The following is a 72,089-nucleotide window of genomic DNA, read 5'->3' as shown; positions in this document are numbered from 1 at the left end:
ACTTTTGACCAATCAGAAAGTATTGTATTTTAATATAGAACTTTGTGAATGTTACTCAAGCCAGCTACCTGCGTATTCTTCGGACATCCCTCGCGGTTTTGCGAATGCCGTAAAAATGCCGTAAATTTTCGGCATTAATACACATGCCGTAAATTTACCGTAATAATTTGGTAATAATATGGTTATATTGGCCAGTTTTTTTCCTGTACTTATACTGTAGAGTTACCAGATTACTATAGTAAAATTACGATAAAAATGCTGAACTTTTAGCAAAAAAATGCCGTAAGAAAACTATAAAAATGCTGAACTTTTACCGAAAAAATGCTATATAAATACCGCAATAATGCGATAATTTTATAATAATAAAATCGTATTTTTTTGGTAATTATACCGTAGATATCCTGCGATTTTGCCAGATTTATCCTGATATAATGAAAAATTGTAAAAAATTTGGTTTTACTTTATATTTGCTTCTGCGGTTAAAATAATCGAAAATGTGCAAATTGTAAAATTTTATATTTTATTCTATTAGTTCACACATTTCTTATTGAAACAAAAGAATGTAAGTGAAAAAATTTGGAAAATCCAAAAGTGCACGCCTCGAACGCTCATGTTATGTTTTTTTTTTTAAAAGTTAAATTTCGAATAAAATTGAATATCCCGCTCTTTTCCCATAGAAATTTCCATGGTAAATATACGGTAATAAAAGTAAAAAAAAAAATAAATAAGGAGAACATTCCTAATGAAAAATGGCGGCAGTGTGTGTTTGTTTACATGTAAGATTGCCGGTTTTAACCGTAATGATTTATTTTTAAAAAAACGAAAAGGCCTACAGTAGTGATTTTCGAAAGGAACCTTCTTTGCTTATTTCTGAAAATTTTGAAAAAAAAATTAAGTAGTTTCGTCAAGTCGTTCTCGAGATATCCGTACCACGCCGTTTTTTTGAACCACAGACTAATGGACGTCCACGATAAATTTTTTTTAATGAACTTTTTTTTATATTAATACATATTAGACAAATTAAAAAAAGTATCAGGATTATTTATTAGTGTTTCAGCTTTATATTGATGTGTTTTTCATAATGTGTAAGAGTAATAGAAAAAAAATATATGCACTTTAATGAGTGGAAATCGTGTGACCTTGACAGGTCGGTTATAAAGCACAACCTCTCCGCTTCGCTTCCGAGGCGTGCAATAAGAATCCGGGAAAATTGAGGTTTTCAATTTTCTTAAGTTTGTTTGTATAGATATAAATACAATTAGTATATATTTTCGAATGAGCGATTTGGCATAATGGTTAACAGATCAGGTTTTAAATCATTAGGACTCGGGATCGAGCCCACGAGTTGGCGAGTTTTTTTTTTTTTTTTTTTTCATGACAGTTATTGTACATATAACTTTATAATGTTATATATAATTAAATAAAATTTTATATAATTATATATAACTTTTGTTCCGGGTAGATCGGTTTAATGCTGCAAAAATGCCGAAAATATGCTGTATAATTACGGTTTTAATGCTGTTAAAATACCGTATTTTTTCTGTTTTATTACCGTAAATATCCTGAATTTTTTTCGTAAATTTTTGGTAGTAATGCGGCAAAAAAACTGGCCAAAATAACTTGAAGAATACCATATTTATGCAGTATTTATACCGTATAATTCCGGTATTATTTCGGTATTTCCAAAACCGCGAGGGATGAGTTATATACCATTTTCCATTAAGAAATTATCAAAACGTACCTCATATTTTGTTCCTGTACGAGTAGAATATACGGATGCTAATTTGTAAATAATACTACCCGTTCGATTGATCTACGATGGTGCAACAAAAAATTCAAATTATTACATTTTTTATGATTTCCGGCAATTATGAAGCAGCATTATTAGTCTCAAATTTTCTTAACCAACTGTTAGATTGTAAAATCTGAAATTTAAAACTGCAATGCTGCTAATTTTCATTAATATATTATTATTTCACCTATTTACCTCTGATATAACTGATGTTACAGAATTGGTTAGTGCGATAGCTGGATAAATACACAGTAGAACCCAAAAACCAAAAATGGAGCAAGTTGCGAAATTCGGGTTTCCATTAATCAATTCACTGATTTCTGACATAAACGAATATCCAGAATATACAACCTCGAAATAATGAAAGCCCATCGAAAAAATTAGAGGCATGCAATAAAATTGAGTAATGCCACTAGTAATTTCATTTAAATAAAAATATTTCTGACGTATAATGATCAAATATTCCGTGGTAACTTCTTTGGATGGATTCAATACAGAAATGAATGGATAGTAAAGTTTATCACTTTGATTCGTAAGTAGTAAAAGTGATTCATTCAAGCTGTGATATTTTTTTTGAAGAAATATCAATATAATAGAGTATTGAATCATTAAACTTCGTGAGATAAATTTGGCCGATGTATCAGCTACTGTCATTACGAACATATTAATTTCTATTCCATTCCGACAGAAGATAGAAATTAACGCAATGGGTATCAATAAATACCCTACGAAAACACTTATTTGATTCAGTTTTCCACTGAATATTCGATTCAAGTTGCCCAATTTTTCCACAAGTTCACTTTCAAAGCGTAGCAATTCATTCAAAGTAGAAACTATTTTTCTTCGTTTCAAGCTAAATATCAATATTAATATAATTCGAATTAGTATAACACTGGATCGAAAAATAATTTCAAAATAATATGCAATAAACGTCCACTGTTGAGGCACACCACCGATATATCTTAAATGTAAATAATAACTTTCAATGGGCAGCAATATCAAATGGCTTATAAGATTTACAAATACTGCTGTAATGGAGGATGAAAACTCTACACTGATTTGTTTCTTGTTGTTTTTGATAACTGGGTGGACTGATAACGAAACTGGTGCTAAGCCCAAAACTTTGAATGTTGCTGTTACTAGACGAAGCAGATATAAGTCAGATTCTGTACAATCGTTTATAATGACCATGTTGTTACACGAAGGAACAAACACTGAGATTAATAATGAGAAATTTCTTTGAGCACTAGTTCAAGGTAGACAAAAAATTGTGTAACACATAATTTGTACAACACTCCGGGAGTATTCATATAAATAATTCATTACCTTTGGTTGTTGTTACATTAAGACGATGAGTATTTGAACAGTAAATTATGATAATCTATTATTCTAATTGCTATATAAAACAAACGGGTCATTATGTTCGAGCACGGAAATAAATCGATATCGTATGAATGAAAGAACCGAATTGGACTATTTTTGTCACTTTCAATTCCTCCTTTCAAGGAAACGCAGCTACCACTTATGCAAGCAGTCAGGGTAAAACCGCATCTGGCACAGTTCTAACTATCCTGAGCAAACTTAAAGCGAATTCTTGGGCTGGTGAGGTGCAAGTATACAACAGCTCGACTAGAAGTATGCTCCTGTATTTGGCACATCTTTGGTGTCTGATGCCCAATAAAACGGCACGCTTAGAATCAGCACACATGATCTTTTACAAAAAATTGTTTTCGTTGCCGCCTTTCACCCCAAACTACGCGCTTAGAACTGAACATAATATACAACACATAGAATTCAATGTATTTGAATCAACACTTGACTGGGTAATAAGGATACTGGAGATGGGCGAATCAAGGCTCCCAAAAGTCCGTCTTCACTCAATCAGGGTGACCTTCAACTCCAGTCGTCACAACTGGGTATGGCAATTCCAAGATATGCTGAACAATATACATGAGGCACACATGTTAGACAAGCTTGACTTCAGACACTGGGATGCCAATAGAGGATCCTTATTCAGTGCAGCCAGATCGTGGACGAGAAGTTCCCCTTCCCAAGCACCGTTTAAGCTGTGAGTGATGCTAAAATGGTGTGAAAGAAGGGGAACTTTTCGTCCACGATCTGGCTGCATTGTCCTTATTAGACAAATACACGAAATATCTCAAGGACTTGGATTATTAGCGCTACAAGTACACAAATGCCTGTCAATCAGTGTTATATACGCCCCCTACATAAAACACTGGAGAACTTTGAATCCACACCTCCACACCTCCTAAAGTCTATTATCCAATTACGATTGGCAAGCAAATATGTCTGCTACATCACGATAGACCGAGTCAATCACAGGCTAAACCCTTGAAAACCATGTGCTTATTTTATGCCAAATACAGTATCAATCTTACACAAAATAACATAACTGCGAATAAAATTGGCCACGAGTAAAATTTCAATGACTTTTTCATTACATCGTACAGTGATCGCTGTAATTCCTGGATTAAAATCAAACTTTTTAGGATCATTTCATCATGCGATGAATTTGAGACGAATATCAAGCGATAATTATTATCCCCTTTATTGAAAGTTGCCAATGACAGAAGTAGCTCATTTGTATAAGTGAGTCGTTTGCTTATATAATTAATGAGCAATGTATATTGGAGTATAAGATTGTTGATGATGAACCCTGAAGATATGATTATTAATATTCCAAAGTCTTTGGTTTGAACAATAAAAAGTATCCCATAAACAATCATCAGTAATATTTGCGTACTACATAAAATAATTTCATATATGTTTGTTTTTTGTTTTTGAGACACTGATTGATTAAACTGGTCGATTAACGTATACTCTAATTCCAGAAGTTTTCTGATTATTTTTATTATTTCCTGCTGTTTGAAACAATAATAAAAGATTATGGTCGGTGTAATCCACAAAATACTCATTGCGACCCATTTTTCTAAGATGAACTTCGGTGATATTTTCTGGTACTTTATTATAATATTGAGAGGTTTGCATGTTTAGGTTTCCACTATATAAAAATGGTGTATTACCGTACGAAGGACGGTGTGGCTCAATAAGTTATAGATCAAATTGAACGGAATATAGTATAGGGCCGGATAGCTCAACTGGTAGAGCACTCGGCGCAATACCGAATTGGTCTGGGTTCGATTCCCAGTTCGGGCTATCTATATTTTTCTCAATTTATCTATAAATTGTCTTATTGAGAGGTTTGCATGTTTAGGTTTCCACTATATAAAAATGGTGGTTTCATCAAGGTCATAAGGTACCAGGTAGGGTACTCTTATGTACCGTAAAGGTATCGGTCTTTGAGACCGTGGGTTCGAATCCAACTCGAAATCATCGATTGCTCCTGCTTTTCTCAATTCTAAATTGAAGATGCAATAAGTTAAATAATTTTTTTTTTTTTTTTGTTTTATTTAAACCACCATTTAAATATAGTGGAAACCAAAACATGCAAACCTCTCAATAAGACAATTTATAGATAAATTGAGAAAAATATAGATAGCCCGAACTGGGAATCGAACCCAGACCAATTCGGTATCGCGCCGAGTGCTCAACAATAAAAGATTATGCCTCAGGTTAGCGAACCAGGAACAAATCAGGGAATTAAAATCATGACCAAGAATAAAAAATCAATATATAAAAAGCAAGGATCGTATATTAAACAAATAACGAAATTGATCTAAAGATAATCTGCTTACATCAATGTCTTAGTACCGGCAGACGATGTTCTTCTACATACGCATGCAACTATTAGTCTCAAAAAATTCCTTGCCACATTACGTCAGAGTACAGTAACACGATGAGTGTAGCAGCGAAAGAGAATAATGTAATCTCTAATTTTCAAGATTTGTCGAAAAAAAATACAATAAAATGAGTCGACAATTTTCGAGATCACGTTTAACTTAGCAATTAGCAACGTTTTAATGTTATACTAAATTATACAACTTATTTCAGTTACCAATAATGCACAATAAATCACATCACTTATTCAAGACAAAAACTCAATAATTCATGACAAATAAACTATCTCACGTTGATCACACTGTCGCCGGCAATTTAGCTTGCCGATTGTTCTATACACCAATAGCGTATCAATTGTTCACCATCACAAATATTCGACGAAATAAATTAATCGTTGATCATAAGTTATAACAATTGTTCAAAAGTGCCAGTTATACAGCCGTCACGCTCAAAGCTGGAACCCGAATTTTTCCCTCCTTCAATTTATATGAGTTGAATCGACAGCCCTGAATAATTATTAATACTTTTAATAATTCAAAACCACGTTCCGAACGCCAAGGACAAAAACAACATCCACTTTGTTACAATCTATTAATATGATTTTCTTGTATTATAACTGGATTGTAGAAGAATGATAATATAAGTTACAACAGAGCCAAAAACCTAAAACATAGACAAAATTTATAAAATCTGGATTTACATTTCTGAACTTAGGTTTAAAAATTTAATATGCTTACTGATGTTAATAAAGTGTTATCAAGAGGTATCATTTCATGAGCTGTGAAAGATATGTTCTTGTGCAGAAGTTCCATAGAAAATTGTTCAAGCTACAAAGTAAGATTTAATATATCAATAATAGTATCTTGTACAGCTTGTGGAGTCGGAACTATACTCGATTGTGGGTTTAGCGGCACGACTCTTACGGAAAAAAACTGATAAACGGATCTAATGTTTTTTTATCGGTTCACACCATCGACGCTATGGAGTAAGTGCAATAACTTTATGACATTACAAATCCTGAGAACACTAACTAAGATTACTAAACGCACTGATTATACTACCCTGATTAAAAAAAATGATTAAAAAGTATTTAAAATGATTTGTTTTTTAATCATTTTAAATACTTCTTAATCCTTCAAATCATTTCTAATCCTGTCTCTTATGGACATTATCGTGTGAAATCATTTTAAATCATTTTTTTTAATCAGGGTAAAGCATTGGTTCACCAAAATACCGAACCATTAGTTTTTCACTAGTGTTTGTCAATAGTATTCATTAGTACACGGAGAGAAAGTTTCGTTAAAAATTACCGTTAAATTCACTGTAATCGTGGAACATAATGCGGCGCTTTTATTTATTACCATTTTCAAATTAAAAATTACGGAAAAATTTATTTATTTTGAGGTTAGACTTTATAAAATTAACCGAAAAAGAAATAGCTATTTTCGATACGTAGGATTAAAAAGAGGGTTTGCGGCATGCTTGGATTGGCGACACAAGTCTTGGGTTATGCCGCATTCTCAACGAGAACGAGTACATACATCTTTCTCGCACGAGCGAAGCGAGTGCGAGAGAGATGTAGGTACGAGTTCTCGTTGTGAATGTAACATATCCCTAGACGAGTGTTGACAATACATGCATACCGTATCCCTCTTTTTAATCCTTTGTATCGAACAATATTTTTTATAACGACTGCCTTTAAAGTTTAATCGAGAGGAATTCAATCATTTAAAGAATAAAAAATTACCTTCTAAATATAAACAATTGTACAAGTGTAAATAATAACAATGTATTCATGTTTTATTTTTCAATTGAATTCTATCAATTAGTTTAATAATTTTAGTAATTAAAATCTGTGACTGTTTTTAATAATGTGAAAATTTTTAATGAACGATTAATAATATGATAATAATATTATTTTCACAATACAAACACACAAGTTATGATATTCAATAAGAATAAGAAACATATGATCACTATGCAGGTTTCCAATTGTCGTCTTTCTATCTGCGCATGTGCGAATTTCAGGATAAATGTGACAGTAGGAGTATATGGAGAAAAAAGTATCACTATCTTTTTCTAACTCTAGTGAACGACGGTTGCTTGGTAATTTGTATACATTTCCTATAGGCAATTACTTTTCAGCACAGTAAAATCATGCTGAAAAGTCCAACAGCTGATTTTTCGACATCGTTCTATAGTTTCGTCGAGTTATCGAGAGAAAGACCTATTTTACTCGCGCCACACGACGCTCGAATATTGAACTTTAAAGGCAGCAGTTATAAAAAAAAATTTACAGTAGACTACGGTAAAGTTTGTTGAAAAAAAGTTAAAAATTATCTTACTTACCGACAACTGATTAGGTCGTGCCATTCGTCCAACGATTACAGTGAATTTAACGGTAATTTTTAAAGAAAATTTCTTTCCGTATATTTTTGCGAAGGGGAGTGAAGCAAGTGGTACTCAATGTCATTAGATGTATACAATAGTTTATGTGATAAATGCACGAAGAAAAACGCCGTTTAAAATCTTAAGTCAGCATCATACAGTCAGAGTTATAATGATAGTTTATTTTATTATTATTTAAAAAGATTTTTACTTTATTGAATTTGATACTTTGTTGAAGATTATTCGTTGAACAAAACTTGAATCAATAAAAAAGACTTGTCAACTTTAGAGTATTGTCATTATCAATTAATAGACGTATGTAAGGTTACAAAGTTCAGCTAAAGTTGCAGTGATCTACACTTGCGTGCGCTAATAAGCTAGCTAAATTCAAAGTGACGTTTTAAAAAAAAGAAATAGTCCATTCGCTAATGGCTTGAATCATTGAGTGGAGATATACATTTGCCCATTTCACTAAGCGCGCGAGATTTAATATAAAAAGCAATGATTTAACATATATTAAATTGCACTTTTGACCAATCAAAAAGAATTGTATTGTAATATAAAACTCTGTAAATGTGACTTTAGCCAGCTACCTGAGTATTTTTCGGACATAAGTTATACACCATTTCGCATTAAAAAATTATCAAAACGTACCTCATATTTTATTCCTGTATGAGTAGAGTATACGGCTTCTAATTTGTAAATAATACTACCCGTTCGATTGATCTGCGATGGTGCAACAAAAAAATCAAATTATTACGTTTTTTATGATTTTCGGCAATTCTGAAGCCGAGCAACATTATTAGTCCCAAATTTGCTTAATCAACTGCTAAATTGTACACGGGGAAACAACGGTAATTTTTCCTATGTTGGCATAGTAACTATTACTATGCGGACATGAAGATTTTTCCGATGTAAACATAGGAAAATTCCCTATGTTTACACAGTAACTTTTACTATGTTATATAGAAACTTTTCTCATAATACATAGAAAAAGTTCCTATGTGAATATAGTAAAAGTTACTGTGTCAACATAGGAAACATTCCAATGTCAGCATAGGAATTATTCCTATGCTACCACAGTAATTTTTCCTCTGTAGCATAAGAATTTTTCTTATGTCAAACATAGAAATTATTCCTATGTTAACATAGTAGAATTTCTTATATGCACATAGAAAAATTTATTATGTTAACATATACAAGAGTGATTCCTATATGTCACAAAGAAATTATTCCTATGTTAACCCAATGAATTTTCCTATGCTATATAGTAAATTTTTTCATGTTACATGGTTTATTTTCCTATGTCCACATAGGAAAACTTACTATTTCAACATAGGGAATATTACTATGCAGCATAGGAAAATTACCTGTTTTTTTCCTCCGTGTAGAATCTGAAATTTAAAACTGCAATGCTGCTAATTTTTATGAATATATTATTACTACAACTATTTACCTCCGAAATAACTGATGTTACAGAATTGGTTAGAGCAATAGCTGGATAAGTGCACAGTAGAGCCCAAAAACCAAAAATGGCGCAACTTGCGAAATTCGGGTTTCCATTTATCAAATCATTTATCTCTGACATAAACAAATATCCAGAATATACAACCCCAAGATAATAATAGCCCATCGAAAAAATTAGAGGCATGGAATAAAATTGAGTAACGCTACTAGTAATTTCATTCAAATAAAAATATTTCTGACGTATAATGATCAAATATTCCGTGGTAACTTCTTTGGATGGATTCAGTACAGAAACGAATGGATAGTAAAGTTTATCACTTTGATCGGTAAGTAGTAAAAGTGATTCATTCAAGCTGTGATATTTTTTTTGAAGAAATATCAATATAATAGAGTATTGAATCATTAAACTTCGTACGATAAATTTGGCCAATGTATCAGCTACTGTCATTACAAACGATTTAATTTTTATTCCATCCCGACAGAAAATAGAAACTATAGCAATGGGTATCAATGAATACCCTACGAAAATACTTATTTGATTCAGTTTTCCACTGAATATTCGATTCAAGTTGCCTAATTTTTCCACAAGTTCACTTTCAAAGCGTAGCAATTCATTCAAAGTAGAAACTATTTTTCTTCGTTTCAAGCTAAATATCAATATTAATATAATTCGAAGTAGCATAACACTGAATCGAAAAAGAATGTCAAAATAATATCCAATAAGCGTCCAATGTTGAAGCACACCTTCGGAAAGTCTTAAATATAAATAATAACTTTCAATGGGCAGCAATATCAAATGGCTTATAAGATTTACAAACACTGCTGTAATGGAGGATGAAAACTCTACACTGATTTGTTTCTTGTTATTTTTGATAACTGGATGGACTGATAACGAAACCGGCGCTAAGCCCAAACTTTTGAATGTTGCTGTTACTAGACGAAGCAGATATATGTCAGATTCTGTACAATCGTTTATAATGACCATGTTGTCACATGAAGGAACAAACACTGAGATTAATAATGAGAAATTTCTTTGAGCACTAGTTCAAGGTAGACAAAAAATTGTGTAACACATAATTTGTACAAAACTCCGGGATTATTCATATGAATAATTCAATACCTTTGGTTGTTGTTACATTAATACGTTGAGTATTTGAACAGTATATTATGATAACCTATTATTCTAACCGCTATATAAAATAAACGGGTCATTATGTCCGTGCACGGAAGTAAATCGATACCGTATGGATGAAATAACCGAATTGGACTATTGTTGTTACCGAAAAATTAGCATACCTTGGAAGATTTCTATGGAAAAAATCTTTGAAAGGATTTTTTGTAATAATTCAAAAATAATTGATGGGAAATTTGGGGAGGACGGGACGAAATAAGGATCCTAAAGAAAAATGGACGATTATGATTTCATGGAACTATTAATTACTACGAAATTATTCTAACAATAATAAATTACAATTTGATACACAGCATTTTTATTTAACCCGGCCTTCCAGCTCGAGAGCAACAGGGAGTTTTTGAACTGGCCTGCAGAGTTAAGATGGTTTCCGGATTTTCCATTATGATTTTCGTGGAAATTTTGTTTTTATCGAATATAACTTGAAGCAGGCTTTATTATTTCTAATTTTCTATCTCAAACTCAACATTTCAACTATTTCTTCTAATCATCTAATAGCATTGAAAAATTTTTAAAATATAGAAAAAACACCTTTTTGTTACAGACACTTGAAATGTACGACATTTAGCGCCTATAACCGGCAGCTAAAAATATTAGATAAGATACAGCTTAAAAAAAATACCTAATCGTCCTAATAGTGACGTCATCATCGGATCAAAACATATTTTTTGGTTACATGTGCGATAGCAAACGACCAAAAAATATCGAAGTAACTTACCGAGCCATCTTGTGACAAAATTTATAATCATTTTAATTCGTCCACTTACCGACTTCTCCCTAATTTTCAACAAATACTCAAAATAATCTTACCAAATAAATAAACGCGGATTAATAACCTGCCATTTATAGGCACTAAATGTAGTAGATTTCAAATATCTGTCACTAAAACTAATGTATTTATCTAGTACAATCGAGTCTAAGACGATCACACTCGATAGATAAACTACTATTTACAGTTTTAACTCCTAATAACTTATGCCTTATACATTATAATATAATTCAGTTAAATTCTTGTTGTAGCTAATAAAATAACCTTTCAAATTCTCGATTGTGTTGTCATTAACCCTTCGTTACCCACGTTCTTTTGCCAGCCGAATTTACCCACGTGGTTAGCGTCGCGCCGCCGTGTTAAATTGAACGCGCTGTTGCCAAACGTTCAGCCACGACTATTATACAGTATTTAATAATTATCAAAGAAAAATTGTAATACAAATTCGCAGTTTTTTCATGGAACCAGATTATTTATTATCAAATTCGAAAAATTAACATTTTCAAATATATATATATATATAAATATTGTATTATTCTATGAATAATAATTTTTTCAGAACTTGTTTGTACTAAAGTTTATATCATTATATTTCTATTTTATATAATAATATTCTAATACTCTAATACTCTAATATATTCTAATACTCACAAAGTTATAAAACAACATTATTTTATATAAATAGTATTAATTATTATTTAATAACAATTAATTTGTAAATAATATAGTTAAAATAAAAATTAACCTGAAAAATCACTTCTCTTTACCAGTTGTGTTGAACGTGTGGTAAAACAGGCTAAAATACTGGCGGCAAAGAAAGTTGGCAACAGCGCAGTTTGAAAAAGATCGGGAGGCTTACCCACGATGGGCGGCAGAGCGCCGCTTTCTCAAACTCGGTCTCGAATTTTAGAATGTAAAAATATTTTCCAAGGGTTTTTATGCATGTAAATAGCATTAAAAATTTTTTAATAGATCAAAGAAAGAATTAAATTTTTTTCAAAACTACGAATTGAAGTAGTTACGAGAAAAAAAAATAAAATTTAAAAAAGGCGGCGCCACGCTCATAGCGTGGGTAAGGAAGGGTTAAAAGCATAATGAACTCCTCAATTTTAACGTATAAAAACTGCATACATGACTCATTCTAAATAAAAGACGCATTGTCATCAGGATAACCCACGAAACAAATTTCAAGCCAAAATAATAATACTAATTTTTCTTGGCCAATGAACGGCTCAGATAGTGAACACAAAGCTGGAATCTAGCTAGGCCAAATAATAGCCGATAATTAGGCCTAAAAAAAAACCGGAAATAGGCTAAGTTAATTATCGGCCAATTTAATAAAATTTAAGCGTGTTTTCGGCCAACTCGTGATCTCTTCCAATAACATTCTACAGCTTCAGCGAAATTTAGGCCTTTTGAATAAAATTCTATAGTTTCGGCATGATTTTGAATAAATTTAGCGTTATTGGTGTATTTTCGGCCAATTTTCACGCGAGAAGGCTTATAATTTAAATTCCGTATACTTGTTGTTTAGGCGATGACCTTGATCATACTCGAAGATGAGCTGAACCAGTCGATTGATTCAAAACTTGTAGGTGATTCAAATTGTTCCCATGTTCAAAATCATTTGGCCGATTTATCTCTAAACGATTTCTAAGCCAGAAGACACAACTTAGTTCTGTTGAAAGCATCTTAATCCTCGGTGATAAGCTTTCAATTCCGCTGCCAATTTTGTCATTTAAATTCTTTTTGTAAAAATTTGATGACCTTGAAGATTCTGAAGGATACCGAAAAACGAATTCTGCGAATTTAATCTCAGCGTACTTCAGAATGATGTGTCATAATAAAATTCTGTCCTACGAACGTTGTAGCTCATGAAATATGGTTCAAATAATACTGTTATAACTTCATTGACAAACGTGTCTTTTGTCTATAGGAGGTTTTGTAAGCGTATATATAGTTGGCGTCATATACGTTTCTAAAATTTTTGTGTCGGGTCACTTACTTGTGTTGATTTTCATTTTACAATAGCATTTATCACTTGTATGAAGGTTTAAAATGTGTAAAACTTCTTTTGTGAAATCTACCCTTCATTCTGGCTGACATTATAGCCGCCAGATTGTATATTTTTTGCGTGGTAACCGGATTGAAAGATTATAATAATGTAAGTTACCATAGTACTTAAAACCTAAAATAAAATAAAAATTGATAAAATATGAATTTATATTTCTGATTCATACTTTTGGCTCGACCTTCGGAGATTATCTACCGTACCTTTCATGTGTAATTGTCTTCTTTTAACTCAAATTAGATATCAGAGGGGCTCAAAAAAAAGCTTTTGACCCCCTTCTCACCCTGTCTAGATGTTGTTCCGATCGAATCCTTAATACATAGACGTTTACTAGTTAGTGTGTATGCGTTTTTCTATAAACGATGTGTTCCGTTCGTTTAAAAATCAAGTAAGAACACAAATAATAAATACCCAAAATTTTTATGAATTGTAATTTGTAATGAAATGAAGAAAGGGTAAGATATTTTTTCTGTTTAGTATTAATATGTTTTGTTTCAAAGTATTTTGGAATTCATTTTAAGTAAATGTAGACGTAAGTCCTTTGTTTTGGCTCGCGAGCTGTACTAGCTCTACTACAGTGTTACCAGATGGACTCATCTACTTTCCCCTGAACGCCCGCGTAAAATCCCCTAGATTCAAATAAAATCCCCTAAATTAAATGACTTTGAAATTATCAGACGTCTGATGACTGTTTGAATTTGTTTTTTTTAATAAATAAATTATATAAATATAAATTAAAAATTTGCACGTGGAAAAATTAAAAAAACTTGAAGAACATTTGGGGATAATTTTTTTTTATAAAAATTTATCTCTTAGAAACTTGAAAAATTTATAAAATGTCTGCTGACTTTAATATCATTAAATCAAAGACCTTATAATTAATATTGTAAAGCTTGTTGAAGAATCAATGTACTATATATTGTGTTTAGTATAAAATGTGTTCAATTATGATTAAAAATACATTAAACTCTTATTGTTTTATTAGTTTAAAATTTTTTTCCGAAAAAAATAAACCATTTTTAGTACAGGTGATAATAAAGTATGAAAAACATATTTTTATACGAAACTTAGTATAAATAATAAGTTATATTACATTTTATAAATTATTTAATAGTTAAAATCTTTTAAAATTTTTCAATTATTGTTTAAAACTCTAATAAATTATTTAATTTAAACGAGGACTACATTAATGGTATGATACAATATAGCTGTCGAATAACAGAGGAGTACCCGACCCAAAATTATTTCCAAGTTCGGAATATAAGAGTTCTGAAATGTATTTCTTAACAGGGATACTATAAGCAGCTAAGCGCGATCTAGTGGCGAGCACCGAACTACTCCCACTGCTGCTGCCTAGCACCGGTGACTTCCCCTTCTTCCATAAATATTTTCCCTCCCAAGAAATTTTTCTCTTGGTTTAAGCAACTTTAGTTTCCTTGGTTGGAGCATACAAAAAGTTTTGCGTGAAAAGAATAGTACTTATTCCAAGAAATTTCATTTTCTTTGAACAAAAAAATGTAATATTGCTACAAAAAACAAACGTATCTTGCTTAAAAAAAATATCTTATATTAAGAAATAAAAAGTCTTGAAACAAGTAAAATTTTGATTCAAGATAATTATTTACTTGGTGGAAGAAAATTTCGAATTTCCGAATCGTAAAAAAAAAAAGTTCTTGAATCAAGAATATTTTTCTTGGACAGTTCCAAGTAAAAGGTACGATAGGTAATCTCCAAAAGGTCAAGCCGAATGCATCAATCAGAAATAATCGATGACTTTGTGGATCTACGAGTTTTCTACACTGAGAAAAAAATTTTCTCCTGACAACTAAATTTTAGTTATGACAAGAAAATGATTTGATTGCCCATTGCCAATCATATATTTGGTTGTTTTCACTGAATATTGTATAATTCACCAACAAAACAAATTATTAGAAACTATAAAATATTTAGTAAAGATAATTATGCGTTATGTAGCAAGCATAAAATCAAATTGATTACCTGTAGAACTTATAAAGTAGTCATAATGAAATATGTTCGTGAGCCTTAGAGAATGACTTATTAATAATAATTAAATATTATTTTAAAATAACAGAATATTTATTTAACAGTTACATGAATGCATAATTAGAAAAATAATTTATTTCCCTCACACGTACTTTTTTTCGTACTATGACAAAAATTGTTCAGAAAAAACATTATTATTAAACACATTTATGTCAGAGTGTAATACAGGATATCCATATATTAGTGTCAAAAATATTCAGCGGACGAACCATCCCAGGATGCTTCAAGCTGGCGAATATACAAACTCTGAAATAAGTATCTTACCAGGGACACCACAAATGGTGGGCGCGATCTAGTGGCGAGCACCGAACTACTCCCGCTGCTGCTGCCTAACACCATAACTTTTGAATCAATAATCATTGGGTTCAAATATATATTTATTAACCTCGAACAAATATATATATTTACTCTAAATGAATATATTTTTTTGTGTCTAATTAATAGTTATTAGAGTTATAATAATAATATTTTGCTCTAATATTTGGATTTGTTGGCACTACAAAATAGTTTAGTTGTACATTAAATAAATATTTTCTCAACTCTACCAAATGATTTTATTATCTTAGAGAGAGAAATATTAATGTCAACAAAATAGAGTCTATTAAATCATTTGTTAAAAATGATAAAATAGATTATATTGACGTAATAAAATTTAGTTGTCCCAAATAATTTTTAGCTTAATAGAATTTAACAAAACCAATTTGATTGTCCGAAGATAAATTTTTTCTCAGTGTAAGATCTACTTAAATCTACACAGATCTAATGCATTTTTTCACGGATTATTTCATGTATTTATGAGCCTCATTTTTCTCCGTGTACAATTAAAAAAATTATATACTTACTGATGTTAATAAACTATTATCCAGAGGTATCATTTCATAAACCGTGAAAGACATAGTCTTGTGTAGAAGTTCCATGGAAAATTGTTCAATCTACACAGTGAGATTAAATACATAAGTTAAAAGTAATTTTTAACAAATTATCTAAACGTACTTCATATTTCAATCCCAGATGAGTAGAAGAAACTGCTGCTAATTTATAAACTATATTACTCGTTCGATCGATCTGCAATAATGTAATTAAAAATTTTTTTATAATATATAGTTAACATTATCGACTAAAATTTTCTACAAAAAACTTGAAACAGATTTTTTCTGCCAGAATTGAACATTTTTTGCTTCAGATTTTTACTACAAAAAATTGGGCCAGAGTGTGGTGACTGGCGAGAATGCGTGAGCTGTTCCATATCTGAAGCATTTTTTGCTCACGATTCATACACATGTGTCTGGAGCAAAACTTTCTGCATTATACTCACTGATTAAACAAAACGATTAAAATTGAATCGTTTTGTATTATTTCTAATCGTTTTAAATTGTTTCTTTTAATTAGGGCACTTACAGATTTTGACAAATATTGCGGAATGCTTTGCACGAAAAACTTGTTCAAGTTTATTACAACTATGCGTCAAAATCTTACGGCTTCTAATCGTGAACAAGATTTGATACCTTTTGCTTTAAGTATTTGGTCAAATACTCTGCCCAAATATCTTGTATGATATCATTCCCTAGCAGATCCGAATTACGGTAAATTACCGTAATTTACGGTATCCGGCTGAATTACCGTAACTTACGGTGGAATACGGTAATCTACCGTAATTTACCGTAGATTACGGTGTTTGCCGTAACTTGCGGCAATTCTGCTACATACCGTAAATTACGGTAGTTAACGTAATTTACGGTATCTGGCTGAATTACCGTAACTTACAGTGGAATATGGTGATCTACCGTAATGTGCCATAAATTACAGTATAATACCGTATTTTGCCGTAGTTTACCGTAAATTACCGCAATTCTGCTGCATATCGTAAATTACGGTAGTTACCTTAATTTACGGTATCTGGCTGAATTACCGTAACACAGTGGAATACGGTGATCTACCGTAATTTACCGTAGATTACGATGTTTGCCGTAATTTGCCGTAAATTACGGTATAATACTGTATTTTGCCGTAGTTTACCGTAAATTACCGCAATTCTGCTGCATATAGTAAATTACGGTAAATTACCGTAATTTACGGTATCCGGCTGAATTTCCGTAATTTAGCGTAGATTACGGTGTTTGCCGTAATTTGCCGTAAATTACGGTTAATTCCAGCGATTCTGCTGCATACCGTAGATTACGGTAATTACCGTAATTTACGGTATCCGGCTGGGTAACCGTAATTTACGATATCCGGCTGAGTTACCGTAACTTACGATGGAATACGGTAATCTACCGTAAATTACGGTGTTTGCCGTAATTTGCTTAGATTACGGTAAATTACGATAATTTACCTAGATTACGGTAAATTACCATAATTAACTGCAATTTACGGTATCCAACAGCATTACCGTAATTTACGGCAAATTTCGGTATTTATCTATTTTGCCGTAAATTACGGCACTGCCGTCTTTTGCCAAAAATTAGGTATAATGTCGTAGTTTACCGTCAAGTAGGTAATTCTGCTGAATGCACTAAATTACGGTAATTGCCGTAATTTACCGTAATTCTGATCTGCTAGGGAGGTATTCGTCCAAAATTTGCATATTTAAATGGCAGTTTGTAAAAACTATAATTTCACACTGCACTGCTGCTAATTTCTAATAATATACGATAACTATTTACCTCCAAGATGACTGATGTTACAGAATTGGTTAAAGTAATAGCTGGATAAATGCACAGCAGAGCAAAAAAACCAAAAATAATACAATCTAGGAAACCGGATTTTTCATCTATCAAATCCGTTATCGACGACGTAAACAAATATCCAGAATATATAAATCCAAGATAATAATATCCCATTGAAACAAGTAGAGGCATGGAATAAAATCGAGTAACGCTACTGGTAATTTCGTTTAAATAAAAATATTTCTGACGTATAATGATCAAATATTCCGTGGTAACTTCTTTGGACGGATTCAGTACAGAAACGAATGGATCGTAAAGTTTATCACTTTGGTCCGTGAGTAATAAAAGCGATTCATTCAAGCTGTGATATTTTTTTCTAAGAAATATCAATACAATAGTATACTGAATCATTAAACTTCGTGCGATAAATTTGGACAACACATCAGATACTTTCATTGCCAGCTGGTTGATTTCCATTGTCTCCAGATAGAGAATAGAAACCAAAGCAACGCTTATCAATATATACCCTACGAAAATACTTATTTGATTGAATTTTCCACTGCATAATTGATTTAAGTCACCTAATTTTTCCACAAGTTCACTTTCGAAGCATAGCAATTTATTTAAAGTAGAAACTATTTGTCTTCGTTTCAAGCTAAATATCGATATTAATATAATTCGATTTAACATAACACTAATTCGAAAACAAATGTCAACATAATATCCAGTTAGCGTCCAATACTGAGGCACACCGTTAATAAATTTTAAATTTAAATAATAAATTTCAATTGGCAGCAATATCAAATGGCTTATAAGATTTACGAACACTGCTGTCACGGAGGATGAAAACTCTACACTGATTTTTTTCTTGTTATTTTTAATAACCGGACGGACTGATAACGAAACCGGCGCTAAGCCCAAACTTTTGAATGTTGCTGTTACTAGACGAAGCAAATATATGTCAGATTCTGTACAATTGTTTATAATGACCATGTTGTTACATGAAGGAACAAACACTGAGATTAATAATGAGAAATTTCTTTGAGCACTAGTTCCACGTAGACAAAAAATTGTGTAACATATAATTTGTACACAACTCCGGGAGAATTTACATGAATAATTCAATACCTTTGGTTTTTGTAATATTATTAAGTAGAGTACTTGGTCAATAAATTATGATGAACCATTATTCTAATCACTACATATATTAAAAGAGTCAAGTTCGTGTATGGAAGTAAATCGATATCATACACGGGAAAAAAATTCTAGTTAAATTTACAATGCTGACATCGTAATTTGTCCTATTAATTATTGTATTGGTGGACTAGACTTTTCACATCGTAATTTTTACGATGTAGGGTTGGAAATTTCATTTAAGAAATAATACTTCAGACAAACAATACGAAGTCTTAAGCTCTTTAATATAAATTACGATGTAACATCGTAAAATTTGAAGAGAAATTTTAAATAAAAGATTAAAATAATAATCGTTCGGCAGTTGGATTCGAACCCGAGTCCTTTCGAGTGCGAAGTGTCCGACGCCTTGGACCACTCGGCCACTGAAAGACCGACACTTTATGTTGTTTTTAAGATCCATATAAGCAACTTGCGGAGGACCCAGTTACTATTTAAAAAGTACGATGTAACATCGTACTTTTTATAGCTTCCATCGTATTATAACAGAGGCAGCACTGTAATATTTATTTTGTTAAAAAGTAAATAGAAATATTAAATGTACGAATAAATATAGTTTTTAAAGTGTAATTTTTATTTATTTTTTTTTACGATGTTAAATTGTAATTTTTGCAGTAATTTTTAATCCTAAAAGTCTTTGTTAAAATTACGATGTTAAATAGTAAAAAATATAACCCACATAATAAATTTTGAAATAAAGCATTTAAAAATTGACATTAATAAAAGTCTAGTCCGAGATTACGATGTTAACATCGTAAATTTTGGTACAATTTTTTTTCCGTGTATGAATGAATTAACCAAATTAGACAACTCTTGTTATTACAAAATTAGCATACATTTTTTACGATAATCCAAAAGAGTTAGCGGTTTTTAGATTTTTCTTAATGATTCTTGTCAGGCTTCTTCTACGGAATTTGATGCTTTTTAAAAGTTTCTATCGTAATTTTACTTTGACTCTCATTGTTATTTCTGCTGTCTTAAAACGAATCAGTAAAATCCACTTCAAATTTGTAAACCCGGGTCGAAAAATTAGATCAATTTTAAAAAAAATGATAAATTCAAATAATTTTTCTTCAATTTAAGTTTATAAATCGTGTTTATTTTATGCAGGATATTTAATCTATTTTTGCTACTACTATTCCTTCCCGAGTCGAAAAGTTTGATCTGATTTTAGTCTAACTGGACTGTATTTGGTCTACTTGGTCTGTTATTGAACTTCGATAAAAATTTTAATCTGTTTTTGATCTACCCGAACTGAAAAATTTGACCTGATTTTAGTCTGATTGGACTACTTGATCTGTTTTTGATCTTTTATAAAAATTTTAAGCTGTTTTCGACCTGCTACTTTAAGAAACAAACGCGTTACGAGCAGACGAAATTAGATTAATTCGTGAACTTTAAAAAATTTCAGTTCTGAAAATTTACAAGGACAAAACTAGATTAAATCATGGACTTATAAAATTTTTATTTATGGGCAATATTTATGAAAAAATATTAAGTTGCAGAATTGATTATGTTTTATTTACTATTTATTTACTATCTTTTGTTTAAAAATGTCGGCAGTTAATGAAAATTTGACAGCTTAATTTTTTAGTTGTCTTCATTGAATATTTATATCATTGAATAAAAGTGATGAAACAACTCTTAAAATGTCAAGAATTTTCTCTTATTCACTGGATGAAATTGAAAATATTTTCCAGTTAAGTGAGCCACTTAACTAACAGAACCTTTTTTTGTAGAGAATAAAATATCCCATGAAATAGTTCTTTAAGTTTTTACTTTTAATTTTGTTATTTAGTCAATATCAACAAAAATCCCAAATCATCATTAGAAAGATGACTTTCAGAACCAATTCAGAAAAAAAAAATTAGAGTCACAATAAAATTACTGTGGAAACTTTTACAAGCATCCTGGGTCAAAAATAAAACTTGATTTACCAAGTCGAAATTAGGAGCCGTTTTTCACAAGACAAACTCGACTTTTTTTACGGAGGTATTAAATATATTAAGTTTTCGCCTTGGTTTAGACTAAACTGGCTTACTTAGTCACGATTTAAGACGAAAAAGTTGAAATCAAGTCGAAATTGACTTGATGTAGACTTACTCGACTTAAATTATAAGTCGAAAAAATCAGAACTAAGGTAAAATAATTTTTATATATTAAGGCGAAAGTAAGGCGAATAAATGACTTTTTTTCGACTTGGTTTAACAAGTCAAAAGTAATGTGAATGACTATCGTGCTCAAAGTAAAGACGAATAAGTTGAAACTAAGATGAAAAAAGTTCAAAAAGTTGAAAAAAATTAAATTTTTGTCGAAAAAGTCGAGATCTTATCAAAAAATCGTCGGCAAATCGATAACTTCGAAAGAAAATAAGGCGAAGCGAGCCTGAATCAAGTTTTATTTTTGACCCGGGATTGAATTAGGTACAAAACGTCGCAAACGGCGACCCGATAACAGTTTAATTTTGATTGAGAAAAAATAATCAGATTTCTTATGCTTTTGAATGGAAAAACTTGAAAAAAATTTAGAATTAACTTAGAATTGATTATAAACAAATGACTTTACCGAAAATGAATCACCTTTATGTATACGTTCAATGTAATATATAATTCGTCACCTGTTGCGCAGAGTGGCAACATAACGACTTTTTTTTATCGATTTTCATCCCCATCTAAATTGTGTGCCACTGGCTATGTATGAAAATCTAGTAAACCCCAAAAAAAGTATGATAGTTCTACAATCTTGCATTACATAATTTTACAGCCGTCGATCTTCAAAAACTAGAATCGATTCATGTAAATTAAAAAAGGAAATTTATGCAGTTTAATAATCAAAAACTTTTTCTTTTCGATTCATGGTAAAGATTTTGAATATTTTACTACGAGTCATAGGGGAGGGTGGGGCAGGGCGGCCCCCCTGAAATTTTGACCAAAAAAAAAATTTTTTTTTTTCGACTAATCACTATAAATCCGATATGTTTGCGCATTTTTACCCCTACGCATGACATTTGGGGCAAAATGGACAAGCCCAAAATTTTGAAAAAGTGATTTTTTCATATTTTTATCGTCAAATTAAAAAAAAAATTATTGTAATTCCACATTTCTAGCCCTACGCATAACACCTGGGGCAAAATGGACCAGCCGAAACTTCCGAAAAAATTATTTTTTCATATTTTTCGGCCGTTTCTCTATGTAAGAGGCAAATTTGGTCACTAAAAATTTATAAAAATTAAATTATTTTTTTTAGTTGATAAATTTTTGAAATAAAGTAAAATTATAGAATTGATTTTTTTTTTTCTTAAATAACAATTAGTAATTAAGGTAATCGAGAGTGAACGATTTTTTACGCTTTAAAAAATTTTTTTCGAGTTATATAAAACCAAAAATAGTTGTCGAGAGAAAGAAATACATTCTTAATGATGAAAACAATTTAAAAAAAAAAAAAAACGAAAAAAAAAAATTTTTTTATCACTTTTTGAGGGGGGGCCGCTCTGCCCCACAAAAAAAAAAAAAATTTTTCAGAATTTTGGCAAAATGTTCATAAATTTGTTCGAAATAGGACAAAAGTAAAGTGATCTTATGGTTGAAAGCCACAAAAAATAATAATTGGCTTAGGGGGGCCGCTCTGCCCCACCCTCCCCTATGTATACATTTTATTTTTTTCAGGGGGTCAATTTTATGGTGGTGGGAATTCAGGGTTATGAGATATAGGAACGATATGAGTTAGTTGGTTTTTTTCATCCCTCTTAATAAGGCTGTGAGACAGAGTAGTAATAATTTTTGTACAATATATTATTGAATTTAATAATTTCCACTTTTAAATTGTATTATTTCATTAATTGTACGCAATACAAATATTAAAATAATAATTAATAATTTTTAATGATGAAGATAAGTCTGGAAAAGAAAATTATATTCTTAAGTAAATGCTGTTGTTTAAGTCTCAGAACCGGGACATTAGTACTTTCTATCATTGGCATTGTAAGTAAATTTATAAAATTTTATTTATTACAATATTAGAATTTGATTTTGTTTAAGTCATTGATTTCGCGAATATTAACTGTGGATTCAAACAATAAATTTTTTTTTGTTTACTAGTGTACAGACGACTACCCGTTATAAGTCTGCCCTTCATAGGCTTCTTTCCCTCAATGAACAGTTACTGAGTCCAAAAAGCCTCCACGTAACCACTCTGAAGAATTTCCTCAGACATCCCGTTATAAGCCTCCGCCGCGCGTAATAAGTAATGTGATACAGTATAATCATTTTTTGTAAGAGCACGATAATTTTTTGGATGCTTTACTCCCTGTTTCAAGTTTAGTCGACAGCATTGTAAAAATTGGTAGGTTTCGAGCCAACATTTTTCTCCGTGTGACATCTAATTATGGAAGCGCATTAGCATGTTTTAAATACCAAGAAAATTAAAATAAATTAATAAATCTAGATTATTATTATTACACCGGCACACAAAAAAAAATAAGTTCTCTGTACTTTTGACGGGACCGATTTATTCCCATGTATTTTGACCCGCTGAATCCGAATCCGAAGTCCGTTTAACCCGTACACCCTCAGATTTTTAGAAAACTTTAAAAAACCTCAAAAATACACAAAAATCGACCGTTTTTTAAATTTATAAATTTTTTTAACCCTAACTAAGTATGATTTTTATGTATTTCGGTCCTCCACATACTAACCTGAAGTTTATTTAAAACATTAGCCATTTAAAGTCTGAGTAAATTCCAAAAAACCCCAAAAAATTGCAAAAAAGCAAAAAAATTCTTAGTATTGTGATGAAAACAATTTTATAGGGCTAAATAAATAATTATTTTCATGTATGTTTATCTGTCACATATAATTCTCGAACATCCATGGCTCAGACATCTCTAAAATTTTAAATGAATGGCAAATATTCCCAAAAAATCGAAAAAAATAAAATTTGGTATAACAAAAATCATTTTTTAAATCGAAATAAATAAAAGAAATCATATTGTTCGATCTGTGATATATATATAAAAAATATTTTGGCCTAAAACATAAAAAAATTTTAATATGCTTCAAAAAATTTTTTTCATCACAACACTAAGAATTTTTTTGCTTTTTTGCAATTTTTTGGGGTTTTTTGGAATTTACTCATACTTTAAATGGCTAATGTTTTAAATAAACTTCAGGTTAGTATGTGGAGGACCGAAATACATAAAAATCATGCTTAGTTAGGGTTAAAAAAATTTATAAATTTAAAAAACGGTCGATTTTTGTGTATTTTTGAGGTTTTTTAAAGTTTTCTAAAAATCTGAGGGTGTACGGGTTAAACGGACATCGGATTCAGATTCAGCGGGTCAAAATACATGGGAATAAATCGGTCCCGTCAAAAGTACAGAGAACTTATTTTTTTTTGTGTGCCGGTGTTATTATTATTTATATGTATAAAAAGTCCTGTTTTTGTCCTTAAAAACAATTGAACACAGACCAATAATTATAATAAAAAAGTCTGTTTTTAGTCTAAACGCGATTTAAAACAGACTAAATATCATACGAGAATAAGTCTGATATTAGCCTGGATAAGGAATAGTACAGGCAAAAACAGATTAAATTCTTATATAAAATAAAGACGATTTATAAACTTGAATTAAAGGAATAATATTTGAATTTATTATTTATTTTAAAACAGATCTAATTTTTTGACCCGGGAAACCAAGTCTAAATCAAGTTTTATTTTTGACCCAGGTAAATACATGGCGGCGCGACGAACGAAGGGTGGCGAGACCGGAGGGTTAAAAAGTGCTTCATCACTTTACATCAGATTTAGTCTTTTCTAGTCCTGACTAAGCAGTTCAATTAACAAACTCAAATAAAAAAAATTTTGAATTTTAAAATAACCACGATCATTTTGCCTCACTCTTTACTAGATGCCGTAACTTAATATGTTTTAATAAAATGAAGATTTCTTGTCTCAAAAATGAAATCACATTTTGTTCCGGACCCTAACAGAAAACATCGTGTTTAACTTTTAATACAAATAATGTAAGTAAAAACGTTAATTTTTCTTACAGATATTTAATATGGTATTCGCTATTTGGTGGTCAATAGCTTATAAATATTATGATGCAATCTATATTAAAAATAACGGAAACGACGAACCAAGAGCTCATGTTGATGGTCGATATTTCATCGGAATATTAATTTTTCACCATATTCTAGAAGTTATTGCAAATTTCGGTGTGATTTTCTGTTCAAGCAAGGTACTGGTTTAACTTTATAATAATCATATTTTTTATTCAAGTATTTAATTCATATAAAAAACAAGACGTTTAATAATTTCTTGAATGATTTTGATTGATTCCTTAATTGATTTTATTTTCAATTGATTTAGAAAACCGGTATGTTGATGACAAACTGGATATCTTTGAAGACGACGTTGTTATTTGGAACAGTATTACTGATTCTGTTTTTTAGTATCGGCAACTTTCAAGTTTCTGTTGTTTCTGGACTGATAGTTCTCATTATTGGAAATTTATACTTAAGTACGTATATTATGTTCTTACATCCTACTTCAATTATGAGTGAAACTGCACGCCTCGGAAGCGAAGCGGAGAGGTTGTGCTTTATAACCAACCTGTCAAGGTCACACGATTTCCACTCATTAAAGTGCATATATTTTTTTTCTATTACTCTTACACATTATGAAAAACACATCAATATAAAGCTGAAACACTAATAAATAATCCTGATACTTTTTTTAATTTGTCTAATATGTATTAATATAACAAAAAGTTCATTAAAAAAAATTTATCGTGGACGTCCATTAGTCTGTGGTTCAAAAAAACGGCGTGGCACGGATATCTCGAGAACGACTTGACGAAACTACTTAATTTTTTTTTCAAAATTTTCAGAAATAAGCAAAGAAGGTTCCTTTCGAAAATCACTACTGTAGGCCTTCTCGTTTTTTTAAAAATAAATCATTACGGTTAAAACCGGCAATCTTACATGTAAACAAACACACACTGCCGCCATTTTTCATTAGGAAAGTTCTCCTTATTTATTTTTTTTTTTACTTTTATTACCGTATATTTACCATGGAAATTTCTATGGGAAAAGAGCGGGATATTCAATTTTATTCGAAATTTAACTTTTAAAAAAAAACATAACATGAGCGTTCAAGGCGTGCACTTTTGGATTTTCCAAATTTTTTTTTTCAGTATTATTTCCAGCTCGAATACTCGGCCACCGTTAGCCGAATGCTTAAATTAGGCTAATATTTTAATTTAGTTTATTTAAAATTATATTAGTGTTCGATACGGGACGACTAATTTTTTTAAATTATTTGGGGAAAAAAGGAATATTTTTAAATTTAGCAGCCGTGGCACAATAGAACATCAATACTCTAATCTTGCGCTGCAGCTTTGAAACTAACCGTCATTTGAATTTAAAATAATGACAATATTTTTTTAAAAATTTTATCTGTGCTTCGATTTTGTTGATTTAAAGAAAACTTTTTTTGACCAAACTCTCAAAAATAGTGATATTTTTTTAATTTATAAATAGTGGAAAGTTTTTTGGAATTGGTTCGCCGAGGAAGAGAAAACAAGAAATAATCGTGGAAATGGATAGGAAAATCCATGATTATCCTCATCCATCTCCACCCATCTTCATTCATCCTGATTTATCCAAATTTATCCTCATACATTTTCAGTAAATGGAGTTTAAGTTTCGTACTTGAAAGTAGTAAATTTCTTATTCATTGTTTCAAATATCAACTTTTTTTTCCAGATCTCGTTTTATAAATGAATATTTCTCCATATAATATAATAACTAAGCTTTAATCAAATATAATATTTCACTTCAGTTAATGACGAGTAATAACTAATGACATGATTCACTATTTTTTTTCAGCTGGTTGTGTTTACTCTTGGTTAGTTATTTACAATCGATGCAGGGAAATACAAAAAGAAGAAAGGCTACCCACTGCTTACGATCCGTGAAGAATAAATAAACATTGAAGATTTATCATTAAGCAAATAGTCATTTGGGGTCCAAATTACTCCAGAAGTTTTCAATTCCAAATTTCTATGTCTTAACCTTTAAATTTTAAGCTATAAAAATCTCGATAACCATTTCTATAAAATTTTGCGTTTTTTTTACCAAAATGAGTACCCCGACTAGAAATTTCAGTTCGTTTTTTATTAGCTTCAGATTAGACATGCCGAATTCCGAATTCGCGCCAAATGAGGCAACCGCATAAAGCTCGCATCACTAAACTAACGCACGTCCGAAACCCTGCATAATTAGGAAAGCCGAATTCGGCACAGATTCAGAAACCAAAGTCGCCCCGAAAAACCGTAAACTATCTGTGAAAAATGATTATACATAGAAATTAGCAATATATGGTCATATATGACTGTAATAATATAATTTTGTTTAACTAAATTAAAAACAAAAAAAAAAATTTTTTTTTATAGTTTAAAATTATTTTTGCAAAGCCGTATATCATCAGATATTCTAATCTAATGTTACTATAATATCTAATCGAATTAGAAATTTTTAATTCAAGGAAGAACGCGAAACTTATTAACGACCGCTTTTGTGGGATTCGAACCCGAGACCCTACGCATGAAAGACCGACGCCTTAACTACTACGCTACTCTACCGATTGTGGCCCCTAAGTTTAGTTATGGTCTCAAAATATTATTCGTTATCAGTCAGGAATTCCAAAGATATACCTAACTTAGACAATGACGAAGACTTTCCTAATAATAGCCAAATTTGGCATACCTAATTTTAGCAAGCCTTCGGTCATCCCAATCCGATTTCAGTCAGGGATTCCAAAGATTCACTGAACTTTTACGCCCTGCCGAAAACTCTTAATGACAAACAAGTTTGGAAAAGTTTTGGTGCATCGAGTTTTGGTTTTCCTCACAAGGACGGGGCACGGTCCAAATTAGGCTTGCTGTATTTCGGAAAGCCTCATTCGTTCCGAATTAGTATTTTGGCATGTCGCACTGGAATTCTAGTCAGGATAATTATTGGAGGTTCAACTTTGAAGATTATTGCATTATTGTAGACTTGGACTATTTTTAGGGAAATATCGGGCATAAGATCTCGAGGTGTCTACGTCTTTATGCACTTATCATTCTGTCTCAAGATATCAATGCAAGATTCTAAGACAGAATTGTCTCAGGACTTACACAAGATATTGTAGAAAAAAACCTTGAAGACGTCTTGCTCATAATATGTTAGTAGTTACTTACGCGTATCTTAAGCGAGCCTTGCAACAGAAATTATTTGCAGACGCTAATATGCAATCTTGCGGCAGATCTGCTCAAAAAGTGTCATATTACAAAATCTATATATCTCACTTGTATTTCTTTCTCTTTATCCCAGAATCCTGTATCGTATGCCAATAGAGGGAATAAAGTGACAGACAAAAGTAAGACAGACAGTGGATATGTATATGGAAGTAATTTCTGGTGCAAGATTAGCTTAAGTCACTGTACCAATGCACTTTGAGCAAGATTTCTTCAATATTCTTGTACAATTCTTGTAGTACAAAATACCGAAAGGTTTTTATCTAAGTCTTGTTCAAGACTTGCGATCTTAAACTTTGTACCAGTATCTGCAGCAAAATCCATAGTCATACAAAGACGTATAGGCAGCTAAAATACTGGTGACCAAACTTGGGAATGATTGCTATGTTTTTTATATGAATGTTGAACACTAAATGGACAGTTAAGTTATTTCTTAAGGTTGTAAAAAAAACTAATGTATCAATATATTGATAAATCTTGCAATGTAATTGTACATCTACTTAAAAAAAATATGTAATATTAACGTTTAGATATTTCGATAAATACACACAAAAATTTTTTATCAGAATTAATCAGAAAACCGGTAGGGTAAAGGTACCGTTTTCGGCCACTTTAGGGCTAGTTCTGGCCCTAGCAGATCTGATTTACCGTAAATTTACGGTAATTTTACCGTAAAACTACCGTAGAATACCATAAAATTCGAGTAGATTTACCGTAAATTACGGTAAACCCACCGTAAATTACGGTAAATTCACCGTAATTTACGGTAAATCGTTACTTTACGGTGGATTACCGTAAATTACGGCGTGTATACCGTAAATTTACCGTCGAATACGATAAATCTACCGTAAAAAATTCGAGTAGATTACCGAATTACCGTAATTTACGGTGGATTACCGTATTTCCGTATTTTACGGTAAAACCACCGTAGATTACGGTAAATCCACCGTAATTTACGGTAAATCGGCATTTTACGGTGGATTACCGTAATTTACGGTGGGTTTACCGTAATTTACCGTAATTTGGGTCCGTTAGGGGGACACTTGAAAAATTAAAATAAGGTAACTTGTAAAATTCGCAATGACTCAATTACTTTTTAAATGTGTTCAAATACACTTTTATTACTATAACATATGCAAATTGTTTCTTATACTTTTCCTTAATCTAATCAAAATATTAAATGTCCAAAATCGAAGCAGTGGCGAAAAATGGTACTTCTACCCTACTTTTTATAAGAACTTATAAAATATTCCCTTTGAAATTTATCTGAATAATTTTTATCTAATTATGGGAGGTTATCCATTTATCGGTCGAGTCATCCTGATTTTTGTAAAATCAAGCGATCTCTTTAAATCCCCGAATTTCCATTTCCATTTCAGTATTATATATTACCATCGAATCGAAAACATTCATATTAGTTATGAATATCATAGTGATTTAAATAATTAACTTTCTCATATATTTATTTTTATGTAATTTTCATTGACATATATTTATTATGACCTTTTCATCTTAAGTTTATCAAGGAACGATAATTAGAGCATTGAGAGAAATGGCCAATTAAGTAAAAAAAAAAAAAAAAACACTATCGAATGCCTCAAAACTCTCATTCTTCAACGTTCAGTATAATTTATGTATATATTTATATACATCAAAGTTTCAGTGTATTACATTTCTTTGTGATTAACATTAATCGGGAGTCTTGTTTCACTCGGAAATATATTAGTGCTCACTGTAATGAGAGCTATTTATACAAATATCATAAATTCTAATGCTTTCGTTAGCAGTCATCAATTAATCATCTACTCGTGAACTGTGGGATACAACTACAACACTGTATAAAAATATTATTAGTCATATTAACCGTGCATTAAGATGTACAGAGCAATAAAAAAATCGTCATTTTTGGTGTGGGATCATAAAATTAGTGAAGTTTTAAGTCTTGTCATATCGATTGGGATACTATCAATTTCTAATTGTAACGGTAATGAAAATTATCAATCTGTGTTATCTGATCGAACTGAGAATGAAATTGAGAACCGATTCCCGGATGGTTTCATATTTGGCGTAGGGACGTCATCTTATCAAAGTGAAGGTGCTTGGAACATATCGAGTGAGTAATTATCGTGTTATTTCCTAGTAGCATTGTCTTAAGGAAGTTATCTGATGCGTCTTCCAGCGAGTTTCTTACGGAAGATTTAAACAAGACTTGACGAAGATGGACTTTACACCTGGGTCGAAAAATTTGATCTGATTTTAGTCTAATTGAACTATTTGAGCTGTTTCTGATCTTTTATAAAAATTTTAAGCTGTTTTTGACCTGTTGTTTTAAAAAACAATTGCGCTACGGGCAGACAAAACTAGATTAATTCTTGAACTTTCAAAAATTTTAGTTCTGAAAATTTGCAAGGACAAAACTAGATTAAATCATGGACTTCTCATATTTTTATTTACGGGCAATATTTCTAAAAAATATATCAAGTTATAGAATTGATTATGTTTTATTTACTATTTATTTACTATCGTTTGTTTAAAAATGTCGGCAGTTAATGAAAGTTTGACAGTTTTATTTTTTGATGTCTTGACTGAATATTCACAGCATTGAATAAAAGTGATAAAATAACTTAAAATGTTAAGAAATTTTTCTTATTTACTGGATAAAATCAAAAATATTTGTGACATCTTATTACGGAAGCGCATTAGCATGTTTCAAATATCAAGAAAATTAAAATAAATTTATAAATCTAGATTATTATTATTATTTATATTTGCAAAAAGTTATATTTTTAATCTGAAAGCGATTAAACCCAGACATCATTCAAAATGGAATGACTGCTTTACGACGTCTTTTTGAAGGTGCCCTCAAGAAGTCTTATAATGACTTCTTAAAGGTGTCATTTTTAAGAACTCTTAATTGAGAGTTCTTGAAGACTCCATAAATAAGACGTCAGTTTTGTGAGGACTAAATGTATTCTTTTTTAAAATTCTTTATGAAGTCAAAATTAGGAGCTCCTTAAAGACGTCATGGTAAATTCATACCCCGATAAAAAAAGATTTTATACAATTATATATCGACTATATATAATTATATATAGACTATATATAATTTGTATAGAAATTGTATACAATTCTATACAAATTGTATACAATCCTATATAATTATATACAATTCTATATATTGCAATTATATAGAATTGTATATAATTTGTATAAAATTGTATATAATTATATAGACTTGTATACATTTTGTAAAGAATTGTATACAATTTTTATACAGTTGTATACAATTGGATCGGGCCATTTTTTGTATATAATTTTATACAATTGTATAAAATCTTTTTTCATCGGGACCGAAGTCTTATTTGCGAACTCAGAAAAAAGAACTCTTTGAGAACTCTTTTTAAAGACGTCTTACTGAGTTCGCTAGGTGGCTCATTCGACATCTTGAGAACTTCTTAAAGACTTCTTTAAGATGTTGATGAGACGGCCAAATCATAAATAGGAATTCATTTAGAACTCATGAGTCATTTTGCTATCTGGGAAAACAGACTAAAAATTATAGTAGATAAAGCCTGTTTTTGTTATCAAAAACAATTGATCGCAGACCAATAATTATAACAAAAGTCTATTTTTAGTCTAAACGCGATGTAAAACAGACTAAATATCATACGAAAATAAGTCTGATATTAATCTGGATCAGGAACAGTTCGGGCAAAAACAGATTAAATTTTTATATAAAATAAATACGACTTATAACTTAAAATTGAAGAAAAATTATTTGAATTTATCATTTATTTTAAAACTGATCTAATTTTTTGGCCCGGGCTCATTAAAATTTAAAATTCCACATATTATTAGGATCATCATTCGATAAAATTTAATAGAACATCAAATGAGTATCTCTGATTTTACCATACTAATTCACGATTTACGAAGTAAGGGTAGCCATCTGCAAGGATTTTAAGCAAATCTGCAGCAGCTCTGACCTAGTGGGTCTTACACAAGTATCAGCCAAGTTTTGATACAGATTTACCTAAGACATCTTACAGAAGTATCTTGTCTTAGACCTTCCTCAGACTGATCACGCAGACCTGCCCGATGAAAAAAGATTTTATACAATTGTATAAAATTATATACAAAAAATGGCCCGATCCAATTGTATATAACTGTATTGAAATTGTATACGATTCTACACAAATTGTATACAAGCCTATATAATTATATACAATTTTATACAAATAATGTACAATTCCATATAATTATATACATTTCTATATAATTGCAATATATAGAATTGTATAGAATCGTATATAATTATATAGAATTGTATACAATTTGTATAGAATTGTATACAATTTTCTATACAAATTGTATACAATTGGATCGGGCCATTTTTTCTATCCAATTATATATAGTCTATATATAATTATATATAGTCCATATATAATTGATATACAATTCTATACAATTGTATAAAATCTTTTTTTATCGGGTGCTTAAGACTTAACCGTTTAAAGTCTGACCTTGAAACCCCACTCTTCGGTCTGGCAGAGCCCGATCGAATTAGAAAGAGCGCGAAGCAAATGTGACAGGGCCGCATTAAAAGAGAAAAAATTTTACCTGTGTGGGAGTAAAAAGTAATTTTATTTTTTGTTTTTCATTTATTAAATAATGAATATCGAAGGACTTAAATTCAAATTAAGAACAACATTTGGTTTCATTATAAATATAGTTAAGTAATATTGCAATTACATAGCAATGTATGAAATTTTTAAAATTTGTCTAACCTTACTTTCGGAGACTATTTCCTCACGTCAACAATACTAACTACAGCACTGTCGAAGAACGCAGCGCGAGATTCAAACGAGCGGAAGGGTACTCACAGGCACACTACACGGAAAGAAAATTATGGCAGCGGTTCCCATAATTTTGTGAAATTTTTTCCTATACCAACATAGGAATTACGACCATAAATTATGGGAGCGGTTCCTATAATTATAGGAATGTTTCCCATAATTATAGGAATAGTTCTTATAATTATGGGAATGATACCCATAACACTATAGGAATGGTTCCTATAATTTATAGGAATACTTTCTATAATTTTTGGGGATGGTTCCTATAATTTATAGGAACCATTCCCATAAATTATAGGAACCATTCCCATAATATTATAGGAATGGTTCCTATAATAGTATGGGAACTATTCCCATAATATTATGGGAATGATTCCCATAATGCAATTGGAATGGTTCGTATACCATTAAGGGAATCATTCCCATAATATTATGGGAATAGTTCCCATACTATTATAGGAACCATTCCTATAATATTATGGGAATGGTTCCCATATTATCATGAAAAAATTAATTTAAAGAAGTGTGGTAATCACTTCTACAATACACAGAAATATTATTAAACATAAAAACAAAAATTCAAAAATAGAAAAAAAATTCGTATTTGGCAAAAAAACATTAAAATTTTTAACAAGAATTTTTTGTCAGCACAAAACATTCAAGAAAATTCAAATTTTGGGAAATTTCTACACTATTGTGCAAAAAAAGAATTTTATGATATTATAGGGATGGTTCTCATAACATTATGGGAATAGTTCCCATAATATTATAGGAACTATTCTCATACTATTATGGGGATGGTTCCCATAATATATGGGAACCATTCCTATAGTAGTATAGGTACTATTCCCATACCATTATGGGAACCATTCCCATAATGCATAGGAAAACTTCCCATAATTTTCTTTCCGTGTACTACTCTCACATGTCACTCACACATGCTCACAAGACTCTACGATTCGCGCTCTTCCCACTAGCCTAGCTCGTAGACGTTTCAAGATCCTCTGACTCTAAAGGGTTAAGACACACTTACTTATAACATCCTTAGGAATGCTACTAGGGCTTGCCAATGAAAAAGAAAAGTCATTAAATTTCATAATATTTTATCAAGATAAAGGTGAATCTATTTGGGACTCTTTGACTCACGAAAAGCCATACGTCGTGGCAGGACAGACCAATGCTGATGTAGCTGCGAATTCTTACTACATGTACAAAACTGACGTCGATCTTGTCACACAACTCGGTGTTAGTTCTTTCAATCTCAATTATCGTAAATTCTAGCATCAATTAGAATAGGCTGCAAAGATACCCGCATGGAAAAGCTATATATTGTTAAAAGTATATAAAAAAATATATGGTGAATATGTGATAAATATATAGCGGCAAAAATATCTATATTGAAAAATATATGTTTTTTACATATATTGGATTATATATTTATCATAATATATTTACTTGTATATAATGTTTTGTATTTTTCTATATATATTATCTCATATAATGCTCAATATATTCTTATCATATATGGATAGTATATATATAATTTATAAGTATAATATAATAAACTTGATATATATATCCATATATTTTGACTCATGTAATTAGTGGTATATGGTCTCTATATAATTGATTATATATGAAAGAATTTATATGATTAAATATATGGTTTGCGGTATATTGGAATTATATTTTTCCAGTATATCAAAACTTATATTTTTCGCAATATATTGAAAATTTTATTTTTTAAGATACTTTTTCAATTTCTACACAATTCCACAAAAAAAAGTCAAATTTATTATTTTTTCTCCTTCTTTTCATTGACCTTATATTTACTGGCAATAACCTAAGAAAAGTAAAAAAAGTGCCATATATTTTACAATATATTGGAAACCATATATTTTGCAATATATTGGAAAACATATATAAAAAATATAAAATATACTATATATTAATTAATATACTACTTTCAATATAATATATCAATATAAAAAAAATATATTAAAATATATATGTAATACATACATAAAAAGTCATATATTGATAAATATATTGATAATATATTCTAGCAATATATTTTTTTTCAATATATTATTATATATTAATACGGCAAAAATATAAATATTATTTTATATATTGTACAATATATCACATTATAATATTCATATATTCTATCATATATGTTTTCACATATAAAGTTTTTTCATGCGGGTAAACCGAAATATTTTTCTAGGCTAATGCTTACAGAATATCTATATCTTGGCCACGAATTTTACCTACTGGGTTCGATAACGAAATTAATAATGATGGGATTCAACACTATAATGATGTAATCGATGAAATATTAAGTAAGAATCTGACGCCATTTGTCACTATATACCACTGGGATTTGCCGACAAGATTACAAGAATTAGGTGGCTTGGCAAACCCATTGTTCGTAAACTGGTTTGTTGATTATGCCAACGTCTTATTCACAGCATTTGGAGACAAAGTATTATGCTGATATTAATTATTGCAACTTTCATTACAACATTTTTATTAAGTAATTATGCTATTGTTTGATGTTCAGGTAAAATATTGGACGACATTCAATGAGCCAGGTTTTAATTGTGTCGTTGGTTACCAAGGAATATACGCACCTCTGATTAATCAATCGGGTATTGGCGAATATCTTTGTGGTCATCATACGTTATTAGCTCATGCTAAAACTTATAAAATGTATAACGAGAAGTTCCGCGGAAAACAACAAGGTTTGTTAATTTGACACGTAACTTAATTTTTCAATGACTATGAGCTTGTTATTATAATCAGATGTATATCGGAGTTTAGCCCTTTAGCGTTTCGCCTTGAAACATTTTATGTTCAGGCGGGTCATTGTGAAACTAGAATGAGCACGTAGCACCCGCGGCAGGGTGGTATTGTATACACGGAAAGAATTTTTTGATACAAATTACTCTGTAATTTCAAGTAATCCTGGGCCGTTGCAAAAAATTGGATTTTTTTCGTTCAAATTTAATATTTTTTGTTTAAATATTAACGTTGCTAGACTATATTGCACGCCTCGGAAGCGAAGCGGAGAGGTTGTGCTTTATAACCGACCTGTCAAGGTCACACGATTTCCTCTCATTAAAGTGCATATATTTTTTTTCTATTACTCTTACACATTATGAAAAGCACATCAATATAAAGCTGAAACACTAATAAATAATCCTGATACTTTTTTTAATTTGTCTAATATGTATTAATATAACAAAAAGTTCATTAAAAAAAATTTATCGTGGACGTCCATTAGTCTGTGGTTAAAAAAAACGGCGTGGTACGGATATCTCGAGAACAACTTGACGAAACTACTTAATTTTTTTTTCAAAATTTTCAGAAATAAGCAAAGAAGGTTCCTTTCGAAAATCACTACTGTAGGCCTTCTCGTTTTTTTAAAAATAAATCATTACGGTTAAAACCGGCAATCTTACATGTATACAAACACACACTGCCGCCATTTTTCATTAGGAATGTTCTCCTTATTTATTTTTTTTTTTACTTTTATTACCGTATATTTACCATGGAAATTTCTATGGGAAAAGAGCGGGATATTCAATTTTGTTCGAAATTTAACTTTTAAAAAAAAACATAACATGAGCGTTCGAGGCGTGCACTTTTGGATTTTCCAAATTTTTTTTTTACTCTACTACTGAGTAATTTTTTTAAAGTCTTATATTTAATCGATTATTGTGAATATCTCATCTTAATCTACTAATTTTTACTCCCCATTATACTATTCTTTTAAACCCATTAATTTTATGATGAAAAACTGCTAATTACTCGAATAAATTTTCTTATCTATGGAAGTTATTTTTACTCTAAACTGCAGAGTTACATTTTAGTAGTCTCCGTTAATCTTCGGTTAATATCGGCTTCGATTAAATGTCTTTTATTTTGCTCGCGCCAACTTACATGTTACGCACACGAACGTAGGCTTGGAAAAAAAGACGATCACTGTATCTCTCTATAACTTAATATTTATTTTAAAATTAAAAAAAAATTTGTATCTTTCCTTTTTCAACACAATACGAGTAATTTTTTTTTATTCTTTTTCAAAATATTTATTTTAAGTCATATTCTAAGGCAATTAGATGGTTTTTAGATTTTTTATAGAAATTGCAGCCTATTAATTGTAATTTTTATTTTAGTTCAATATCAATTTTATAAATTGAATCATCAACTTTTTATCATAGCCTACGAGTAAAAATTGAATTCGAGAGAATTTATTTAGACAGCCGCTAGGTGTAATTTTTACTCGCAATTGTGAGTAAAAATTAATCTGATTGAGTTTTACTCACTGAAAGAGTAAAATTTCGTAATTCAAAAGTGAAAAGTCGTAATGGCCGAAGATTACTCGATTTAGAGTAATTTTTAGAATAAATAACATGGCAATATTCATACGAAAAATTCTTTCCGTGTACAATTCTAGAAAAAAAAGCAGGATGTTTTTCTTTCAATATTCAACTTAACCATATAAACAATCCTAACTACGGCACTGTTAATGTACAGAAAGAAGAGTTAAAATAAGTGGAAAGGGATACACAGTAACACTACTACTCTCACATCAGACGCATACAAATTCACGACGCTTTTGGATTCGCACTCCTCCCAATCGACACACTGAGATGTTTCGGGACCCCCAATCACAAATGGGTTAAGTGTCCTTGAGTAGCATGATCTAAAATGATTTTAGTTCAATGTATTCCAAATCAGCTTTCTTAATCAGAGATAATAATTAGCCCTTTCCCGGTTGATCTTGAATCCCTACACGGAGAAAAAAATATTGCGCTCACCACTCAACGGTATCGTGATATTCACTCTCCTCGGTTGGGTATCCGTTGTATACGGAAAGTGCTGGTCTATCGGATCGTGATTATCACGATCCAGGCGGATCCCGAAATCATAAGATCGTTTCGCTATAGTAACCATCCGTTTTGTTATTAAAACTAATTTGAGGTTAAAATAGATAAATTTATAACTTTAACTTCATTACAATTTTACTTTTAGCTGTCATTAATAATCACATATTAATAATTCTAATAGGTGCAATAAAAAATTATTATTTAATATCAAGAAATGTAAAGTAATAGAATATACGTAATTAATTGATGTAAATTTTACAGTCTTTTTTTTGTTTCAAAGATAAATTAAAAAATTAATCGATAAAAAACAGCAATTCTTGCATTAGATATATAATTAGTGTTTTTTCATTGTCGTTTTGCACTTTAAATAATTAATAATCTTATAAATAAACACTGTATAATTTGCAAGATATGCATTATAAAGTTTAATAATTTGGTTATGAGTGGTGGCGCTTGAGAAGTAGATCGCGATAATCACGATCCGTTTTGGTACGATATGGATACGTTAACTGACGATCACTATACATTTAAGTATATGCACAATCCGTAGGATCATTATTATAAGTATCTAGTGTTTCATTCATATCGATATATATATTGTGGTAGTAGCAATACAATTTAGAACTAATCACGATACACTTGTCGCTCTCCGTTGGTGAGCGATAAACACAATATTTTTTTTTCCGTGTACTCTCAATTTGAACCGTACGTCTTCGTCTTAAGGGGTAACGCTAACCGATTTTCAATTCAATTTAATTTACGGACAAACACTAGAACCCTAAAATAGAGAGTCTTTAGCGTTTTTTAAATCCTTAACAGAGGGCTAGAAATTTCGTATTTTCAAAAATTCTAATTCGTCTCCGAGAAAAATTGTTTTAAAATTCTTGTTTACTCAACGAGTGCAACAAAGAGGTCCGGTAGCGTATCCCCTTAAAGCGAGAGAGCGCTAGCCTATTTAGTAGAGAAGGGGCAGAAAAAATAGTAGAAGGGGGCGCATGCATGCACTACTACGATTAAACTGTTACTCACACGATTAAACATTTACTCACACAGCCTTAACAACGAACATTGATTGGCGCTACCCCCGTAGAGCTCACGCCGATTTATTTCGATTCACACTTTCGGAAAAGGGTTAAGAAAAATCAAAAAGGTTAATTGACAAGAAAAATTGAAATGTTTTCAGGTAAAATAATGATTGCGTTAGCACTGACGTGGCCAGTTTTGAAAAATATAGAAGATGCAAATGAGTTAGAAGTAGGTGAACAATATATTAATTTTCAAAATGGATGGTTTTTGCATCCACTATTTTCAACTGATGGCGATTATTCAAAAACTATCAAAGATAAAATTGGATCGCATAGTTCGATTCAAGGCTTTTCTCGTTCACGATTACCACAGTTTACGAGCGAAGAAATCGAACTAATTAAAAACTCAGCAGATTTATTATCTGTTAATTTTTATCATGGTTTGGAGGTCAAAAAGTTTACAGATTATGACATAACAACTACTATCTCTCACGATGCAGATGTTGGCGTAATAACTCAATCACCTGCTAGTGCTTATGAAACTGGAAATGATACCTGTAATATCGAGAGAGTAAGTATACAATTATTCCACTTATACACGGAGATAAATTTATGGTAACAATTACGGGAACATTATGGAAATGATTCTCATATCGTATGGTGATTGGTATTTTGAAATATCGATTATTGGAATGACACCCATACAAAGTATGGTAACCATTCCTATCTATATGGGTTTCATTCCTATAGGTATGGGAATAGAATCTATAAAATTAAGTTGTTAATTATGGTCATTACCCTAGTAACACGTGTTTGAGCAAGATTTTGGAGTAAGTATCTTGAGCTAGACCCTAGCTGCTAGTGCCTTTTTCTACGCCCTAGCAGATCCGAATTACGGTAAATACAGTGATTTACCGTAATTTACGGTGCCTAGCAGAATTACCATAAATCACGATAATTTACCGCAAATTACGGTAATTTACTGTAATCTACGGCAAATTACGGTAAATTGCCGTAATTTTACGGCGCCTAGCAGAAGTACCGTAAATTACGGAAATTTACGGTAAATTACGGTAATCTACGGTAAATTACGGTAAACTGCCGTAATTTTACGGCGCCTAGCAGAATTACCGCAAATTACGGCAATTTACGGTAATTTGTCGTAGATTACCGTAATTTACGGTAAATTGCCGTAATTTACGGTAATTCTGCTAGGCGCCGTAAAATTACGGCAATTTACCGTAGATTACCGTAAATTACCGTAATTTACGGTAATTCTGCTAGGCACCGTAAATTACGGTAAATTACGGTAAATCACTATATTTACCGTAATTCAGATCCGCTAGGGCGTATGTGTCTTTGCCAAGATCATGTATCAAAAAACCTATGTCAAGATTTGTGTATGTCTTTCTCATTGTATTGTACGCAAGAATACTAAAGATATCTTGAACATGTGCAATAAAACAGTGTCTGACGCATTTTTTTCAGCAGTAAATTACAGTACCATAGTGGATCCGAATTACGATAAATTACCGCATTTTACGGTAAATTGCGGTAATTTACCGTAAAATACCGTAATTTACTGTCAATTTGCTGTATTTTTCGGTAGATTACCGTAATTCTGCTAAATACTGTAAATTACGGCATTTAACCGAAATTTTACGGCAAGTTTGCGGTAACATACTGCACTCTTGCCGTAAAAATACCGCAGTATTGCCGTATATTTTACGGTGGATTGCCGCTACTTTACCGTAAATTTGCCGTAAATTACGGTAAGTTACGGTAGACAGCAGCAGATGCCGGTAATCTTTCCGAATACCGTAAATAACCGTAATTTACGGTAAACTACGGTAATTTACCGTACTTCGAATCTGCTAGGGTAGGTACTTACGCATAGCTTGCTCAAGATCTGCTCAAAGCTCAAGGTCAATTTTGAGTAAGCCATGCGCAACTATTTTTAACTATAGTCATTCTCCAAAATTGAATTATAATCTGGCACGAATTTCTTGTGTAAGGCTTGCACTAGGCTTGCAATTTAGATCTGGTCACAAGTATCTGCAGCAAGACACATACGTAGAAAAGGACACTAGCACCTATCGATGTTGAGAGCAGACTTGCTCAAGAATTAAAAAAGATTTTTAAATGGGTATGTTTATCGTTCCCATACTGTACTATGGTAACCCTTATCATATATTATGGTAATGATTACCATGATATTGTGGTAACTATTACCATAATAAATGGTAACCATGACATTTAGAAATTCCTCATATCATGGGTATAATATTATGACTAAGGCAAAGAATTTGGTTCCCTTTTGAAAGGGAGAGATAAAAGATGGGAGGAGCTGAATTTCTGATTGGTTGAATTTTTATAGATTTGTTTTTGCTTATTTGAATGGAGTGAAAAGAGCGATGAAACAAAAATAAGTTTAATCAATCAAAACAAAGATACTAGTCACATAACCATGTATATTTGTAATCTTGAGGTGGAACTTCGTTGGTTGAAACTCTAAAATATGCAGTCAACTACATTTTGAATGAATAGAAGCCGTCCAGCATGCAAATTATGTTCCAATTAAAGAAAAATTTTTTAATCCGTCGGCTAAAGTTATATCATCTAAAATATTTGCAAAATAATACCCTTAGTTTAAATTCATTCAAAATATAGTTGGGTGCGTATTTTAGAGTTTCAACCAATGAAGTTCCACATCAAGATTACAAATATACATGGTTATGTGACTAGTATATTTGTTTTGCATTGATTAAACTTATTTGTGTTTCATCGCTCTTTTCACTCCATTCAAATAAGCAAAAACAAATCTATAAAAATTCAACCAATCAGAAATTCAACTCCTCCCATCTTTTATCTCTCTCTTTTAAAAATACCAAATTCTTGGCCTTGATTATGACAATGCTCAACATATTATCATAGTAATTGTTATACCATTCTATTATGGTAACCATTATCAGAACATTCAAAAATGCCTCATATCATGGGAATAATTGCCATGATCCCGGGTCAAAAAATTAGATCTGTTTTAAAATAAATGATAAATTCAAATATTTTTCCTTTAATTCAAGTTTATAAATCGTATTTATTTTATATAAGAATTTAATCTGTTTTTGCCCGTACTATTCCTCATCCAGGCTAATATCAGACTTATTTTCGTGTGATATTTAGTCTGTTTTAAATCGCGTTTAGACTAAAAACAGACTTTTTTATTATAATTATTGGTCTGTGTTCAATTGTTTTTAAGGACAAAAACAGGACTTTTTATAAATATAAATAATAATAATAATAAATATCTAGATTTATTAATTTATTTTAATTTTCTTGGTATTTAAAACATGCTAATGCGCTTCCATAATAAGATGCTACACAAGGAAAATGTTGGCTCGAAACCTACCAATTTTTACAATGCTGTCGACCAAACTTGAAACAGGGAGTAAAGCATCCAAAAAATTATCGTGCTCTCACAAAAAATGATTATACTGTATCACATTACTTATTACGCGCGAGAAACTTATCGATGAGCTTCAATATCAATTACTTCCATACATTATAATAATTTTGATGCAGCATAATAATTTTTTATAAGAGCATAGTAATGTTTTGGATACTTTACTTTCTGTTTCAAGTTTGGTCGACAGCATAATAAAAATTGGTAGATTTCGAGCCAACATTTTTCTCCGTAGCACAAGAATTTTGATGTTTTCTTATGCCAAAATATTTTCAATTTCATCCAGTAAATAAGAGAAAATTCTTGACATTTTAGAATTGTTTTATCACTTTTATTCAATGATATAAATATTCAATGAAGACAACTAAAAAATTGAGCTGTCAAATTTTCATTAACTGCCGACATTTTTAAACAAAAGATAGTAAATAAAACATAATCAATTCTGCAACTTAATATTTTTTCATAAATATTGCCCATAAATAAAAATTTTATAAGTCCGTGATTTAATCTAGTTTTGTCCTTGTAAATTTTCAGAACTAAAATTTTTTAAAGTTCACGAATTAATCTAATTTAGTCTGCTCGTAACGCGTTTGTTTTTTAAAGTAGCAGGTCGAAAACAGCTTAAAATTTTCATAAAAGATCAAAATCAGATCCAACAGTCCAATCAGACTAAAATCAGGTCAAATTTTTCGACCCGGGATGTATGTTAACTTTTACTGCAGTAGTATAGAAAGCGCTTCAATGTAGATATAGAATTTATTACCATGTGACTATGGAAACTATTCCCATAAGTATAGGAATCATTACCATAATTCAATCACCATACGATATAGGAACTATTGTCATAATTATAAGAATTGTTCCCATAGTTATGATGACTTTTCTCAGAAATTATCGGCGTACACCTCTGAATTCCAAGTAATTTTCACCATAACGTTATGGGCTGGTATTTCATAAGTACTAGGAATGGTTACAATAATTTTCTCTCCGTGTACTCCCTACAATAAATCTCTTTACTATAAAGTGAAAGTAACAATGTCTTTTAGTGTCATCCTTGGGCCCTTTCTGCAATTATCAATCGTATCACTACGGACTATAACATACCAGCAATAATGATCGGCGAAAATGGTTATAGGGATGAAGGTCAATTAGATGATACGAATAGAGGTCAATTTTTTTATTATCATCTTAAAGAAGTACTCAAGTTGATCAAAGAGGGCGTCAACATTCAAGGATATTTCGCTTGGACACTCTTTGATATTTTTGAATGGACACAAGGTTATACACATAGATATGGAATTTTTTCGGTAAATATTACCGATCCTCAACGTCCTAGAACACCTAAACTGTGGTCAGCAAAAGTAATAAGCCAAATTTACAAAACGAAATCGATCCCTAAATCTTTTTCATCATTTGAAAAAATATAAGTAAGAAATAATAGTAATTGAAAGGAGTTTTAAATTCCTGTGCTGCTAATCGTAGATAATTCGTATCGGTGAAAAGTGGTTCAAATTTGTAAAGACATGAATGTTTGAAAGAAAATTTTTCCATTTACCCGGGAAAAAAAATTCTTATATGATCATATATAAATCATATAAAGGTGACTCATATAAAATCATATAAAGTCTTATCATGAAATTGGTCCTATATAAACTTATATGACTTTATAGAATCTTATATAATTATATTAAGTTATATATACCCGGAAAAAAATGATTTTACTTAATCATATATACAATAACTTATATATTACTAGATCTCAAAATTGGCAGGATCTGATGATATATAATCAGTTATACATAATCATGCATGAAAAAAAAAAAAAAAAAAAAAAAATCTATCGGTTAACTGCTATTTTGCCAAGGGGTCACCCATCCAACTAATGTCCTACCTCAATGCTGTTCAACTTTGATGATCGCTTGATTGCCGTCTGCTTCTCTAGTCTGCTTTACCCTTATAAGTATATAACAATCCGTAGCATTACTTAAATCAAATGATCAAATTGATTCATCCTACATAAATAATGCACCAAATATGATCAAATTTTATCACATTTGTGTTTTATATCAAATTACAAGTTTCTTTAAGATAACCTGCTTATAAGACCACAGAAATTTATACATAAGAATCATAAAACGATATAAACTTTTATATAATCATATATGATTTTATATAACCGTAGTAAACTCTTTTGTAATCATACAAATTTATTTATAACTTCATATAAAATCACATAAATTTGTATTAATAATCTGAATTCTTAGAAGAATTTTATAAGGTCATATATGATTTCATATGATCATATATGATCACACATGATTATGTATAACCGTATAAAACGTGCTCTTGTAATTTCATAATGTTATATAGTTATATATAACCTTATGTGAAGTTACATCGAATTTCATAAAAATTTTATAAGATTATACGAATTATTGTAAGAATTTTATAAGATCATATGAGTTCTTATATAATTATATATGACTGCATATAATTTATAACATTTTATCTGGTTATGTCATAAACTCATATATAACTTTATGAAAAATCATATCAACTATTTTAAGATCCTTATAAAATTATAGAAATCCGTATAAGAATTTTTTAAGATCGCATGAGCTTTTATATGATCATATACGATTATATATAAGCATATAAAACTTCACCTGGTATTGTTATAAAGTTATATATAACTTTAAATAAAATCACATCAACTGTTATAAAATTCTTATTAGATCATATGAATCCTTATAAGAAATTTATAAGATTATGTGAGCTTTCATATAATAATATATAAACATATATGTTTATAAATGATTCTATAAAAATTTTTCCCGGGTTTATATAAAATCACATCTATTTTTTTTAAATCCTTATAAAACTATATAAATTATTATAAGATTTTGATAAGATCATATGAACTTTGATATGGTCATATATAATTATATATATGCATATAAAATTTTATCTAGTAATTTTATAACGTTATATATAACTTTATATAAAATCATATCAATTTTTATATAGTCCTCACAAGAGTATATTAATTCTTATAAGAACTTTATAAGATCATATAAGCTTTTATGTAATTATATATAATTTTTATATATTTCTTATATGATCATATATAAATTGCATATAATTATATATGTTTATATATGATCATATAAAATCTTTTTTTCCCGGGTAGCCAACTGTCACAACGAGGTCCTACTTTACTAGCACCATACTTTAGCATGCATGAGTTAAAAAAAAATTGAATTCATTATTTTTTCCACAGCTTGTACACGGCGAGAATTTTAGTATGAACATTGCCACGTCGTTCATTCTAGAAATTACTAAAAATTACATTATGACTTTTTACTTTCGACTTACGAAATTTTGCTCTTCCAGTGAGTGAAAATCAATCGGATGAATTTTTACTTACACACGCAAAGAATTTTTGAGTAAAGATTACACATAAAATTTGGTATTGTAAAGACATCTAGCCAGTAACTAATTTTTTACGATGTTGTTAGTAAAAACTGCATTTCATTTACATGCTATCGAGTAGTATATTATACAATGTACATGGGAAAAATTGAGATATTTACCACATGTCCTCACAGTATCATACTTTTTAGGTAATTTTTACTAAAAATTTCTCATCGTGCAACTACCCGGAAAGAAAATTATGGAAATGGTTCCCATAATTGTATAAAATTCTTTCCTATACCAACATAGGAATTATCACCATAAATTATGGGAACTGTTCCTATAGTTATGGGAAACATTCCTAGCATTACGGGAATAGTTCCTATAATAGTTCCTATAATGTTATGGGAATGGTTTCTATATTTTATAGGAATATTTCCTCTATATTATAGAAAGGATTCCTATAAATTATAGGAACCATTCCTATAATTATAGGAACCATTCCCATAATTTATGGTTGTAATTCCTATGATGATATAGAAAAAAATTTCACAAAATTATGAGAACAGTTTCCATAATTTTCTTTCCGTGTAGAGAAACCATTGAGCTAAAGAAAGATAAAGAGGTCGTCTTTTTTTCCAAGCATATATGCCTTCTGTATTTTATAAAGTTTGGGTACACAGCATGTATGTTGTAGCGAGTAAAATAATACAAATTTAATAAAAGCTGAGATTAACCGACAATTAACGCAGACTACTGAAATTACACTACAGTTTAGAGTCAAAAATACTTCGATAGCATCTAAATTTTATGTGAGTTATGAGCAATTTTCCATCATAAAATCAATGGGTTTACAAAAGTGTTATATTGGGAAGTTAAAATTAGTACACGTGGAGTAAAAATTAGTAGATTAAAATGTAATATACACAATAACATATTACATATAGGAACCCAACAGAGTATTGAATCATATAACTACACCACGTTTCCAGCTGTTAAAAAATAACTCACTACCCGGGTCGAAAAGTTTGATCTGATTGTAGTCTAACTGGACTGTATTTGGACTACTTGGTCTGTTATTGAACTTCGATAAAAATTTTAAGCTGTTTTCGACCTGCTACTTTAAAAAACATACGCGTTACGAGCAGACTAAATTAGATTAATTCGTAAACTTTAAAAAACTTTAGTTCTGAAAATTTACAAGGACAAAACTAGATTAAATCATGGACTTGTAATATTTTTATTTATGGGCAATATTTATGAAAAAATATTAAGTTGCAGAATTGATTATGTTTTATTTACTATTTATTTACTATCTTTTGTTTAAAAATGTCGGCAGTTAATCAAAATTTGACAGCTTAATTTTTTAGTTGTCTCCATTGAATATTTATATCATTGAATAAAAGTGATAAAACAACTCTTAAAATGTCAAGAATTTTCTCTTATTTACTGGATAAAATTGAAAATATTTTGGCATAAGAAAACATCAAAATTCTTGTGCTACGGAGAAAAATGTTGGCTCGAAATCTACCGATTTTTATTATGCTGTCGACCAAACTTGAAACAGAAAGTAAAGTATCCAAAAAATTACTATACTCTTATAAAAAATTATTATGCTGCATCAAAATTATTATAATGTATGGAAGTAATTGATATTGAAGCTCATCGATAAGTTTCTCGCTCGTAATAAGTAATGTGATACAGTATAATCATTTTTTGTAAGAGCACGATAATTTTTTGGATGCTTTACTCCCTGTTTCAAGTTTAGTCGACAGCATTGTAAAAATTGGTAGGTTTCGAGCCAACATTTTCTCTGTGTGACATCTTATTATGGAAGCGCATTAGCATGTTTTAAATACCAAGAAAATTAAAATAAATTAATAAATCTAGATTATTATTATTATTATTATTTATATTTATAAAAAGTCCTGTATTTGTCCTTAAAAACAATTGAACACAGACCAATAATTATAATAATAAAGTCTGTTTTTAGTCTAAACGCGATTTAAAACAGACTAAATATCATACGAAAATAAGTCAGATATTAGCCTGGATAAGGAATAGTACGGGCAAAAACAGATTAAATTCCTATATAAAATAAATACGATTTATGAACTTGAATTATAGGAAAAATATTTGAATTTATCATTTATTTTGAAACAGATCTAATTTTTTGACCCGGGATTTAGGACCCCAACAGAGTATTAAATCATATAATTACACCACGTTTCCAGCTGTTAAAAAATAACTCACTAGTAGAGTAAAATATAGTCTATCGACGTTAATATTTCAAAAAAAAAAAGTTTGGAAAATCCAAAAGTGCACGACTCATAATGCTTATTTGATCGTAAACATTAAAATATTCCGAAAGGGTAATGTCGCAGGCAAAATAAAAAAAATAAAAATAAATAAAATTTGAAGGACAAATGTTATTTATTTATATAAAAATGATAAAAAAAATAATTTTATTTAAAATAAAAAAAAAAAAATAATAAATTTCAAACGTAAAAAATTCCGAAATTTTTCGCCGTACGATCTGTGAAAAATTTTACTTTTTTTTTCTATTTTTATTTTTCACTTGTTTATTTATTACTTTTATTTATTTATTTATTCGTCTTATCTCAATTTTTTATATTTTTATTTTCGAAATACCCGCGCCAAATGAATCGGTTAAAAGTATGGCGCAGGCACACTGGGTGATAGTTTGAGAAAAAAAATACCACGCATGCGCACTTGTTAAGACGAGTGTCCACACATATTTTTTAGGCTAAAATTAAAGAAAATGCGATTTAATTTTTTATTAATTACAATTGCATAACACAAAGTTAGATAGCCATTTTCGAAAGCAAATCCTTCTAGGGCAAAACGAGTCATTTAAAAAAAAAATGGAGTTAAATTATGGATTCTTTTTCGAGATATTGTGTTTTCAAGCTACAAAATTTTTTTACTGCTTGACGGGAAAATATTTTAGTTTATTTTAATGATTTTCTCGTTTCTATTGCACTGAATTTGTTTTTGAAAATCGCAGAAATAATCTTTATTACATTGTCTGTAAATTGGTGCATCATGTGAGATGTTTCTGTTCACTAATAAGACGATAATAACAGAAATAGTTGTAGAAAGGAGGCGAATAAAAATTTTCGATCGTAAAGCACTCCCTAATGCTTCGCATTATGAGTCGTGCAAAAAAATATTAAAAATTGAAATTAAAAAAAAAAATTTTTGAGATGGCCCAGGATTACTCGAAATTACAGAGTAATTTTCATAAAAAAATTCTTTCCGTGTTATAAAAGAAATATTATTAAGATAGAAAAAAACATAAATAACCTGAAGAATTCAAGATAATACTAAACGAAATACAATACTTCATAGTGTATTATTGCACACAATAATCAAGTTTAAGTATGAATGTAATATAACACGTGAATGATGTACAGTGAATACTTGAGTTGATAAGAATAAAGAACGTAAAATAAACTTCCAGTTATTATTGTTTTTTTTTTTTACTATTGTTATAAGTGTAATATTATTTTTAAAAAAATGTTATCGTTATATACAAAATTTAATATAAATTTAATGATTATTCATATGTACATATAGAAGACCGGAATGCCACGAACTCCCTCAAGAATTAAAGAAAAAAAAATTTCTTTTATAATCGTCATATATTAATGTTTGATATATTTACAATTTCCAAACGATACGAGGAAAGCCGGGACGCAATGGATCCTCCGAAAATTTTGACGAAAAAAAAAAAAAAGATGGCAGTCTAAAAATCGTTATATTTATTCCCAATAGAATCAAAATGAAGCAAATTTACGATATTTATGTCCCTAAAAACTAAATTTTTCGTTAAATATCCCGTTTTGCCCCTCCTTTTCCTAACTTTTTTTCCGTTTTCCGTACTCGCTTACGAGTCATCTATAATTTATTTATTTGTTCATTAATATTGTAACAAAAAAGTTACGATTGTGTAGAAAAAAAGGCCCCTGATGAACAAAAAAATTTTTAGCTTAAATTTCAAAAAAACTTACCTTAATAAATTAATTGGTTATTAAATAAGATATCGGTTAATATTTTTATCAAACAAACACACGAATTATCAGTCGAAAAAACAAGTGAATGAATTGACCGTTCTGACCCCATAACTTTGATCGGTACGACCCCAATCAATTTTTGAGAAAATAAACTGAATTTTGAAAAAAAGGATTGAAAATTATACTTTTATAAAAATTAAAATGGATTAAGAAATGTCTGTAGATTATGTACATATCAATTATAAGCTCGTTTCTTCTTGTAAAATATATAAAAAAAACTTATGATAATGTCCTTGATTTTTAGATCAAAAGTCGATCAATTTTTTATTTATTAATTATTATTAATCAGTAATTAATTTTTAACGTTAGGGCTCATTAATTACCTCTAATTCAATAAGAGTATAAAATAAAATAAAATTCAAAATTTATTCTATGATAGGCTTTTCAAAATTTGGGTGACCGGGGTGACCCGCACGGAAAGAAATGTATGGTACTTATCAGCATACTCTTATTACAGTATTGCAGCAAGTACCATAAGTATGGCGTTATTCACCATACTGTTTAGTACAGAAAATTTTGTGTAGCTTACATGTCTGCATAGCAGAATTGACCAGATAAGTATGGGCTTGAGGCCCATACTACATTGAAGAAACGGCAATGCCACTAGGGCATTCCGCAGTAGATCTTTGTGCGGTAGTCAATACACTATCGGATTACTACCAATACCGCATAGATGTAGCTGCAATACTTCGTCGATAAATAGATAAAAATATATTTATGTAAACAAGTGATCACAGGTTATATTAGGAAATAATTCTTATTTGAAAAAATTTATACTTTGATTTTTAATTAATTTTTTTAAATTAAAAAAAAAATGATCCCTCATACCTGAAACGTTAAATTTACTATAAAAAAAAAGTGCATGTTAAAATATAAAAAATATTTATTCTTCATATAAAAGAAAATTCATATTAAAAATACATACCAAATGTAGTTATGAATATATAAAAAAAACGTATATAAAGAATACATTTTTTATATAAATTTTATATATTTTTTTTTCTAAGTTGTTGGTTACAGTAAAAATATAATTTTTATATATATTTTTTATATTTCCATAATTGTATTTTTTATATATTTGAAATATATTGTTTATATAATTTGTTTATATTTTTATATATGTATTTTTTTATGTATTCTAAGATATATTTTTAACACATTCAAAATACATTTAAAACATATAAAAAATATATGAAAATCAGCTAAAGGTTAGCAATTTAAAATATATTTTTTATACATCTTTTATATATATTTATATATTTTTAATGTATTTTTAATACATTTTTTTTATATGAAAAATATATTTTTGTAATATTTTAACATATATTTTTTTTGTAAATTTTTTTCATGGGAGTATAACCTATTTTTTGAATCAAATAAACTTTGGTAATACTACAATATTAGCATAAGTAATTTGACAATATTGAATAGCGTTATCTACCAGAAGCATTGTGGATACCGCCAAGCAGTATGGGCTTGACGCCCATACTGACATAGGCTCATCCGCCATGACTATCGTGAATGTTCCCGGGAAAAAATCAGCATGCATGATCATGCCTGAGCAGGCTTAAATCTCATGCATGATCAGGCCTGAATTTTGGCCAGACATGAACAGGCATGATTTTGCCTGAGCAGTCATGATCATGCATGATTCTGCCTGAGAAGTCATGATCGTGCCCAGTCATGCATGATCAGACCTGAATTTTGGCCAGGCATGATCATGCATGACCATACATTATCATGCATAACCATACATTATCATGCATGATCTTCCCTGAGCAGGCATATGATTTTATAATCTGTGATTGCTCTCGAGCACGTTTGGTCGTATTTAAATATTGGCTGCTTATGAAAAATACGATCAGGCATTCCCATACATGAGCACGCGTTATTATGCATGCACATGCATTCCCATAGCTTATTTATTTGAAAGATGTTGCTGTAAGTATTAGAAACTAAGGTATATAATTAATCGTACTATACAAATGATAGAGAGTAATTTATCAATTTTCATTGGTTCTTTTATTTTGAACTTTCATTAAAAACTGTTTTTAACATATTATTCACTTAATGCATTAAACAATTAAAATTTATGAATACAAATTGTTTTTTTATTTATTTAACCATTAATATGTTTAGTTTTCCACTATATTTAAATGGTGTATTACCGTACGATGGACGGTGTGGCTCAATAAGTTATAGATCAAATTGAATGGAATATAGTATAGTGCCGGATAGCTCAACTGGTAGAGCACTCGGCGCGATACCGAATTGGTCTGGGTTCGATTCCCAGTTCGGGCTATCTATATTATTCTCAATTTATCTATAAATTGTCTTATTGAGAGGTTTGCATGTTTAGGTTTTCACTATATTCAAATGGGTTTCCACTATATATAAAAAACTCGAGATACAATGATTTCTAACGTAAGTCGTTAGCAAGCCTGATCTAAAATGAATCATGCATGATCATGCTTGATCACAAATGAGTTATACATGATCAAGTATGAACCATGTATGGTCATGCATAACAGAGCATGCTCAATCATGACCTTTCCTGATAAATAATATCTCTATAGACAATTATTCATAACGTAAGTTATGAGCAAGTCTAATCTAGAATGAGTCATGCATGATCATGCTTGATCACCAATGAGTCATGTCTGGCCATGAATGAGTTATTCATGATCAAGTATGAACCATGCATGGTCATGCATGACAGAGCATGCTCAATCATGACCTTTCCTGATAAATAATATCTCTGTAGACAATTATTCATAACGTAAGTTATGAGCAAGTCTAATCTAGAATGAGCCATGCATGATCATGCTTGATCACCAATGAATCATGTCTGGCCATGAATGAGTTATGCATGATCAAGTATGAACCATGCATGGTCATGCATAATAGAGCATGCTCAAACATGACCTTTCCTGATGGATAATATCTCTGGATACAATTATTTCAAACTTAATGCATGCGCAAGCTTGATCTAGAATGAGTCATGCATGATCATGCTTGATCAAGAATGAGTCATGCCTGGCCACGAATGAGCCATGCAGGATCAAGCCTGAATTATGCATGAATCATGCACGATCAGGAACGAATCATGCATGAATCCTGCATGATCATACATGATCATGCATGGTGATTTTTTCCCGGGTTACCATTCCCGTGATGGTCAAATCATCTATACTCACAATTTTTAAACGAATGAAAAAATCTTTGCTACCATACAGTATGATAGAATCGACCATACAACATAGTGGTATCCGCGAAAAATTTCTTTCCGTGCGCTGACCGGGGCGACCCCGCGCTCCCCTAACCATAGGTAAATTTAAATATCTGTTTTTTTACGTCTGTAGTTTTCAAAGTTTTTTATAAAATTTTTTTTTTTTTATTTTTAAATAAAACTTCTAAATATGTGATTTTTCATAAAAATATTGTCTATTGTCATTATCATAGTGTTTAAGTCATTATTCTTAAAATACATCAATTAGTCTACGTAGACGTGCTGTTTGCATGAACTATTCAGGAGGGATTTGTGAGATAAAAAAAATTTTGATATTTATCGTTTTCCATAATCCCAAGACCGCAGTGTTGGTTCAGGACAAAAATAAACTTATAATACTGTAATCGATTTATAAATACGTGTACAAACATTATTACATTTCGATAAACTGATAAAAAAAAAATGTTTTTAACAAGAGAAATTTTTTTTTAAAACTTAATCCATCATCAATAGAACATATTTCTGTCTCAAAAATCTATTATCATTGTTAAACTTTTTTTTTACGCAAATATCGTCTATAACTGTACAGAAAAAAAGGATTTCTTAGCGCAAAAAATTTTTACTTACCCCAAGAAATTTTTTACTGGCCCTCAAAAATTATTTATATTATGAATTAAAAACGATAATTTTCTTGGGGCAAAAGAAATTTTTTTTAACCAAGAAAAAATTTCTTGCGCCAAGAAATTATTTCTACTCCTAAGAAAGTTTTTGCTGTCATTTCATGATGCAAAATTTTTCTTGAGCCAAGAAATTATTTTTTCTGTGAAAATAATTTTTTTTTTTTTATTTTAAGTCATTTTTTGTAGAGATTATGTTCTTTCAGGTGACATTTTTTACTATCCTATACTTAAGAACATTATTAAAATTTCAATCGTAAACCCGGGTCAAAATATTAGATCAGTACTAAAATAAATGATAAATTCAAATAATTTTTCTTCAATTTAAGTTTATAAATCGTATTTATTTTATGAGGAATTTAATCTGTTTTTGCCTTTACTATTCCTTATCCAGGCCAATATCAGACTTAATTTCGTATGATATTTAGTCAGTTTTAAATCGCGTTTAGACTAAAAACGAACTTTTTTATTATAATTATTGGTCTGTGTTCAATTGTTTTTAGGAACAAAAACAGACTTTATTCACTATAATTTTTAATCTGTTTTTAATCGCTTCCGTATTAAGAACATAACTTTTTACAAATATGAATAATAATAATAATCTTCTGTACCCTGATTAAAAAAAGCGATTTAAAACGATTCAAAATAAAAAATTTAAATACTTTTTCATGATTTTAAATACCTTAAATACTTTTGATACCCTCTTCTTATGGGCATTAAAACATTGCAAATCGTTTTAAATCGCTTTTTTTTAATCAGGGTAATAAGATGTCACAAATATTTTTGATTATATCCAGTAAATAACAAAAATATCTTGACATTTTACGAGTTATTTTGTTGCTTTTATTCAATACTATAAATATTCAGTCAAGACATCGAAAAAATAAAACTGTCAAACTTTCATTAACTGCCGACATTTTTTAACAAAAGACACTAAATTAATAGTACCCGGGTCAAAAATAAAACTTAATTCAGGCTCCTCGTGTAAAAAAAAGGTTAAAAAAGTGTTGACTATTGTAAAGTTCGAAACGTGACACAACGACGAACTCTTTTTGAACACTTTTTAAACTTCTAAAATTAAAGGGAGTAGAAAAAGTTTTCCCTAATTGTATAATTGTACGTTTTTTGAATCATTTCACAACTAATTTATTGACTCTCTTCTCGGAACGTTTGATTTTTTTATTTTTTTGTAGTGAGAAACACGTTTAAAAACGACTAATTTTGAACGGTTTTTAAACGTTTTTTGATCTTTTTTCTAACGGCTTCCTAATTTCGTCTACAGAGCATTTATAGCTGAATTTATTTTCGTTCAAAATACGTTTTTTTTAAACGTTTCTTGAACAAAAAAAGAAAAACAAATCAAAAAACAAGTACTCTGCAAACCAAATCAGAATACTTTTAGAAAAAAGATCGAAAAACGTTTAAAAACTGTTTAAAATTAGTCGTTTTTAAACGTGTTTCTCACTATAAACATATAAAAAAACCAAATGCTCCGAAAAGAGTCAATAAATTAGTTTTTAAATGATTCAAAAAACGTACAATTATACAATTAGGGAAAACTTTTTCTACTCCCTTTAATTTTAGAAGTTTAAAAAGTGTTCAAAAAAAGTTCGTCGTTGTGTCACGTTTTGAACTTTACAATAGTCAACACTTTTTTAACCTTTTTTTGACATTTTTTTTTACACGGGGATCGCTTCGCCTTATTTTCTTTTGAAGTTTTCGATTTTTTTTTTTTATAAGATCTCGACTTTTTCGACTTAAATTTAATTTTTTTCAACTTTTTGAACTTTTTTCATCTTAGTTTCAACTTATTCGTCTTTACTTTGAGCACGATAGTCATTCACATTATTTTTGACTTGCTAAACCAAGTCGAAAAAAAGTCATTTATTCGCCTTACTTTCGCCTTAATATATAAAAATTATTTTACCTTAGTTCTGATTTTTTCGACTTATAATTTAAGTCGAATAAGTCTACATCAAGTCAATTTTGACTTGATTTCAACTTTTTCGTCTTAAATCGTGACTAAGTAAGCCAGTTAAGTCTAAACCAAGGCGAAAACTTAATATATTTCATACCTCCGTAAAAAAAGTCGAGTTTGTTTTGTGAAAAACGGCTCCTAATTTCGACTTGGTAAACCAAGTCTAAATCAAGTTTTATTTTTGACCCGGGTAAACAAAACATAATCAATTCTGTAACTTAATATGTTTTTTACAAATATTGCCCATAAATAAAAATATTACGTCCATGATTTAATCTAGTTTTGTCCTTGCAAATTTTTAGAACTAAATTTTTTTAAAGTTCAAGAATTAATCTAGTTTCGTCTGCCCATAACGCAATTGTTTTTTAAAACAACAGATCAAAAAAAGCTTGAAATTTTTATAAAAAAACAGAAAGAGCTCAAATAGTACAATTAGACTAAAATCAAATTTTCCGACCCGGGCTGTGTTTTGCAGAAAATGAAAACTGCGATAATTTAAGAAAATTAATAACAGCATATAAAATAGTTCGGATCAAATGTAAGTAAAAAAAAGGTTTATTGTAACAACATTCTAGTGTTAAAAAATTTTACAGCCATCGATCTTCAAAAACTCTTATGACTCATATAGATACTTATTATTTTATTTAAGTTTCTTGCAGGGGCCTCAAGACGTAAATTTTGTGGTAGTGGGGATTCGAGACTCCAAGATAAAGAGATATAGAATCGAAATGAGTCAGTTGAGTTTCTTCAGCCCTTCTAAGAAGGTCGTATACCAAAGTAGTAATCATTTTTTTACAATATATTATTAAGTTTAATAATTTCTACTTTTATATTGAATTATATTCTTCATTGTTTTCTACATAAATATTGAAAAAATATTTAATAATTTTGAAACATGGAGAAAAATATAAAGAAGGAAGTTATATTCTTAAGTAAATGTTGCTGTTTTAGTCTTAAGACTGGGACTTTAGTGTTTTCTATCATTGACATTGTAAGTAAATTTAAAAATCCTTTTTTTTATTCCAATATACACCGAAAAAAATTCGCGGAGTGAATGCGGATTAAATCCGGAGTGAATGCGGAGTGAACGGATTTTTAATTATTCACTCCCCTCGGAGTGAAATTCACTCTGGAGCGGAGTTTTTAGAATATTATTAATAAAATATAACTCCACATAATAAAATCGAAGTAAAAATTCGCGTATTACATTATTGATCAGCTAATATGCACACACACACGCACGCACACATTTGTACCCACAAACACATTTGCACACACCCACAAATTTGCACACACCCACAAATTTGCACACACAAACACATTTGCACACACGCACAAATTTGCACACAAGTACACATTTGTAAACACGCACACATTTGCACACACGCACACATTTGTACACACGCACACATTTGCACACACCCATAAATTTGCACACACCCACAAATTTGCACACACCCACAAATTTGCACACACAAACACATTTGTACACACGCACAAATTTGCACACACGCACACATTTGCACACACGCACACATTTGCACACAAGTACACATTTGTAAACACGCACACATTTGCACACACGCACACATTTGTACACACGCACACATTTGCACACACCCATAAATTTGCACACACCCACAAATTTGCACACACCCACAAATTTGCACACACAAACACATTTGCACACACGCACAAATTTGCACACACGCACACATTTGCACACACGCACACATTTGCACACAAGTACACATTTGTAAACACGCACACATTTGCACACACGCACAAATTTGCACACATGTACACATTTGCACACACGCACACAAACACCTGCACACACCCAAACAAACACATGCACGCAAACAAACACTCGCACACACACACATTGTTTAGCAGTTTAATATAAATTAATATAAATTTCTTTAAGTATTAAAACTCCGGACCGGAGTGAATTGGGAGTGAAATAAAATCCGCGTCACTCCGAGATCACTCCGCTAAAAAAAAACTCCCAATTCACTCCGCATGCGGAGTGATTATTTTTTAAACTCCGGAACTCCGAGTGGCGGAGTGAATCCGGAGTAAAATCGGATTTTATTTCACTCCCAATTCACTCCGGATTCACTCCGGATTTGTTACAGTGTAAGGTCCTTTTTTTTTTAGTTTATCTATTTTTTTGAAATGATTCAAGTTTGAATATAAATTATTTACAATTTCAAGTTTTTTTTTTTTTTTTTATCTAAATTGAATCACTCGAAAAAAAATTGTTTTATAAAATTTTTCAATCCCATAAAGTTTTAGGAAATTATATAAAATTCTATAGTATTTTATATAATTTTATAGAATTTCATGACGAAATTTATAAAATTTTTTAAAATTCCAGAAAACTATGCGATTATATTTTGATATATATAAAACTTTTTTGACGAGTAATCAATTAATTGCAATAATAATATTGCATACGAATGAATACTTTGAAATAACGTAAGAATATTATAAAAATAAATAATCTGTGATCTACTTCAAAAATTTTTTTAAAAACTTAAACTCAACTTGACTTAATTTTGTCTTCAATTAGTTAATTTTTTTTTGCATTATTAGCAATTTTTATTTAATTTAAAACAAAAAATCGGTCTATTGGTTGACCCTGCGATCATAATCGGTTCATCGACATACACGCGGACATCGTGAAATTTGTGAGAATAGCTTCCTAGAACCTCAAAACGTCAAGATCTTCTAGAAATTCGATTTTCGAGAATCGGACCGAAACCAATAACTTCGCGATTTTTTGAAAATTTCCGATTTTCTTAGTGGGAAGTTAAAAATGAGTTTTTTTTCTCTTAAAATTGGTGTAACATTTTGCGTCGGACGCTTACCAAAAACCCACATTTCAAAACAAGAATATCCTGGCGCAAAAAATTTTTCCTCGTACAAGAAAATTTTACTTGCCCCAAAAAAGTTTTTGCATTATAAAACGAAATCAACCATTGTCTTGAGCAAAGAAACATTTTGTTGCCCCTAAAAATTTTTTCGCACCATACCAAATTTTTCTAATTCTACGAAAATTATTTTCATTTCATGACGCAAAATTTCTTTTGCGTCTAGAATTCCTTTTTTTCTGTACTTTGTTTTATTTTTACAAAAAGATATAAGTAATACGATTAATTTTTTTTTACAGATATTGAATATTGTGGCAGCTTGCATATGGATAATACTTTATAATACAATATATAATAATGATGACAATACCGGAAACAAAGAACTAGCACCTGATGCTGATTTTGGTCGTTATTTGATCGGCATTTTGATCATTAGGCAAATTGCAGAAATTTTTGTTAACTGCAGTGTGATTTTCTGTTCACACAAGGTACTGATTTAACTTTATAATAATCATATTTTTTATTTAAATATTTTGTTTTATTTAAATATTTCATTCATACACTGTAAAAAGAGCGGTATTAAAAATGGACTCATTTTAACTCCGCCTGGTGTTAAAATAAAATTACACTGGTGTACGAGGAGTAATTCACCGGTGTTAAAAATACCGGTGTTAAATCGGGGTAACCGGTGTAGAAGCGGAGTAAAATCGGTGTAAAAACGGAGTAATACCGGTGTAAAAGCGGGGTAACCGGTGTAAAAGCGGAGTAAAATCGGTGTAAGAACGGACTAATATCGGTGTAAAAGCGGGGTAACTGGTGTAAAAACGGAGTAATACCGGTGTAAAAGCGAAGTAAAATCGGTGTAAAAGCGAAGTAAAATCGGTGCAAGAACGGACTAATATCGGTGTAAAAGCGGGGTAACCGGTGTAAAATCGGAGTAATACCGGTGTAAAAGCGGAGTAAAATCGGTGTAAAAACGGACTAATATCGGTGTAAGAACGGGGTAACTGGTGTAAAAGCGGGGTAACCGGTGTAAAAGCAGAGTAAAATCGGTGTAAGAACGGACTAATATCGGTGTAAGAACGAGGTAACTGGTGTAAAAGCGGAGTAATACCGGTGTAAAAGCGGGGTAACCGGTGTAAAAGCGGAGTAAAATCGGTGTAAAAGCGGAGTAAAATCGGTGTAAGAACGGACTAATATCGGTGTAAAAGCGTGGTAACCGGTGTAAAAACGGAGTAATACCGGTGTAAAAGCGAAGTAAAATCAGTGTAACAACGGACTAATATCGGTGTAAAAGCGGGGTAACCGGTGTAAAAGTGGAGTAATACCGGTGTAAATGCAGGGTAAACTGCGTCCGCTTGGAGTATTAACTTTAAAGATTATAAAACACAAAAAATGTCAGTTCTTTATGAAAATTCATAAAAAATATCATTTATTAATACGTATAGTGATCGAGTAAGTAAAAATATTTACAAAGTAAAATATTTTAACACTGGTCTAGAATATTTACACCGGCAGCGGCGTTATTTTAAAACCGGAGATTTTTTTTTAACACCAATACAGAATATTTATACCGGTGGCGGCGTTATTTTCACACCGCTTTCGGTGTTGAAATTTAACCACGCCGATTTTAACACCTACACCGCTTGGACTTACCCCGGTGATTTTTTACAGTGTATAAAAAACTAGATGCTTAATAATTTCTTAAGTGGTTTTGATTCGTTTCTTAATTGATTTTGTTTTCAATTGATTTATTTAGAAATCCGTTTATGGTGCCGTGATGGCAGACTTGATCTCTTTCAAGAAGACCTTGTTAGCTGGATCAATATTATTGGGTTGGATTTGTATTGTCGGAAGCTTTTATGTTTCTGTAGGTTTCGGATTATTGATTTTAATCAGTGGACATTTATACTTAAGTACGTATATTATATTTTTACCAACCATTTCAATTATGAGTGTTTTTTTTGGGGGGGGGGGATACTTGAGGAAATACCAAGTTTTCGGCGACTTCAATATGTTTAATCTTTTTTTTTTAATAATATCCAATGTGAGTAAAATAGATTCCAGCTGCTGTTAAAAAAAACAATTCATTTTTTGCGGGTATAATGGGGTACCTCCTAAAAAAAGTGGACAAAAAATTTTGGAAATTAAATAAATTTTGAAAATTTAATAAATTTAATTAAATTAAATTTTCGTATAAGTAATGTAGGTAACATAATATTAGACCAGTCATTTTACTCCTAGGCTACCTAAAACTCGATGCTATGTAAAATTAAATTTTTTCAAAAATTTCTAAAAATCGAAGGGAATAAAAAAATCAAAAATGTACAAAAATCGGTGAATTGGAAATTTTGTTATTAACAAAAAACTAAAAAAAATAAATACCGCGTATCTTGAAATAATTTTTAAACCGATAAAATGCATCAAAATGCAATATATAAATTGCGGGTATTGTAAAACAAATATCACAGATAATATAGAAAAAAAAAAAATTACCCTAAATGTCTTTATTTATTTTATAAAAATGTTTTTTTATGAAATTTAATAAAACTAAGACGAGACATTTACCGACACAGTCTATAACGTTAAAGTGGCGCTGCTTTCGCCTAGGAGGCGTGGCTTAAATTCAAATCGCTAAAAACTCCGAGACTAAAATCATCAAAAACAATAAATTTTTTTTAACTTTTTAATACTATTGAATAAATATTTATAAATTCAAATACGTCAGTAAATAAATATTTATTCAATAGTATTAAAAAGTTAAAAAATAGTATATTACACTACAAGGGAAGAAAGTTGAAATTCCTGCCCTGTGTGATAAGATGCCCGAGGCGAAGCCGAGGGCATCATGACACACAGGGCAGGGCTTTCAACTATCTTCCCGTGTGGTGTATACGATTTTTCTTTATACCTGGTCGAAAGTACGTTTATTAATTACATTTTTGAATACTATGAACAATACAACCACGTTCTGCCTTCAGCTGACAGGTCGGCCATGTTTTTTTTATTTGCTCCCTATTGACGCGCCTCTTTCGGACATACATAAAACTTTAATTTTTTTCCGTCTCTCTTTTTTTTTTTTGTTGCGTTTTTGCTGCCTGCCCCGCGACATTTGAAAGCACGAGCGAAGCGAGTGCGTCTGGTCGGCGGGGGCAGGCATCAAAAACAAAACAAAAAAAAAGACATAATTATACTTATAAAAAATAAAAAATAACTATTTTTTTTCGAAAGAGATAAATTTATGCCTATAAACAAGATTTTTTTCCTGCCAATAAATAATATATAAATAAATACATAAACTTTCAATAATTAACTTCGCCTCTGCATCAAAATCTTTTATCACCTCATCCTCGTCCATCGATTCATCCGATGAAACTTTTTCATTTATCTTATCATTGTAATTACACTGTTTAATTAAAATATTACGTACAACGAGACACAAAAATACTGACGCATATATAAAGCAACGATCTACGACGTTATCGTGAAAAATTTTATTTATAAAGTGGTAGACGATCACTAGATGGCAGCAACCGGCTGTTTCTGTAGGCCCGAAAAAATTTTTTGCTCCCGGCGACAAAAGTGACGCGCATGTAACTCCACCAGGAGAGGGAAATAAGACTTTAGGCCTTAAAATTAGGGAGGGAAGTGCGTACTTTCGACTAAGGGATAAAGAAAAATTTATTTTTTTTAGTCTCGGAGTTTTTAGCGATTTGAATTTAAGCCACGCCTCCTAGGCGAAAGCAGCGCCACTTTAACGTTATAGACTGTGTCGGTAAATGTCTCGTCTTAGTTTTATTAAATTTCATAAAAAAACATTTTTATAAAATAAATAAAGACATTTAGGGTAAATTTGTTTTTTTCTATATTATCTGTGATATTTGTTTTACAATACCCGCAATTTATATATTGCATTTTGATGCATTTTATCGGTTTAAAAATTATTTCAAGATACGCGGTATTTATTTTTTTTAGTTTTTTGTTAATAACAAAATTTCCAATTCACCGATTTTTGTACATTTTTGATTTTTTTATTTCCTTCGATTTTTAGAAATTTTTGAAAAAATTTAATTTTACATAGCATCGAGTTTTAGGTAGCCTAGGAGTAAAATGACTGGTCTATATATGGTAACCATTACCATACTATTATAGTAACGTTTACCACACGGAGAAAAAAATATTGTTCTGAGAAGTATACTGTATAGTTACAGTAACAATACGAAAAAGTTATCTACTAGATTGTTACTGCAACGATCTACTGTATCGTTCTGACAACAATACGGTAGATAGCTCTGGGACCTATACCGTATCGCTCTGAGCCTTATCTGACGTCACGTGCGTTGCAAATGATATGAGACATTTAAAAATCTTTATCATTAATAAATAAATGATAAATAAATAATTTTGATAAAATAAAATAAATTATTTATTAAGCGTCTGCTAGCAACAATTATACCCGATACACAAAATAGACACGAAAATGGATGCTTAAATAGGTTAGGTGGTGCCGTGTGAGGTGGTGACTACGGAAAGTCGTATAGGGCTTAAAAATATCTAATAGATAGTTACAGGAACGATACGGTATTATTCCCGATGAAAAAAGATTTTATACAATTGTATAGAATTATATATAAACTATATGTAATTATATATAGACTATATATAAGTGGATAGAAAAAATGGCCCGATCCAATTGTATACAATTTGTATAGAAATTGTATATAATTTGTATAAAATTGTATATAATTATATAGACTTGTATACAATTTTTATATTATTGAATACAATTTCTATACAGTTGTATACAATTGGATCGGGCCATTTTTTGTATAGGGGAAGGTGGGGCAGAGCGGCCCCCCTGAATGTTTGACCAAAAAAAAAATTTTTTTTTTTTCGCCTAATTACTATAAATCCGATATGTTGCACACTTTTACCCCTACGCATGACATTTAGGGCAAAATGAACAAGCTCAAAATTTTGAAAAAGTGATTTTTTCATATTTTTATCGTCAAATTAAAAAAAAATTATTATAATTCCACATTTCTAGCCCTACGCATAACACCTGGGGCAAAATGGACCAGCCGAAACTTCCGAAAAAATTATTTTTTCATATTTTTCGGCCGTTTCTCTATGTAAGAGGCTAATTTGGTCACTAAAAATTTATAAAAATTCAATTTTTTTTTTTAGTTGATAAATTTTTGAAATAAAGTAAAATTATAGAATTGATTTTTTTTTTTATTAAATAACAATTAGTAGTTGAGGTAATCGAGAGTGAACGATTTTTTACGCTTTAAAAAATTTTTTTCGAGTAATATAAAACTAAAAATAGTTTTCAAGAGAAAGAAATACATTCTTAATGATGAAAACAATTTAAAAAAAAAAAAAAACGAAAAAAAAAATTTTTTTATCACTTTTTGGAGGGGGGCCGCTCTGCCCCACAAAAAAAAATTTTTTTTTCAGAATTTTGGCAAAATGTCCACAAATTTGTTCGAAACATAACAAAAGTAAAGTGATCTTATGGTTGAAAGCCACAAAATATAATAATTGGCTTAGGGGGGCCGCTCTGCCCCACCCTCCCCTATACATATTGCAGTGGTAACGATCTACGAGTTGCTATACTTTAGATCGTTCGAGGAACAATATTTTTTTCTCCGTGCATAGTATAATGGGAATGAATACCATAATGAAATGGTAATCATCACCATAATTCTTTCACATGCGATATGAGAACTGTTACCATAATGATGGGAATTGTTCCCATACTTATGGAAATTTTTCCTAGAAAGAATGGGCCTATATCCCATAATTCCAAGTAATCATTACCATAACGGTATGGGATGATATTTCATAAACGTACTAGGAACGGTTACCATAAATTTCTCTCCGTGTATTGAAAATTAGTAAGAAAAAATATCAAATTCATTTCACATTATTTTTTTACAAAAACAAAATTTTTTGGAAACAGAAAAAAAAAATTCAAAATAATGCTCAACTATATTGACAAAAGAGATTTTGAAATGTTCGAGAAAAATTAAAAAAAACAAACTCTTTTATAAAATTTTGGGAGTATCACATTCCCCGCCCATATTTTAATTTAGTTAATGACAATTACTAACTAATGACATAATTCACTTCTTTTTTTTTTCCAGCTGGTTGTTTTTACGCTTGGTTAGTAATTTACAATCGATTCAGAGAAATACAAAATGAAGAAAAGCTTCCCATTACTTACAATCCGTGAAGCATAAATATATATTGAATATTTACCAATAAGTTTATATGGTAGCATGGGGTCCAAAATGTACCCGAAATCTTCAACTTCAAATTTCTGTACCTCAACCTTCAAATTTTAAGCTCAAAAAATCTGAATAGCTATATATACTAAGACATACATTCTTGCGCCTCATTTCCTAAAATACATAAGTATATTTTTTATACGGATCAACTCTGATGTTTCACAAAAAAATTTAATTTATAAAAATTTAAAACTAAAACAATTATGTTCATTTTTATTCAAATTTATGTTCGAATTCGAATGGCAAACGTAAGTTTTCAGTAAAACATATTTGTTGTTAAATTCAAACCAACATATTTCAAATAACTGTAACATAAAAAACACCCTGTTTAAAAATATTGATTGAAAAGGATTAAAAGTGATGAAATTCAAATTCTTTTCAATAATTTCAATTGATTTCAATTTTTTTGTTTGTATATATACATATACAGTTTGCATGGAGTGACCGCTTCTCAATTCTTTTCAATCAATATTTTTAATCAGGGCAGATACTGCTACAAAACGACGTGGTTTAACATATAGGCAAGGCTGCCCGGGAAAAAATGTTTTAATAAAATTTTAGAAAATTGTATAAAACTTTATTTTTTACTGTTTTACTTTTGTTAGTCCACGGAGCTTAAGCAAGTTACATACCATCGGATAGAGAATTTAATAAGAATTAATATTAATACTTATTGGCAGGGAGCGTGACGAAAACGACATCTGATGGCGACAAAAATCATGCTCGAGAATTATAAAAGATATATAAAATCAGTGTAAAAAATAAAAATTCGTTATAAAATCAAAATATAAAAATTTATAATGATATAAATAAAAAAGTGTAATTGTATTTTTGATAGAGAAAATTAAATTGAATATATCTCGATAAAAAAATTAAGTATAAAAAATTTTAATAAATAATAAACACTATTATTTTAGAATAGAATAAGGTTAACCCTCGCGGACTCGGGATTACTCCGAAATCATGGTGAAATTCCGGTGAAATCATAGTGGAAAGATAGTGAACCCATAGTGAAATGACAGTGAAATCACTGTAACTTTGTGCCATTTGCTTACTGTGTGATAATTATCATCCGATGGTAATTTTATGATGATTTCACCATCGATTCATAGTAGAATCACAATAGCATAACAGTCAATTTACAGTAGTATAGCTGTAAGTTGACAGTAGTCTCACTGTGTATTTACAGTGATTTCACTATCAGTTTATGCTGGATCTGCAGTGCTTCAGTCATGCTTTCTCAGTAATAATACCGTGATCATACAGTGATTTCACAGCAGTCTTACTATAGATTCTTCGTGAAATCACAATAATATCGCTGTGAATTGACAGTAATATTACTGTGATTTCTTAATCATTTAATCCTGGATCTGCTTAGTTTTCATCGAGATTTAGGGGCAATATTGAGATCCTATATTTATTGATTCAAAGATAATAATAATAAAATTAATAATAATATTATAATAGCAACAATAATCCTAATCTTGGTTTTTCAATAAATAATTTTTCTTGTTTAAAAAAATTATTTATTATCCCTTTGTATGACTTCATGTAATTCCTCTGGAGAATTAAATGCTATTTTTTACCCTCGGTAAAGAAGGAATTTTATTTTTTTTTTACGTACGATGGGACTCGAACTGCCGACCCTTCGATTGAAGAGCAGCTTAAGTCATGTACTTTAGCCCACTCGGCCACCACACGCATTCGGAACTAAATATTTAATCTGTTACTTGATGCTATTCAATACTATATATACTCAAGACTAAGTTATAAGAAAAATTATTTTATTAAATACTATAAAATTAAAAGAATACGATATTCATAAAAAAAAAAAATGTTTGCCTTCATTTGTAAATCATCAAGTTTTCTGAACTGAAGAATATTTTATTCTAAATTATGATAAATAATAAATATTTACTATTGAAATATTAATCTAAATGATGTTCTCTTTATTTTTTGCAGTAGTTTAAATTCAATTTATACAGTTTTGAAAAAAAAGTTATTCAATTTTTTTATTTATTTATTTTTTTTCATAATTCTGAAGAATTTTACCGTCTTAAGCTTTTATAAAATTAACTAAATTAGATAATTACAGATAAAGTTTCGCTCGGAAATTCCTAAAATAGCTAAATTTATAATAAATAAAATACATTTGTGCCCAAATATTTGCTAAACTTACAAATAATTATAGGAGCTTTTATGAAATAATTGATATTCTTTTTTTTTTAATTCCAATTCGATCGATTAATGACATTAAAAATTCAAATTTTGATTTTGAAATTGGATTAATGATAGATGTACCTATCAGATCACTATCAAAGTAGAGTGAAATCATGGAGAAAACGCTAATAATTTGCTGTGAAAATATCATAGAGTCATAGTGCTAATACTACTAGGTTGTCATGGGATCACGGTAAATTCATGGTTAAACCACTATGAACTGACTGTGAAACTATTGTAAAGTCACAGAGTTAACACTATCAGATTACTATGGAATCACAGTGAATGAGCCTTTTTCCTGAAGTACGAAAAATTACTCACTAGCAGCGCTAGTAGTTCGGTAGGGACAAACACTGTCAGAGCTCCATTTAAACACATAGTAAAGTGGACTTATAAAAAACATGTTTTTGACCGAAGACGACGTTCCTGGAGCAAAATTAAAATTTGCAACCGTAAAAGACAATAATGTTGTCACATTAAAACGTTGGCTTGCGTGCCGTAACTTAAAAGTTACCGGAAAAAAAATGAATTAATTGACAGGTTAGTATACAAACTCTAGTAAAAAACTAGGGGTAAATTCAAACTGTAACAAGAGAAATTGAAAATAATTATAAATTTAAGATCTATTTCAGAGTGAAACATGAATGAAATATAAATGGTAATAAATAAATAATATAATAAATGAATACGACTAAGTAACAGATAGAGGTTATATGTCATTCTAATTTATATCCAATATAACTGTGAAAAAAATTTTCTATTCATTTTTTATTCATTAAATTAATTTCAAAAATAATTTTGAAAACATGTAATTGATGATTCCAAGTTCAGTGTTAAATCCACTCTCCTTGACGCATGTATCTATTTATTGCATCTAACCTCGTCAATATGAGGTTTTACAAATGGTATAAAAAACACATTTTCCTCTGGATAACGGTTATCCGACGTACACCTCGCAAAACTACAATGTTTTGTTGGCATAGTGGTTATTAAAAAAATTTTTTTGTGTTTAAATATTATTTTTAGATAATAAAATAATATAGCGTAAATAACACTGTCTTAAATGAAAATATTTTATGTTTGTCCCTACTACGAGTGCTGCCTCTCGTGACACGTTCGCTGTACTACTCTCAGGAAAAAGGCTCATTCGTAGTGAAATCACGATAAACTGACTGTGAACCCATGATAAAGCCTCAGTGTTACCATTGTTGAGTTACCATAAATCGATAGCTGATCGACAGTAAAATTATCATGAAAGTATGGTAATTTAATTCTAAACCTACAAAAGAATCACAAGTGAAATCACTATGGAACTACCATAAAATTACTGTAAAATTACTATATAACCAGAGTGACGAAATGGCACAAAACGACTGTGAATTCACTATGAAATTACCATCAATACACAGTAAACTTACGGTAAAATTGGTTTCACTGTGATTTCACAGTAACCCCGAATCCGCGAGGGTTAAGCCCTAGAAATTCTAAATTATATCCAGAATAGGCTCGTGCAGTTTTTATATTCACTTGGATTACTTATAATTAAAATAGACTTAACGAGTAAGACAGTTTACCAATTTTTAAAAAATTTTTAAATAACTGATGGAAAGTTTTGAGCAAAAATAATACAAGGAGATTTAAGATATGGAAATTTTATTTGCAAGTTATACTCTGAAAAGTGAATTTTCTTTATAAAAATTTTTCGGCTTAAAAATAGCATAAATCTACAAAAAAAACGTTACATGTATTTTTAATAATGTAAAATTAAAAAACGAAATTTATCATAGAGATTTATTAGATATTGAAATGAATTTTTATTTATTAGTTAGTTAGTTTTTTTTTTCTTTTCTTATCAAAGTACACAGAAAGAAAATTATGGGAAGTTTTCCTATGCATTATGGGAATGGTTCCCATAATGGTATGGGAACAGTACCTATACTACTATAGGGATGGTTCCCATATATTATGAGAACCATTCCCATAATAGTATGAGAATAGTTCCCATACCATTATGGGAATGGTTCCCATAATGATATGGGAATGGTTCCCATAATGGTATGGGAACCATTTTCATAATATTATGGGAACCATTCCCATATCATTATGGGAACTATGCCCATAATGGTATGGGAATCATTCCCATACTATTATGGGAATGGTTCCCATATTGGTATAGGAACTATTCCTATAATATTATGGGAACTATTCCCATAATGTTATGGGAACCATCCCTATAATATCATTAAATTTTTTTTTGCACAATAGTGTAGAAATTTCCCAAAATTTGAATTTTCTTGAATGTTTTGTGCTGACAAAAAATTCTTGTTAAAAATTTTAATGTTTTTTGCCAAATACGATTTTTTTTTCGATGTTTGAATTTTTGTTTTTATGTTTAATAATATTTCTGTGTATTGTAGAAGTGATTACCACACTTTTCTTTAAATTAATTTTTTCATGATAATATGGGAACCATTCCCATAATATTATAGGAATGGTTCCCATAATGATATGGGAATGGTTCCCATAATATTATAGGAATGGTTCCCATAATGATATGGGAATGGTTCCCATAATATTATGGGAACCGTTCCCATAATGGTATGGGAACCATTCCAATTGCATTATGGGAATCATTCCCATAATATTATGGGAATAGTTCCCATACTATTATAGGAACCATTCCTATAATATTATGGGAATGGTTCCTATAATTTATGGGAATAGTTCCTATAAATTATAGGAACCATTCCCATAAATTATAGGAACCATTCCTATAGTGTTATGGGTATCATTCCCATAATTATAGGAACTATTCCTACAATTATGGGAAACATTCCTATAATTATAGGAACCGCTCCCATAATTTATGGTCGTAATTCCTATGATGGTATAGGAAAAAATTTCACAAAATTATGGGAACCGCTGCTATAATTTTCTTTCCGTGTAGATTTATATTTTATGATTTTGCATTATATGATTAATATAATTTAAATTATTATTATTAATTATTTTCTTCATTTGAATTAAGATCAGGTAAATCTTGAATTGTTACCTCACTGTCTGATGATGTAAGTCTTTTTGTTTTTTTTTTTATGTTGGAGAATCAGGGTCATAAGTGTCTTTTTTATTATTTTCTTCATTATTAATAAACAAATGAATTATTCAATAAAAATTTGTTATTAAGAATGTGAAAATTAAATGTTATTATTTTAATTTAATTTCTCTCTTTTACAGAATCTTTAGCACTTAATAAGTGTAACTTGTTCCTTTAGATTTGAAAAACAAGATGATTTTTTTCTGTTATAAAATCTGATTACTACTTGGCTGGGTGACCGTTTAGCTACGCGTTGGGTTAGAACGGAGGTCTCTGACCGTTAGGCGCGGGATGAAGATCCAGTGATCGGTAAAATGGGAATTTTCTCGATCACTGGAGCTTCACTCAAACCGAAATTGTACTGGCTAGGTTTTCTCTGTGGTTTTCCTACGCCACTTTACCTCCATTACACGAGGCAGGTAGTGTAGGACATCACCGTAATGATGCAGTACAGTAAAGCACAAGTCGGGCCACAGCCGTACAAAAAAATAACCGGGTATAGAAAAAAATGAGCTGAGTAAATATTGTATACCATGTAACAGGTGACGCCTACATGGTGAATTTGCAAAAAAAAAAAAAAAATTTTCTTTTCGTAAGCAAAATTATTATATTCTAATATATGCATTGGATACAAAGACAATTCATTAAATAATAATTTCGACCCAATATTAAGTCGAATAATTCCACTAATTGAATGTATAGTCTATCACACTACAAGGGCAGAAAGTTTGAAATTTTTTTGAATTCATGTGTAATCATAAATACAGCCACGAATTTTTCATATCTACAAGTGGCCAATAGATGAGCGGAGCAGACTACAATTCATCAATAACAAAAATTGAGCAGCATCGAAGTGGAACATTAATTGAACGGGTGACCCACCCTGGAAAAAATGATTTTATAAAATTTCACAAAACTTTATAAATTTTTATAAAACATTATAAAATTGTACCAGGCTATTTTCAGTATGAAATTTTATAAAATGTCAGTAATAAAATTTTGTAAAATTTAATAAAATTTTACAAAAACATTTTTTCCCGGGTTGTAGCAAAAAAAAATATATATATAATATATTCCAAGGAAAAAGTATATCGTGCAATATTTTTTTTTTTCCGATAACAAGCGGAGGACAATTGATAAAAAGCATATTACAAAGTCTACAAGGTCATAAATAATTTCATCAATAGTTTCTTGCTTGTTTATCAGTAAAAAAAAAAATGTAAACAGTCATTAGATGCTTAAAAATTATAATTTCAAGTTTTTACGCTCTTTATAAAATATATCTCAAGTCGAACTCTAAGTTCTA

General features: G+C 30.2%; 3 protein-coding genes and 2 long non-coding RNA genes across 5 annotated transcripts; 3 read left to right on the top strand and 2 right to left on the bottom strand.

Moving 5' to 3' along the window:
- Positions 1-5,798: 5,798 nt before the first annotated feature.
- Positions 5,799-9,877, bottom strand: LOC130673031 (putative gustatory receptor 28b). Its single transcript, XM_057477887.1, has 4 exons — positions 9,396-9,877; positions 8,594-8,665; positions 6,289-6,378; positions 5,799-6,214 (listed from the first exon to the last, which is right to left on the bottom strand). Exons 1-4 carry the CDS (start codon positions 9,852-9,854, stop codon positions 6,143-6,145), a joined length of 693 nt encoding a protein of 230 aa, XP_057333870.1. The 5' UTR covers positions 9,855-9,877; the 3' UTR covers positions 5,799-6,142.
- A 2,300-nt stretch (positions 9,878-12,177) lies between these two features.
- On the bottom strand, positions 12,178-16,572 carry LOC130673144 (uncharacterized). The gene is made up of 3 exons (XR_008990840.1): positions 16,496-16,572; positions 16,345-16,434; positions 12,178-13,555 (listed from the first exon to the last, which is right to left on the bottom strand). It is a non-coding gene; the product is annotated as an uncharacterized LOC130673144 (long non-coding RNA).
- Positions 16,573-25,444: 8,872 nt separating this feature from the next.
- Positions 25,445-27,682, top strand: LOC130673149 (uncharacterized). Its single transcript, XR_008990841.1, has 3 exons — positions 25,445-25,600; positions 25,732-25,882; positions 27,252-27,682. It is a non-coding gene; the product is annotated as an uncharacterized LOC130673149 (long non-coding RNA).
- A 2,617-nt stretch (positions 27,683-30,299) lies between these two features.
- Positions 30,300-45,087, top strand: LOC130672833 (myrosinase 1-like). Its single transcript, XM_057477590.1, has 6 exons — positions 30,300-30,776; positions 34,631-34,764; positions 35,750-36,007; positions 36,086-36,266; positions 39,601-40,013; positions 43,952-45,087. Exons 1-6 carry the CDS (start codon positions 30,539-30,541, stop codon positions 44,330-44,332), a joined length of 1,605 nt encoding a protein of 534 aa, XP_057333573.1. The 5' UTR covers positions 30,300-30,538; the 3' UTR covers positions 44,333-45,087.
- An 11,943-nt stretch (positions 45,088-57,030) lies between these two features.
- LOC130673542 (uncharacterized) lies at positions 57,031-67,295 on the top strand. The gene is made up of 4 exons (XM_057478577.1): positions 57,031-57,291; positions 59,476-59,664; positions 60,936-61,092; positions 65,326-67,295. Exons 1-4 carry the CDS (start codon positions 57,196-57,198, stop codon positions 65,412-65,414), a joined length of 531 nt encoding a protein of 176 aa, XP_057334560.1. The 5' UTR covers positions 57,031-57,195; the 3' UTR covers positions 65,415-67,295.
- Positions 67,296-72,089: the final 4,794 nt, after the last annotated feature.

Source organism: Microplitis mediator, chromosome 8 (genome assembly GCF_029852145.1).
Source record: "Microplitis mediator isolate UGA2020A chromosome 8, iyMicMedi2.1, whole genome shotgun sequence".
NCBI lineage: Eukaryota > Metazoa > Arthropoda > Insecta > Hymenoptera > Braconidae > Microplitis > Microplitis mediator.
Note: the sequence above shows the minus strand (reverse complement) of the source record. Positions and strands in the feature narration are given on the sequence as shown.

Excerpts from the sequence above, each read along its gene's own strand:
- LOC130673031 (XM_057477887.1), bottom strand. The coding sequence starts at position 9,854 with ATGACAGTAGCTGATACATTGGCCAAATTTATCGTACGAAGTTTAATG. Across the intron at positions 6,379-8,593 it reads ATACAGGAATAAAATATGAG|CTTGAACAATTTTCTATGGA; the intron begins GTACGTTTTGAT and ends CTTACTTTGTAG. Across the intron at positions 6,215-6,288 it reads ATAACACTTTATTAACATCA|GTTTTTGGCTCTGTTGTAAC; the intron begins GTAAGCATATTA and ends TCTATGTTTTAG.
- LOC130672833 (XM_057477590.1), top strand. The coding sequence starts at position 30,539 with ATGTACAGAGCAATAAAAAAATCGTCATTTTTGGTGTGGGATCATAAA. Across the intron at positions 30,777-34,630 it reads AGGTGCTTGGAACATATCGA|ATAAAGGTGAATCTATTTGG; the intron begins GTGAGTAATTAT and ends TATTTTATCAAG. Across the intron at positions 40,014-43,951 it reads ATACCTGTAATATCGAGAGA|TGTCATCCTTGGGCCCTTTC; the intron begins GTAAGTATACAA and ends AATGTCTTTTAG.
- LOC130673542 (XM_057478577.1), top strand. The coding sequence starts at position 57,196 with ATGGAGAAAAATATAAAGAAGGAAGTTATATTCTTAAGTAAATGTTGC. Across the intron at positions 59,665-60,935 it reads TGATTTTCTGTTCACACAAG|AAATCCGTTTATGGTGCCGT; the intron begins GTACTGATTTAA and ends TGATTTATTTAG. Across the intron at positions 61,093-65,325 it reads CAGTGGACATTTATACTTAA|CTGGTTGTTTTTACGCTTGG; the intron begins GTACGTATATTA and ends TTTTTTTTCCAG.